Genomic DNA, 72089 nt, shown 5'->3' on the forward strand with positions numbered 1-72089 from the left:
TGTGAATAAGCACTTAAAATTAAGTAAATCGCTTCTGGGGGTGCAAGAATGGGTTCTGGGGGTGAGGCAACAGCACTGCAACACCAAGCCCAGGCCCAATTCGTCCAAAAAAAAGATCAGAAGAAAAATAATCTACTGCAGCGTAAGAACTAAAGTGTACGGTAGGCTATCACGGATCTGGGCCTTCTGATTTAATCAAGTGGCTTGGATTTAATGAAATCCTAAAACAGATCTTGGCCTTACACTAGATCTAACGGGCGCGTTTAAACTTGGGAGGGAGCCAATGACGCGTCGCCACGTCATCGTCTTCGACCTCCCATCATCTTCTTCACGTGAAGAACAACAACAACAGCGGCCATTAAAGCTTCGAATGAAGCTCGGCCCTGCACAACAACATCAACAAAACTTTGCTCGTTTTTTCGCACTGGTCATGAATCTATGCTTAGATTTCACAGTGGAGGCTTATATTTTGAAAATACGGAACAACAACTTGAGAACTCAAAAAACCAAAATATGATTTAAGCAAGATTAAGCAAAATTAACGAATGTAAAAGCTTCAGTGGGTGTTCATGAGTAAAAAACGTTTAGAAACCTACTTGTTTTGAGCTTTGTATCAGTGGGTTTGTTAACCCCTTTTTCTTGGCAATTTTGGAGTTTTGGGTAGGCTTTTCTGGACGGTTTTCTTTCGTTTTTTCGATGGTTATTATCTACTGAAAGTTTTTGTAAGCTTTTGGGTGAAGAAAAGTGAAGGTTAGAGGGTGTTTGAATGGATTTCGAATTTTTGGAAAAGTGATGAAAAGATGAGTTTTTTTGGTTTTTTTTTCTCTCTGTTCTTCTCTCCAAAAATCGCCTCCCTTTGCTCTGAAAAGTTACCTCTACTTATACTAGAAAATTAGGGTTTGAGTGGCCAAGAAGGGAAGGAAAAGCTCCACCTTTAATCAATGGTGAAGCCTTGATCAAATTAAGGAAAAAGTTAAAATTTTGAGTTTGAATGGGAGAAGGGAGTGCTGCCAAGTTGTTGTTGCAAGTGTTTCACGTGTTCTGTTCTGCTTGTTTCTTTCCCCCTCTTTCTTTTGATTTTTTTTTAATAATAATAATAATAGAAAATAAGTGATGAAAATTAATTTATTTTTTTATTTTTTTATTTTTTTATTTTTTTAAAAAAAAGGGGTAGGACAAAATTAGGGTATAACACGGTGCTAAGGCCGGATACCAAGTTAAAAAAAAAAAAAAACTAGGTTGGACCAGTCTAGTTATATAGAAGGGCATGAGAAGAGTTAAAAGATTAAATAAAATATGAGCCGTTAATTTTGATTGGAGAGTTATAATTTAACCCTCTCATCTCTCACTATAACTTTTACACACTTGTGATTTTGACCCCCTAACTTTCATAATAGTACTTTTGGCCCTTAATTTTCACAAAATTGCGTTGTTGACCCTTAACTTTGGCCCATTTTACAAAAGGATGACTCCACTGATTTTGATTAAGTTAACACACATGTGACAAATGACTCATATGACATGTTAACATGTTTTGCCACTTGGACAATGACTCACGTGTCATGTTAGCATATGTGAGTACGAGGGAGTGTATCGACAAAAGTGAACTTTATGGCTTTTTTATTTTCGGTTACCACCATAATATATGTACGAACTTTTCACCTTTGTTAGATATGACTAATCTTTGTCGATGAACCTGTGGGACACACAAAGTGAGTTCTCCCCTCTCAATCGAATTTTTTCCGTATGCATGAATCATGAATCGAACCCTAACCACATGCTTAATGAGACCAAAAGTCTTACTAGTTGGACAAATTTTTGTTGGTGAACTTTATACCTTTTAACTTATTCTTTTATATTATTTCAATTTTAATTTTCAAGTTTTTTTTAATAACACATAACATTAACGATAAACGCCACCGCTTAAGAGTTCACGTTAGCAAAGTTAACAGGGTTAGCAAACAAAAATTAATAGAGAGACCAACTTGAGAAACAATTGACACAAACAAAGATTAATTTAAGATATTGACAAAGTTATGAACCTACTTAAAAGCGAACTATAGAGATAAGGACAACTTAGTGATTTACTCAATTTTGCTAAAGTGAAGGCTAATATTCTATTTTTTATTTATTTTATTTTTAATATAAATATTTTAATTCAATAAAGTATTATTAAGTTTATGTAAAACCCAAGTCAACTAATTATACAATCAGCAATTACCACGCAAGACTTTTTTTTAAAACTTTTATAATTTTGCATAGAATTTATATAAAAAAGTCATTTCATTGAAACAAAAATTAAAATAAGCTATATTAGTAGGATTCGAGTTTGTTTAATCAAAAATAATATTTTATGTAAATAAATAATTTTTTTATAATATTTTGATAAACGTATAAATAATACTCCTTCATACCACAATATATGTCACTTTCAGGAAAATATTTGTACCATAATATATGTCATTTTATATTACCAATGAATCATTTAATGTTATTTTTCATATTATACCCTTAGCTATTTATTACTCACTCCTCTTTCAATTTTTCAATTTATTTTTTTTTATAGCATAAATGAAGGTCAGTTTAATCCAAACGCCCCCAAAATCTTTAAATATTTTGTTGTAAAGCTAAACCCTCGTTTGTCACACACAGAGGTTCGAGAAAAATGAGTCACAACGAGCTTTACGCCGTAACACTCGGCGGCAAGGGTTCATCTCTCTCTTCTTCCTCCGTCTACGCCACCGCTACCGGCCAAGCTCAAATCCGAATCGATTCATCTGCACTCGACAGGCTATCCTCAACTCCGTCACTGAAGCAAAAAATCACCATCCCCGAATTTCTAACCCTAGAAGAAACCAGAGCTTTCTTAACCGTTCTTCTCAACAAACTCCTCCTCTGTAACTCATCAAAACAGTTTCCGTTATGGATATCAGAATCACTCAATTCAAATCGGAAGAGTTTTCAATTCGAAGAGGAATTCGATGTCACCAAAGACGAACACTCATTGTTGATAAACAACGAGTGTTCGGCGGTGCTCGGTGTTTCTTCTGTTCTGGAGTATCAATCGGCGGTGCTTTCGGTGTTTGCTGATGTTGCAGCTGCGTTTTCGTGTGAGGCGTTGAAGGCTGATGTGACGGTTTTCAATTTGATGGATTCTGGTGATGGACATAGTTCTAAGGAGGAAGTTGCTGTTGCTAGTGATATGAGAACTTTGCTTAATGGATCTAAGTTTGTGGGAAAGGAAAAGGTTCCTTCCATTGTGAAAATTCGGAAAGTTCATGGGATTATTAGGAAGAATGTGAAATCCGTGCATTCTACAATGCGGGTTGAGTTGAATTCGTGTCATAAATTAGGGGAAATTGAGCTTGGTAGTGAGCACGATGTGTGTACTGTGTTGTTGCCTTTGGCAATGGCATTGAGGGAATTGGGTGAGTTTAGTTTTGCTCGTGCACAAAGTAATTTGTCCGCTATTGGTAGCGAAGATTTGAAATCGAGTATAGGCGAAATCTTTGGGAAGCAATGTCCTACTGATGCTAGTTTGATTAGTAGTTTTAATGAATCTTTACATTTATATTCTGGAAGAGTGTATGATAAGTTTGCGCATGAAATCAATGTGTTGTTTCGGCTTGTTTGGAAAATTGTGGCATGGGAACTTGTGACTGCTTATGCTGTACTCGAGGCTGCTGACTTAAATGAAAAGATCGGAAATGTTCGGGAAAATGGAGAGACTTCCAAAGTTGATAAGAAGAAGAAGAAAGCTGTTTTGGGAAAAGGAACTAGTTCGATTTTGGCTCTGATTAAGGATAGGTTGCAGAGTGAAAAAAAGAGTGATGCAGAGAATTCGCGGCTATTGGAGACTTGGGTGGCTGATTTTCTATCGTTTTTGGATTTGGCAAAACTTGAATTCAATGAATTTTTATTGAAAGTAAAGGATGTTTTAGAAAGCAATGAAAGCAGAAGATTGCCCAAGCTTCCTAAGGTAATTTTATTGGACTCTTTTATGGATAAGATTAATTGTGTTACTTAGGTTTGATATGCATGTTATAGTTCTCTTAACTTTGTCGCTTTTTTTAAGACAAATTGAAACTATGTTTGAACATTTTATAATATATGTAGTATCTATTAAATGCATTTAAGCACTGCTATGAGCATTAAAACAACTATTAATCAAAATCGCCGGTCATTTGTTTTGTTGTTGAATTATTGCATCCTTACACCGATCTATGAAATATTTACGTTTGATTGATATAAGCTTAAGCATTGTATTGTATCATCATACTTTATTATCATGGTTTGCTTAATTATAAAGTCAGAAGGTAGAAAATCTACTACCTTAATGGTATATGTATTGTATTTGAATGTTATGAAAGGATTTTTTTTTAATATAGTTGTGTATTAGGAGGTAGACTCTTACGAGTCAAGTCTACGGAAGCTCCATCAAGTTTAAGTAGACTCTCGAGTTTGGTAACCTTTGGTGGAGTTATAATCTGTGATCTGATAGAGACACAAGAGTGATAGTTTTCATTGTTAAATCATATTTCAAGGAATCTTGTACGAGGTCTTACTTTTAATCATCTGTTCGTCTATACCTATATATAAAGAGGATACAAAAAATTTTGGCGTGGACTTTTCATAATACCAACAATACATGTCTTTATTTTTTCTTGAGCAGCAAAACTCTTTTATTGACAAACTCACCATAACATAAGACATGTCTTTTTTTTTTTTTTTTTTTTTCATAAGTTTGCATAATAGAAAATAAGGATTCTTACCTCATAATAGAAAATATGCGTTCCCGTGCCTGTCTGGCCGCTAGTATGTAATCGAATTCTTACATCTTGTAATGTGGAACCGGTTTTCTTTTTGAACTTTTTTGAAGGCATTTAGTTTAATGGTAGTCTTACATTTGAGTATCAATGTGACATCAGGGGACCCGTGATTTTTCTAAAGAACAAATGACAATTAGAAAGGAAGCATTTTCAGTAATAGAAGAAGTTTTTGAGAGGCATGGTGCCACAGCCTTGGATACACCTGTCTTTGAATTACGAGAAACTCTCATGGGAAAATATGGAGAAGACTCAAAGTTGATTTATGATCTTGCTGATCAGGTACATAATACTATAACTTATTGGTTGTTCACTTCTTGACTAGTTGAGTTGATTTCATGACAACCTTTTTCATATCATGTTAACTGGTATCAACTTGTTTGACAGGGTGGGGAGCAATTATCTTTGAGGTATGACTTGACGGTTCCATTTGCTAGGTTTGTAGCTATGAATGGTCTGCCATCTTTGAAAAGGTACCAAATAGCTAAGGTCTACAGAAGAGACAACCCATCTAAAGGAAGATACCGTGAATTTTATCAATGTGACTTTGATATTGCTGGTCCATCTGAAAATATGGCTGCAGATTTTGAGGTTGTTAGAGTTTTGACTGAATTGCTCGAGGAGCTGAAAATTGGGGATTTTGAGGTAAATTTTTATAACATTCCTGCTACAAAAAAATATTGTTTCTGAATTTGTAGAACTATTTAGACTGTTTACTGGGCTTGTGATTTGATATTCCTAGAACCATTACTTTTCATGGTCTGTCTATACGTATTTTGGTGATTGGTTATTGGTACAGCACAATATCAGAACGTGTACTAGTATATCTGCTGTTGGGCTTATAAGTTTCATTGTACATTTTGACTAGAGGTGGGAATAGGCTAGGCCGAGCTAGGCTTTGCCAAGCCTGGGCCTGGCCTGTCAAAAAATCTAAGGCCTGAGCCTAGCCTGTGGCCTATCATAGGCCTAATTTTTAGGCCTGAGCCTGGTCTTTTGAAAGCCTGATGTGGCCTGTTGGCCTGTTTAAAAGCCTATTTCATATGAACATATTTAAATAAATAATTATATTTTTTTTAAATATACTTATGAACGAATAAACCAATGTTCCTTTTGATATTTAACATGATATTTTAGAAATTTTGACTATATATGTCATCATATTTTAATTCTAGTTTATAATAATACATTTATATATGTTAAAAACGAATGTAGATTAATAAATTTAAACTACTTAAAAAGTTAATAGATTTATAATTTAACCAAAGTACAAATTTTAATATATAAATTATAATCTTAGTAAAAATATCATTCATATTAAGTTAAATAAGCCGGCCTAATAGGCCTCAAAGGCTTTTTTAATGGCCTGCGGCCTGGCCTTTTTAGCTAAATAGGTTTATAAAAAAGCCTTGGCCTGCTCTATTTAAAGAAATAGGCTGGCCTGGCCTGAGCCTGTGTAGGCTGGGCCTTAAGGCCCGGTAGGCCGGCCTGGCCTGTTCCCACCTCTAATTTTGACGTACAACTTTTAATGCCATTTTTTTGGCATTAGGTCTTAGACATGTGTTGCTATCAGACTACCCGTTGGTTGATGAGTTTTAGCAATGTCGTGCTAAATCTGAACAATTTTAATCAACCCGGCCCATGTGCTGTAGTTTAACCTTGTTATCAAGTCTTTGTTATGTCAATTATTAGATTACGTGCTGGCTGATGTCATCTTTGCAATGATCATGTTAAGCGTGACTTGTTAAGTGTGTTTGTTGATTGAGTTTTGAGGGCACACGTGATCTTGTTAAATGTGACCAGTTTACTCATCCCGGCTTATTGGATATAATTTAAACCGTATAATATCATTCATTTGAACGTGTCTGGTGATTGACTGTGGTTTTCCAATTTAGTGGTTAAATTTCATATTCAATGATGTCTTCTAATTATATTATGTGTGTTTCCTTATGACCTTTCTGTTGTAATCTTCTTTTTGTTTCACAGATAAAGTTGAATCATAGAAAATTACTGGATGGAATGATGCAAATATGTGGAGTGCCTCCTGAAAAGTTTAGGACTATATGTTCAAGTATTGACAAGTTGGACAAACAACCATTTGAACAGATAAGAAAAGAAATGGTGAGGACATATGTTGGTTGTTTATATTTCCTTTTTTTTTTTTATTATGATTGAGCGTACCAATTTTGTTGTGCTTAAACTGTTCCTCGTGTTGCACATTTTGAAAGACGTTGGCTTTTATTTTATATTCAATTTCTAAATGTTTTATAGTGTATGCTTTATTAATGGGAAATAGTTTGGCTTATGGATGTAAATCAAGCTGGTACCATTGCATTCTTTTGGTAGATATTGTTTTGCATGATTTATTGACGGATTTTTTTGATAAATATTGTTTTGGATTCTTTTGGGAAATAGTTAGTCTTTTCTATTGTTGTTTCTTCATTTATGAGCACTGTTCGCATCGCATTATTTTGTATTTTGCAGCCATTTTATATTCTGCTGTTACTGGCAACATGTATGGTTTCTAATGTTGGACTCAATTATATGAAAAGGGTTCATTGAATACATTAGACTGTGTGTTTATCTTTCAAAACCGGTATTATTGTTTTTTCTTTTATTGAAATATATGATAACACTCCTTTTTATTTTACTTGGAGGATCACTTAAATTTCATCAATCTGATATGTGCTGGACTGACTTGAACAAATATTGTCTGAGTAATGTGATCTAAGATATTGTTTACATTTATTTCCATAAATAAATAAAAAAGTTGCATTGACAATTTAAATATCAGTAGAACTATGCAAGTATATTTGCATTACATTGGCTTAGGATTTTGAGATATTCAATAGTTGTTGCCCTTTAGAATATGTCTGGTCACAATTCTTTGCAACATTAATATTGCTTTAAACTGTTAAACTGGAAGCTATTTTTTTGTAATGCCATGACTTCCTATGTTTAGTAATGTGGTTTGTACTGACTTGCATGCTGTAGGTCGAAGAGAAAGGATTAACTGCTGAGACAGCTGACAGAATTGGAACTTTTGTTAAAGATAAAGGACATCCTTTAACATTATTATCTAAACTTAAACAAGAAGGCAGTGCTTTCTTAGAAAATGCTGGATCTATGGATGCATTGAATGAGCTAGAAATTTTATTTAATACTCTGGATAAATCAAAACGCCTTGATAGGGTGGTTTTTGACTTGAGCCTTGCCAGAGGTCTTGATTATTATACTGGAGTTATATTTGAAGCTGTTTTTAAAGGGGAAGCTCAGGTAATTCTGTCTTTTATCTTCTCTCCGCATTCTGAAATGTTTCTTCCTTAGTCCTCTCATCATTTAAGGAGAATAATGCATTATGTCAACCCGGATATTGTGGATGTTCACTGTCTTGTACAACTCTATTTGAAACAAGCTAAATCCATTTTCATAAATCAAAACACAAGATGTACTGAAGGACTATCAGTTCCTTTTTTGGTGGGTTAAACAAAAAGAGCTTTCACACTCATAATAGGGTTGAAAAGAGATCAATTAAATTAATTGAAAGATCATTTACTTTCGTAGTTAAAAAATAATATCTAAGTCATATCAGCAACAAAATGCTTTTGATATTTTAGGCAGACAAATAAATTTCAATGGCGAATTTTTTTGTATGAATGAAAGATTGGTTTGAGTAGAAAAGATAAATAAGAGAATGGGATTTAACTATTTAAGCTCCAATTCTTGTTTATACGGGTTCTGTACAGACTACAGACTACTTATTAAATTAGGATATAGTTTTTAATGGATTCTATTCTGCTGTGAATTTAAGTAAGAACTGACTAGGTTTTTTATGATTTGTTTTTTATGCTGTAGGATTTAAATCCGTGCTGACTAAGATTTGTTTTTTATCCACTGTTAGAAAATAATGTTGGTTTCTATGTTTTTTAACCCGTGCTTTTCGAAGATGGGTATATTTCGCTGCCAATCTTCGAAGAAATTGGAGTGTTTTTGAAATGATGGTTTTGTTTATTCTCTCATCCCTGTTTTATCTTGAGTAATTAGATGATCATTTTATCCACAAGAGAATCACATGATCAAGAAAGGTCAATGCTGCTGTGAATTTGTTTTTTTGCTAAATCTTTATACTTTGATAGCTCGACTTGTCACTTACATGGGGATTTCTTGCTACTCAAACTGTGGCAACCTGGTTATCCAAAAGAGGTCCAAATTAAATTACCAACCACATTTAAAATAAAGAATAAAAAATGACAAATAATTTCAGGAAGTCAGTTAGCAGTGGCATTGCAGTTCTGTTTCTTCTATATTGTAGAAAAAGTTCAGTGATCAGCACCAAATGTAATTTGAAATCGTAGGTTGAAAATGGTCTCAACATGATTTTGTCATCATTTTCTGCAATTATTCTTATTCAGAAAGCATGTGGATGATCTGTAAAGAAGTAAATTGAAATCCTTGATTCTTGAGAGTGGCTTACCTATGTGTAGGCTTATGATAGTCATATTTTTGCATAGACCCTTTCTGTTCGTGTTTCATTTACAGAGTTTTTATTGAAAACTTCTGCTTATATTTTAGCAATGGATTTTATCGTTTATACACAGGTTGGTTCAATTGCTGCTGGTGGCCGATATGATAACCTGATAGGGATGTTTGGTTCAAAGCAAGTTTCAGCAGTTGGTGTTAGTCTGGGAATCGAAAGAGTATTTGTCATAAAGGAGCAACAACTGAAGGATCAGAACCAGGTGATCATAATACTTGATTATTAACTTTTTACTTGTTTATGTCAAAACAAATTAATATTCCTTGATTATTTTGGGCATAAAATCCCATTTGAACACACAAGGTATTTTTTTTAATAAAATTTGAACACAAGTTATTTTCTTATGCTAACTGTCATTACATAATTATGTCACCATAATTATTTCCAAAACCATAGCCTGACATCAGACAGATACTGCCACTGTTTCGTATGCTGTCTGGTTGATGACCGATTCCATCACCAGAGTCATCCATCTATTCGATAGGGATGTTTGCAGCTGACTCTTGCATATTTCCTTTCCTCTTCTTTTTGTTGCTGTTTTGATTTGGAAATGAATGATAATACTGATCTTAGTTTTGTTTCCTTTTGATTTTAATTTTCTCTGAATATTGTCCTTATCAAGTTGTGAATGAATGTCCGAGTTAAAATTATCCCCTAGATAGACAACCCACTGTTTTTGTATTACTAATTTGGTGTTCTTGTTAGGTGATTCGACCAAACAAGACAGACGTCCTTGTGAGCATATTAGGGAATGACGTAACACTAGCCGGAGAGCTAGTTGGTGAACTCTGGGATGCTGGGGTGAAAGCAGAGTTCTTGGTCAACAAAAGAAGACAGAAGCACTTTGACCATGCAAAAGATTCAAAGATCCCTTGGATGATACTTGTTGGTGAGAAGGAAATAAAAGATGGCACAGTGCAGTTGAAACACCTTGAGGCAGGTAGTGATGTAAAATATGACATCCCTAGAGAAACTTTTGTGGAGGAACTTCGGAAACGGTTAAATCCATAAGCCTGGTGTTTGCAGCATCCTACTTAGCATGTGTTGGGAGTATGTGTTTTCACAGGGATATTGCGCGGCAACGTAAGTTACGTGAGTCAGCTTCTCACGGTGGTTCAATCACTCGCACTGTGGATTCAAAACTGCATTTTGTATTTCATTTGTGTGCGTTTGAGTTAAAAGAGTATAGGTTTTATAAGATTTGATGTTTCATATTCATTTATCTAATTTAGTTGAAAGAATAACTTATATGGAGACATTGAGTTTGTTGTTTGTCAAAAAAAGATTGGGTTAGTTGATCGAAACTTTGGCTCCAATCTTTGAAACTTAATTTATTTCATTGATAAAATAGTTGTTACTACAAGGATGAATCGACTCAAAAATACGGCGGCTAGATATGGAATAGGCCGCCCTTGCTAAAGAGTGAGCAATCATATTCGCTTGTCATTTGACAAACCTGACCTTAAAGTTGGAAATCTTCACCAAAGACTTGATATGAGAGATTAAAGTATTAAGCTCCGAAGTACCAACACATCTAGAAGAAATAGCATCAACTAATATTTTGGAATCACTTTCAAAAATAACATTGTACAGACCTCTATGCATCAGCTCACATAATTGCTTCTCGTTCACGTGTGTTGAACCTCCCTGTATGAAATTAGATCTTGCTAAAACGAATTGGCCTCGGTGGTCACATAAAAGCTTGTGTTGATGTTGTCGTTCAAGTATGCAGGACATGGTGATTGCCACTGTTGTGCTGATATGTTTGCTGCTTGCTGCATAATTGCTGTATGTTTTTGTTCTATCAAGTCTTGGCTGCCTTGCGCCGTTGATCATTCGTTCCACATGTGTGTGGCATGTATTTCGACTTGTCATACGACCTACTGTATATGCTTTCATTGCATCAAATGTGCATAATTAATTCTTTAGAGTTTTATTTTTCGCACCCCCGGCATACATGCGCGTCCCCTGATATTCCAAATTTACCCCTCTCGCACTTAGAAAACGAGTTTGTAAATACCAAAAATTGGGGGGAAAAAGAGTTTGCTTTCTGGATAACAATGAAATAACTTCGAATGAAATACAGTTCGCAAGTTAAAGTGTGAACTATTCATTCACCTATTTTTTGTCAAACTTATCAACTCTTGTAAACTTGATGCATGCCTATTGCAAGTATAGATGTAAACTTGGTCATATTTCAGTCCCCTCCTGATCGCAGTTGTGTTCTGCACGCATCTTATTTACTTTGCATGTTGACATGATTTTATAACAGAACTGGAGTTGATCTTCCTACAATTGAAGTTCAATTCGAGCACTTGAATGTCCTATCACAAGTTCAAGTAGGAAAGAGAGCTTTGCCTACAATCACTAACTACATGCTTGACATTGCAGAGGTAATCAATATCATGAAATGACATACAATTTATCTCATTCAAAATTATGGGTTGAAATGTACAATTAATCTAATTTTGTTAGTATTTTGTTTTTTCATCCCAATTCAATTTCTAAACAGAATTTTATATTTGAGAGAAAAACTGATAATATTAAAATGTCTTTGTTGTTGTGTAGATACACTAGCAGAGGTGTGTAGAAGAGAGAAAGAGGAAAACATTACCCCTGACCCAGATATTGATGTCTATACTAAGGTAAGAGAGAACAAAAGTTTTAAATATATAGCAGTAGTGGTAACCATTGTGTTCGTGTCGCGATCCTTGATAGCATAGCTACAGAGAGTTGCAGTCCATGCGGATTTAACCACGGCTGCATTGCAATTTTTGTAAAATAAAAAACCGTTATGCCACGGCCCAAATTGCAGTCGTGGACCTTTAGTAAAAACATGACTCTGTTTACGAGAGTTTGGAGGGGAAGGCTTTGGGGTGGGGGGGGAGGGGATTTGAGGGAAAAATTGAGACATCTTTTACTTTTTTTTTAGTGTTTTCGTAGAGAATGATAAATCAATGTTTATGAAATTATGACTAATTTTATTTTATTTTTAATTTATTTTGAGAGTATTATAATTTTGAGTTCCCCCATTTTAGGGGGATTTTGGATTTATGATGAAAAATAAACTCTCCTAATAAAGTTGGGTGACTATCCTTTATTTCATTTCCCTTTCTTCCTTTCTTGTACCCTAAGCTATCCTTTTCTTCCTTTATTTACTCATGAAGCGCAATTCATTTTTATATATCGTCAATCTTTGCCAAGTAGGTTTGATTTGAACAATGTTTAGATTTTTACTTTACGAAAACTTCACTTAAGTTCATTACTAACACATTTCTCTTTCTCTAAGATGGCTTTGTTCGCCATCATCACCTTCACCATTTTTCTACCAACTCAAATGCACCATGATTCAGTGACCGATGGAGGCATTTATGGTGGCATATTGCTATATGGAAGTACTGTAATTATATTGAATGGATTTTTCGAACTTGCCATGGGCATATGCCGTTCCTTCATCATGGATCCAAAAAATCCCCATAAATTTTGCAGAAGTTGGTGTTTGGGGTATTTGTCACCTATTTTTTCGTGGGCGAACTAAATACCGTTGGAAGGTAAACCTTAAAGTGTAACATTTTATCTCATTTTTAAGCAAAACATATAAGTTTAACTTTTAGCCTAATATAATTTGTGAATGAAACATGTATTTTTGAAGGACATTCCTTCTTCTAGTGCTTGTCAACCAAATGGCTACTTCGTTTTGCCGATTAGTTGCTACAATTAGTAGAGATATGGCAATGGCTGCAACTCTTGGGACGTTTTAATTGGGAATGCTTCTTGTTGCGGTGTCAAAAGGTATCATAAAGACAAAGATATCAATGATGATGTTTTTCATATATATTATTGTTGCAGACTTAGAATAACAATATAGTTGTACTCTTATTCTATATGCTTACAAACAATATTAAAAAAGTGGTGGTTATGGGAATTATGAATGTCTCCTACTATATATGGACAGATTGCCTTGTTGATAACGAGTTCCATGGGAAGAGATGGAGACATGTATGTCATTTAGGAGGGTTCCGGAGGGTGTTCGAGATGAGCGACCACACATCGCACCACAATTTAAGGGGCACCAATTTTTTTTTTTACTTAGTGTGTGTTTATGTGTGTGCGTGCAATCGTGTGTGCGTGCGTGCGTTTGTGTGTTAAAATAAATTAATTAAATTGAGACATCTTTTACTTTTTTTTAGTGTTTTCATAGAGAATGATAAATTAATGTTTATGAAATTATGACTAATTTTATTTTATTTTTAATTTATTTTGAGAATATTATAATATTGAGTTCCCCCATTTTAGGGGGATTTTGGATTTATGATGAAAAATAAACCCTCCTAATAAAGTTGGGTGACTATCCTTTATTTCATTTCCCTTTCTTCCTTTCTTGTCCCCTAAGCTATCCTTTTCTTCCTTTATTTACCCATGAAGCGCAATTCATTTTTATATATCTTCAATCTTTGCCAAGTAGGTTTGATTTGAACAATGTTTAGATTTTTACTTTACGAAAACTTCACTTAAGTTCATTACTAACACCTTTCTCTTTCTCTAAGATGGCTTTGTTCGCCATCATCACCTTCACCATTTTTCTACCAACTCAAATGCACCATGATTCAGTGACCGATGGAGGCATTTATGGTGGCATATTGCTATATGGAAGCACTGTAATTATATTGAATGGATTTTCCGAACTTGCCATGGGCATATGCCGTTCCTTCATCATGGATCCTAAAAATCCCCATAAATTTTGCAGAAGTTGGTGTTTGGGGTATTTGTCACCTATTTTTTCGTGGGCGAACTAAATACCGTTGGAAGGTAAACCTTAAAGTGTAACATTTTATCTCATTTTTAAGCAAAACATATAAGTTTAACTTTTAGCCTAATATAATTTGTGAATGAAACATGTATTTTTGAAGGACATTCCTTCTTCTAGTGCTTGTCAACCAAATGGCTACTTCGTTTTGCCGATTAGTTGCTGCAATTAGTAGAGATATGGCAATGGCTGCAACTCTTGGGACGTTTTAATTGGGAATGCTTCTTGTTGCGGTGTCAAAAGGTATCATAAAGACAAAGATATCAATGATGATGTTTTTCATATATATTATTGTTGCAGACTTAGAATAACAATATAGTTGTACTCTTATTCTATATGCTTACAGACAATATTAAAAAAGTGGTGGTTATGGGAATTATGAATGTCTCCTACTATATATGGACAGATTGCCTTGTTGATAACGAGTTCCATGGGAAGAGATGGAGACATGTATGTCATTTAGGAGGGTTCCGGAGGGTGTTCGAGATGAGCGACCACACATCGCACCACAATTTAAGGGGCACCAATTTTTTTTTACTTAGTGTGTGTTTATGTGTGTGCGTGCAATCGTGTGTGCGTGCGTGCGTTTGTGTGTTAAAATAAATTAATTAAATTGAGACATCTTTTACTTTTTTTTAGTGTTTTCGTAGAGAATGATAAATTAATGTTTATGAAATTATGACTAATTTTATTTTATTTTTAATTTATTTTGAGAATATTATAATATTGAGTTCCCCCATTTTAGGGGGATTTTGGATTTATGATGAAAAATAAACCCTCCTAATAAAGTTGGGTGACTATCCTTTATTTCATTTCCCTTTCTTCCTTTCTTGTCCCCTAAGCTATCCTTTTCTTCCTTTATTTACCCATGAAGCGCAATTCATTTTTATATATCTTCAATCTTTGCCAAGTAGGTTTGATTTGAACAATGTTTAGATTTTTACTTTACGAAAACTTCACTTAAGTTCATTACTAACACCTTTCTCTTTCTCTAAGATGGCTTTGTTCGCCATCATCACCTTCACCATTTTTCTATCAACTCAAATGCACCATGATTCAGTGACCGATGGAGGCATTTATGGTGGCATATTGCTATATGGAAGCACTGTAATTATATTGAATGGATTTTCCGAACTTGCCATGGGCATATGCCGTTCCTTCATCATGGATCCTAAAAATCCCCATAAATTTTGCAGAAGTTGGTGTTTGGGGTATTTGTCACCTATTTTTTCGTGGGCGAACTAAATACCGTTGGAAGGTAAACCTTAAAGTGTAACATTTTATCTCATTTTTAAGCAAAACATATAAGTTTAACTTTTAGCCTAATATAATTTGTGAATGAAACATGTATTTTTGAAGGACATTCCTTCTTCTAGTGCTTGTCAACCAAATGGCTACTTCGTTTTGCCGATTAGTTGCTGCAATTAGTAGAGATATGGCAATGGCTGCAACTCTTGGGACGTTTTAATTGGGAATGCTTCTTGTTGCGGTGTCAAAAGGTATCATAAAGACAAAGATATCAATGATGATGTTTTTCATATATATTATTGTTGCAGACTTAGAATAACAATATAGTTGTACTCTTATTCTATATGCTTACAGACAATATAAAAAAGTGGTGGTTATGGGAATTATGAATGTCTCCTACTATATATGGACAGATTGCCTTGTTGATAACGAGTTCCATGGGAAGAGATGGAGACATGTATGTCATTTAGGAGGGTTCCGGAGGGTGTTCGAGATGAGCGACCACACATCGCACCACAATTTAAGGGGCACCAATTTTTTTTTTTTACTTAGTGTGTGTTTATGTGTGTGCGTGCAATCGTGTGTGCGTGCGTGCGTTTGTGTGTTAAAATAAATTAATTAAATTGAGACATCTTTTACTTTTTTTTAGTGTTTTCGTAGAGAATGATAAATTAATGTTTATGAAATTATGACTAATTTTATTTTATTTTTAATTTATTTTGAGAGTATTATAATTTTGAGTTCCCCCATTTTAGGGGGATTTTGGATTTATGATGAAAAATAAACTCTCTTAATAAAGTTGGGTGACTATCCTTTATTTCATTTCCCTTTCTTCCTTTCTTGTACCCTAAGCTATCATTTTCTTCCTTTATTTACTCATGAAGCGCAATTCATTTTTATATATCTTCAATCTTTGCCAAGTAGGTTTGATTTGAACAATGTTTAGATTTTTACTTTACGAAAACTTCACTTAAGTTCATTACAAACACCTTTCTCTTTCTCTAAGATGGCTTTGTTCGCCATCATCACCTTCACAATTTTTCTATCAACTCAAATGCACCATGATTCAGTGACCGATGGAGGCATTTATGGTGGCATATTGCTATATGGAAGCACTGTAATTATATTGAATGGATTTTCCGAACTTGCCATGGGCATATGCCGTTCCTTCATCATGGATCCTAAAAATCCCCATAAATTTTGCAGAAGTTGGTGTTTGGGGTATTTGCCACCTATTTTTTCGTGGGCTAACTAAATACCGTTGGAAGGTAAACCTTAAAGTGTAACATTTTATCTCATTTTTAAGCAAAACATATAAGTTTAACTTTTAGCCTAATATAATTTGTGAATGAAACATGTATTTTTGAAGGACATTCCTTCTTCTAGTGCTTGTCAACCAAATGGCTACTTCGTTTTGCCGATTAGTTGCTGCAATTAGTAGAGATATGGCAATGGCTGCAAGTCTTGGGACGTTTTAATTGAGAATGCTTCTTGTTGCGGTGTCAAAAGGTATCATAAAGACAAAGATATCAATGATGATGTTTTTCATATATATTATTGTTGCAGACTTAGAATAACAATATAGTTGTACTCTTATTCTATATGCTTACAGACAATATAAAAAAGTGGTGGTTATGGGAATTATGAATGTCTCCTACTATATATGGACAGATTGCCTTGTTGATAACGAGTTCCATGGGAAGAGATGGAGACATGTATGTCATTTAGGAGGGTTCCGGAGGGTGTTCGAGATGAGCGACCACACATCGCACCACAATTTAAGGGGCACCAATTTTTTTTTACTTAGTGTGTGTTTATGTGTGTGCGTGCAATCGTGTGTGCGTGTGTGCGTTTTTGTGTTAAAATAAATTAATTAAATTGAGACATCTTTTAATTTTTTTTAGTGTTTTCGTAGAGAATGATAAATTAATGTTTATGAAATTATGACTAATTTTATTTTATTTTTAATTTATTTTGAGAGTATTATAATATTGAGTTCCCCCATTTTAGGGGGATTTTGGATTTATGATGAAAAATAAACTCTCCTAATAAAGTTGGGTGACTATCCTTTATTTCATTTCCCTTTCTTCCTTTCTTGTACCATAAGCTATCATTTTCTTCCTTTATTTACTCATGAAGCGCAATTCATTTTTATATATCTTCAATCTTTGCCAAGTAGGTTTGATTTGAACAATGTTTAGATTTTTACTTTACGAAAACTTCACTTAAGTTCATTACTAACACCTTTCTATTTCTCTAAGATGGCTTTGTTCGCCATCATCACCTTCACCATTTTTCTACCAACTCAAATGCACCATGATTCAGTGACCGATGGAGGCATTTATGGTGGCATATTGCTATATGGAGGTACTGTAATTATATTAAATGGATTTTCCGAACTTGCCATGGGCATATGCCGTTCCTTCATCATGGATCCTAAAAATCCCCATAAATTTTGCAGAAGTTGGTGTTTGGGGTATTTGTCACCTATTTTTTCGTGGGCGAACTAAATACTGTTGGAAGGTAAACCTTAAAGTGTAACATTTTATCTCATTTTTAAGCAAAACATATAAGTTTAACTTTTAGCCTAATATAATTTGTGAATGAAATATGTATTTTTGAAGGACATTCCTTCTTCTAGTGCTTGTCAACCAAATGGCTACTGCGTTTTGCCGATTAGTTGCTGCAATTAGTAGAGATATGGCAATGGCTGCAACTCTTGGGACGTTTTAATTGGGAATGCTTCTTGTTGCGGTGTCAAAAGGTATCATAAAGAAAAAGATATCAATGATGATGTTTTTCATATATATTATTGTTGTAGACTTAGAATAACAATATAGTTGTACTCTTATTCTATATGCTTACAGACAATATAAAAAAGTGGTGGTTATGGGAATTATGAATGTCTCCTACTATATATGGACAGATTGCCTTGTTGATAACGAGTTCCATGGGAAGAGATGGAGACATGTATGTCATTTAGGAGGGTTCCGGAGGGTGTTCGAGATGAGCGACCACACATCGCACCACAATTTAAGGGGCACCAATTTTTTTTTACTTAGTGTGTGTTTATGTGTGTGCGTGCAATCGTGTGTGCGTGCGTGCGTTTGTGTGTTAAAATAAATTAATTAAATAATTATTAAACTAAATTTTAAAATAGACTTAGACTCTAACAATCTTGATGGTGAAATCCGTTTGAATTATAGATGTCTCCTACCTTATATGGACAGACTTCCTTGTTGAATAACCAGTTCTGTGGGAAGAGATGGAGAGATGTATGTCATTCACTGATCTATATGTACATTTTTGTGTCTTTCTTATCATATAAAAATAATCACCTATTTCAATATATATATATATGTTTTTATGAAAGGTTCTACCTAACTCAGCGGAACATCTAGGAGTTCAAATTTCGAAATCTCACGGCTTCTTTACTCAGCCCTACTGGTATTGGATATGTTTTGGGGCATTGATTGGATACACATTATTGTTCTTCTTCAGTTACTTGCTTGCTCTCACTTTCTTGAACCGTAAGTTTCATCAACGTTGAATGTTTTATAACAAAATAAATAATAGCTTAAAGTATGTACTAATATTAGAAATGGATTATGCAGCAGTTAAAGAACATCACAATTTCTGGTTATCCAAAAAATAAAGAAATCTTTGCAAGAATTTGTGGATATTGTGAACAGAGTGATATTCATATCACTCTCCATATGTTACGGTATATGAGTCATTGCTCTTTTCAGCATGGCTCCGATTGTCAGCAGAAATCAATGCTGAAACCAGGAAGGTTGGTATTACTAATGGTTTCTGATGTTCATTCGTCAAGGAAGTTATGGAGCTCGTGGAACTGACCCCAGAAAGGGATACGATTGTTGTATTGCTAGTGCTAATGGACTCTCGACACAACAGCGCAAAAGGTTGACCATTGCAATTGAGTTAGTGGCTAATCCTTCTATAATATTCATGGACCAGCCAACTTCTGGACTAGATGCAAGATCAGTTGCAACTATTACGCGAGCAATTCGGAATATGGTGGACAGTGGAAGAACTATTGTTTGTGCCATTCATCAACCAAAAATTGATCTATTTGAATCTTTTTGATGAGGTAAATATTTTTTTTATGTAGTTGGTTTTATTACATTACAAGATTTTGATCATCATTTTCAACAAAATGCAGTTGTTATTAATGAAGCAAGGTGGGCAAGTCATATATGGGGGGCCGATTGAACAGATTCTTGCTATTTAATAAGTTACTTTTAATTCTCCAAATGAATTTTACTATCAATATCATAAGAGCTTAATTCAATTTTAAAATTTAGTTATAATAATTATTTAATCTATTTATTTTAACACACGCACGCACGCACGCACATGCACACTAAGTAAAAAAAAATTGGTGCCCCTAAAATTTTGGTGTCCTGTGCGGTCGCTCCTCTCGAACACAGGACACTCTCTGAAACCCTCTTGCACGGTACAACAAATTAAGGTTTATCTTCGCAATTGCTGCCTTGGGGCGTTAAAGTCACATCAACCGAACTTTGATCACTATTTTTCCTACCGCGATTTAAACCTTGCATATTGCTTCCTAGTCCCTTTTATGTTGAAAATAGTACATTCACGGTTTGTTTTATTTGGGTAATCTAGAGAAGTCGGAAAAGCAGTTGGAAAGCTAATAGGTCTGGCACTTGATTTAGATGACAATTTTTTTGATAAGCCAACAATTCTAGGAGAGCCGATTGCGACTCTACGTTTGCTTCGCTATGGAGGTACTGACTCGGCATTTTTGGTGTCTTGTGTTGTACCTTATACAATTACATAGGAAGATAAATTATATAGTTGTGTTCATCTTTGTTCATTGAAGGTAAAATCTCGGATCCCTCTAAGGGATTGTTTGGAGCTCGAGCACATACCGACTATGGTTTTATTACTTTGTTAGCGACTGATGGTGTGCGAGGCCTTGAAGTAAGGATCTAATTGCGGCAAATTAAGTCAGAGATTGATACCGTTGGTCAGATTCGTCATCGAAACCTTTTGCCTTTGTTAGCTCATATTTCTAGACCTGATTGTCATTACCTTGTGTATGAGTTCATGAAGAATGGTAGTTTGCAGGATATGTTGACAAAAGTTGAAGGTGGTGAAGCGGAGTTAGATTGGTTGTCAAGGCATAAGATTGCACTTGGTGTCGCAGCTGGTCTTGATATTTTATTAAAAATGAACTTATCTGACATTTAAACAGACAGGTCGACACTCATGATAGTTTGAGAAAATGAAAGTAATTAAATTTAAACACATGCATGTCATATATGGGGGGCCGATTGAACAACATTCTTGCTATTTAATAAGTTACTTTTAATTCTCCAGATGAATTTTAATATCAATATCATAAGAGTCTAATTCAATTTTAAAATTTAGTTATAATAATTATTTAATATATTTATTTTAACACACGCACGCATGCACGCACATGCACACTAAGTAAAAAAAATTGGTGCCCCTAAAATTTTGGTGTCTTGTGCGGTCCCTCCACTCGAACACAGGTCACTCTAAGGGATTGTTTGGAGCTGGAGCACATACCGACTATGGTTTTATTACTTTGTTAGCGACTGATGGTGTGCGAGGCCTTTAAGTAAGGATATAACTGCGGCAAATTAAGTCAGAGATTGATACCGTTGGTCAGATTCGTCATCGAAACCTTTTGTCTTTGTTAGCTCATATTTCTAGACCTGATTGTCATTACCTTGTGTATGAGTTCATGAAGAATGGTAGTTTGCAGGATATGTTGACAAAAGTTGAAAGAGGTGAAGCGAAGTTAGATTGGTTGTCAAGGCATAAGATTGCACTTGGTGTCGCAGCTGGTCTTGATATTTCATTAAAAATGAACTTATCTGACATTTAAACAGACAGGTCGACACTCATGATAGTTTGAGAAAATGAAAGTAATTAAATTTAAACACATGCATGTCATATATGGGGGCCGATTGAACAACATTCTTGCTATTTAATAAGTTACTTTTAATTCTCCAGATGAATTTTACTATCAATATCATAAGAGTCTAATTCAATTTTAAAATTTAGTTATAATAATTATTTAATCTATTTATTTTAACACACGCACGCACGCATGCACATGCACACTAAGTAAAAAAAAATTGGTGCCCCTAAAATTTTGGTGTCCTGTGCGGTCCCTCCTCTGGAACACAGGTCACTCTCCGAAACCCTCTTGCACCGTACAACAAATTAATGTTTATCTTCGCAATTGTTGCCTTGGGGCGTTACAGTCACATCAACCGAATTTTGATCACTATTTTTCCTACCGCGATTTAAACCTTGTCTATTGCTTCCTAGTCCCTTTTATGTTGAAAATAGTACATTCACAGTTTGTTTTATGTGGGTAATCCAGATAAGTCGGAAAAGCAGTTGGAAAGCTAATAGCTCTGGCCCTTGATTTAGGTGACAATTTTTTTGATAAGCCAGCAATTCTAGGAGAGCCGATTGTGACTCTACGTTTGCTTCGCTATGGAGGTACTGACTCAGTGTTTTTGGTGTCTTGTGTTGTACCTTATACAATTACATAGGAAGATAAATTATATAGTTGTGTTCATCTTTGTTCATTGAATGTAAAATCTCATATCCCTCTAAGGGATTGTTTGTAGCTGGAGCACATAACGACTATGGTTTTATTACTTTGTTAGCGACTGATGGTGTGCGAGGCCTTGAAGTAAGGATCTAACTGATATTTCATTAAAAATGAATTTATCTAGCATTTAAACAGACAGATCGACACTCATGATAGTTTGAGAAAATGAAAGTAATTAAATTTAAACACATGCATGTGTTGGTGTCGGACACCGCACATGCATTCAATCTGAAGTATCGATGCTTACATCGTTAAGAATGTCAATATCTTTGATTGGAGATATGCAAGACAGGGATATTAATCCTCAAAAGTGGGAGGAAGTGCCACCACTAAAAGGATTAGTCCTTATCTCATTGTAGCTTTTATAGGTTACAAAAAGGTGTTGGAATATTGCATGCTAATATGCATAAATGAAAATTCATTCTTTGTCTGAGCTAATTTCTAAAAAAATTCAAGACATGTCATTCTTCCTTCAAGATTATTATTTTTTTATTTGTCAGCTAGCCTTTTCAGTTTTCAATTGTCATTCATACAAATATATATTAAAGTATTTGCAATTCTGTAATGTTATAATCAGACAATTGACCTGAAAAAATCCTGTAGAAAACAATTTGATAGAAAAAAGTATAAGCTGTTTTTTCTTTTTTGGTTGTCACTTACAATTTGCTGATGTGAAATTTGTTTTAGGAGAAACAAAGATCTGATTTCGGAATTGAGCAGCTCCTGATTCTAAAGAGCTTCATTTTCCTTCAAAGTATGCAAGACCCCTCTTCACTCAATGCCATGCTTGTTTAAGGAAACAACATTGGTCTTACCGGCACGCACGCACGCACGCACATACACACTAAGTAAAAAAAATTAGAGTCCCTAAAATTTTGGTGCCTTGTGCGGTCACTCCTCTTGAACACTCTCTGAAACCCTCCTGTACGGTACAACAGGTTAAGGTTTCTCTTCACAATTGCTGCCTCGATCTTTCTCGGCTGCATGTTTTTTGGTCTTGGCTCGAAAATGTAAGTTAAAAAATAGAAATTGATAGAGACTTGAATCATGAAGTGGGCCTTGACTTTGGCCCAAGTCTAAGGTGTGGAAAGGAAGGGGAAAGGAATGAAAGAATGTTGAGGTGGCAAAGAATGCATGTGGAGTGCATGTGCTGCATCAGGAATTGGTTATATATATAGTGCTTAGTAGTAAGAGAATAATATTCATTCACGTGTTAGTTTGTTTTGGATCACTTTCATAGTGATTTGGGGGCACTTAGTGCTTTGGGGCTGTTAGATTATCTCTAACAGTTTGTTACTCTGTTTTTACTTGTTTTCCATGATCAAATAATTGTAATTGTTCATCCGTTTCCATAATACAGTTACACAATTTTCATCACAATCCATTTATATTTCTTCTTTAAGATCACAGTTCTATCAATTGGTCCGACCTGCCGGATTCGAATGATGGGTGACAGAATTGAGTTGTTGGTAAAAAATATGAGAGAAGTGAATTCAACACTGCTATTGCTATCAAAGCAAATGTATGAATATGAACAGAGTCTGAGGCGGAGAGAAGAGATTCAAAAGGTGAATACAGAAATTGGTGATGACTCAGAGATGGAGAAGCTGCAAGTTAAATATGCAGAGAAAGAGATCGATTCTAGATCGCTGCAAAATCCATCTGAGCAATCAGATCGAAAATTTCCAGCAACAACAACGGTGACACCATCAGTCACGAAGAAGAGAGAAGTTACTTATAACAAGGAATTAGGACCCGCGTCAAAACGGGTCGCTCCCGCGACAGTAGATAGGTTCGAATGGGTGACATGGAAGAGTCACGAAGACAAGGGATTTGGAGAAACATTAAGCAACGAAGTGAGTGAGATAACAAGAAGAAAGGCGCGGTTAGTTGTTTTCGAGCCGCCGCCGGCGAAGCCGCCGGACATTGATCTTCAAGTGGTGGCTAGTGAGATCCAAATAACTCAAGCTATTGTGGTCGAAATTCAACCTCCACAGAAACCGCCGGATGTCGGCCGATTGAGGACTAAGAAGGAAATGGAAAAAAGAGAGAGTCACCGGAAGGTGGGAGCAGAAGGAATGTTTGACGAAATAGTGAGTGTAGTGCAGAGAAGAAAGGAGAAGGAGGTTGTGTTAGAGGCGAAACCGGTTCCAGATCCGCCGTATTCCGGCCGACTTGTAGCAGCTCCACCTAAGCCAAAACCGCCGGACCCTGCACCTAGTTGGAGGCGTTTCATCGTTATTGGCGAAGAGAAAGATCTAGAGACACCAAGGGTAAAATCGACAATCTCTAAACTAGGAGAACTTCTAGAAAATTTGGGTGTGAGACGGTTAATTAGTGAATTGGGTATCTTCCTAAATCCAATGAGCCAAATGCTAAAATCTGTACCATTCATTTCGCACAGTAACAGTTGGTTACACTTGTCATCATCAGGTCAGCACACATCTTTTCTCTTTAATGAGTCATCCAATGGAGACTCATTATCACCTGTTATGTGTCATGCAAACACAATGCATTGTGAGTTGGGACAACTTTATAAACTGACGGATCAGGATCGAATAAATGCTAGTTTATTGATGAAAAGATTTAAAAATTGTGACAGAGTAGAAATACAAAAATTGACTCCATTTTATGCCAACACTTGGATTCAAGAAAAAGGGGGTTTAATTTGCAAAATTCCTAATATATTTTTATTGGGTCCAGTAGTTGCTGGATTCCCGGTGGTTTTTGTGTTGATTTTTGTCATGTCTATCAAGATATTTAACCGGTCGCGCTAAGGGTTTCATTATAGGTATCCTTGATGAATAAACCAGATAAGAAGGTACTTGAAATCTCCGGACAAGATAGTGATCTCGCAAACGTGATGTATAGAGCCAGTAGTATTTTTAATACTAGCTAGCTTTTTATTTTACATTTCACTGAAATTTGACCTGCGTGTTGCGCAGTTGCAATGAATATATTGTTTATCGAAGACCTGCCTCAATCCAAGCATGCCGCCATGCATACAAATCTTCACCATCACCTACAATCCAATAACTATAATCATCTAACCTTGGCCATAACTTTGCTAACATTTTCCATAAGCTAGAATCTGATACTTTAGCAGACAACATTATCAATTTTAAAATTTATTTAATTTATTTATTTTAACACACGGACGCACGCATGCACATGGGAGTGCAAGCACGCACATACACACTAACTAAAAAAAAATTGTGCCCTAAAATTTTGGTGCCTTGTGTAGTCGCTCCTCTCGAACACTCTCCGGAACCCTCCTACACGGTACAAGGGATTAAGGTTTCTCTTCACAATTGATGCCTCTATCTTTCTCGGGTGCATGTTTTTTGGTCTTGGCTCCAAAATGTAAGTCAAAAACTAGAAATCGACATGCCTTTAATTTAGTTCTATTACTAAGAGTAATCAACCTCATTAAATTGAGATTAATTACTCTCAATTTAAAATTCCTGTCGAAAAAAAAAAAACTCGTTAAATTTACAGCGAAAAACGACAATATATCATTAACTTCCTTCGGCTCAATATTGATCACTATAGAATTTGTGTATGTAGTTCATGAATTAATTTTTGGCCTTAAATACACCTCAATGCAACTTTATTACCACTTTACTTCTAGCTCACTTTTATTTCATCATCCTTAACTTGATGTTGGATCGCAAGAGCCAGCCAGAAAATCATTCACATTGGACTTAAAAACAACCTTACAAGTGAGTTGGACACCACACTTTTATCCAAAACTTTTAGATATTATATTTATGAGTTATCTCATTGTTCATCCTCCACTTTTCTAAGTAATGTGAGACTAAATTCACCTCACACTTGCCATTTCTTTGGCATGTCTCATTCCCGTTAAGTTAATTTTACTCGCCGATTAAAAAATATAAATAGAGATGAGTGAGTTAAGGGACAATTTGAGTGAAAACCTATCTCCAACTATCCATTTGTATACTTAAAATTAGCTATTCTTTTACAAACAAAAAAATAAGCAAAGGAGAAGAAGAGGTAAAAATGAAATAAAAGACATGAAGATTATTTTTTTTGACACAAAAAGACATGAAGATTATTAACGATGGTATCATGAGCAATTCATTTCGCCCCACTCAACTCTAAGACATGAGAATGATGAGATGAAGAATACAATGTGAAAATTTTGTTATATAAATTTGGTTTATTATATTTAAAAATTGAAAATCGAGAACCAAATGAAACCAGTTCAATTTTCTTTGATTCAGTTTGATTTTCTTATCTAAACTAAATAAAATGGGATTATTCTCAATTTTATTTAATTTGATTTTTTGATTTCATCAGGTTTGTCCAATCAGCATCCATCCCTATCCCAACATGCAAATTTAATTGTTTTTTTGTGAAGGCGGGAAAAAGTCCTATTTGCAAAATTTGTACACGTGTCTTTGCAATAAGCAAGCCTACGAATAATCTCAAGACCACAATAAGACACTAGGACACACTATAATGCTGCAGGCTATATTATATCGGAACAAATATACTCATTTTGTTTCTCACAGTTCCAAAACAAAATATATAGTAAAATATTTAATTATCATATGTGACCAAAATGCTTCAAAGTATAATCTATAGTCCGGCTCTCTTTTGTTTTTATTTTGACTTAATCTAGTCGGACTCATGGTACTAACCATTTGCATGTTAACTACTCGATAGTTGATTAATTGGGTATTGTTGTTTGTTAATTTTCATTTAATAATGTTTGAGTTGTCCCTTGATATTGTGTTATGTATATAGGGGGTTGGGATTCGAACTCTGATCATCTCACTTATCCACTTTAAGAGGAGAATTTTTACCCACTACTTGACCGAAAAAGAGAAAGACAAGGAGACTCAGCATCACACAGACTAAAAAAAAGAATAAATGAAAAAAAAAAAAAAAAAAAAAGAAGACCATTTTACTAAATTATTGTTATTATCTATAGATGTGCTACTATTATCATAGAAATACAAAGTTAAAAATAGTAATAACTTAAGAGTGCTAGACATGACAATGGTATAATTGAAATAAAAAGAATGAAAATTACGCAATTTATTTTTCACAATGTTAAGTATTATGGACTGTGTCAAAAAAAGTGTTATGTACTAAGCGAATTCTTTCTTGAAAATGTAAATTAGATATCATTTGTTTCTAAAAAAATAAAAAAATTATAAGCATGAATCTTGTATTAAAATGACTACAAGCGACTCAAACCCATAACAAAGTCATGTTAATTGCTATGAATACAAGTAAGGTGACAATTGACCTAGTCACTAAAGGAAGGTTTATTCTCCGTCCCGTCTAAAAAATACACATATATTCAAAAAATACGCTTGATATTATCTATGATTTATCTACCCAAAGAAAGATATTATTTATGATTTCTGTCTTTCTGACGAGTTAGCTATCTTCCCGTTAAACAAAATATTATTCTTCTCAAGCCATATATGTTCCGACAAGTCGATAACCAAAACACATGAAAACTAAATTAAAACATAGATTAAACTTTTTTTTTGTCTAATAATTTAATGACTCACATTATAATTGTGAAGAAGTAGAAAATTTGAAGTTTGAAATTTCCACCTCTCCAATAACATCTTTTAATAATTACTGACTGAACTATCTTTACGGGACAAGATTAAACAATATTCCTTACTCCAAAACTTTTGAAATGTAATCTCAATAGTAGAAAAGCCGACCTAATCCGGTACATCTATTTCTATTTGCTAAGGCTTCATATATTTTAAGTCGATATGATCAATATACAAATCCTATAAATATACCAAGTTGAAATGCATATAACAATTCATCAAAACAATAACATTTGCATATCATATATACTAGCAACTTCAGCATTTAATTTGAGATTATTATATTTTACTCTAAATTTTGATCAAATGGCTTCTTCACGTCTAATCCTCCTTGCCATTTCCATGGTTTTGCTTTCCTCAATAGCAATGGCAACGGATTATGTTGTGGGTGATGAAAAGGGTTGGACTGTTGATTTCAACTACACTCAATGGGCGCAAGACAAAGTTTTTCGCGTTGGTGACAACCTTGGTAAAAATTAATATGATACACACACTATTTTCTTAATGAGTTCCCATAATAATTAACTTTTGTATAGATTATGATCAAAACAAACTTTAACAATATCAATCTTATGATAGTGTGGAATTTGCAAAATTAATTGTTCCAAAGTAATTGAGTAACTAATTTCTAACTAAGTAACCAACTAACACTAACATAACAATATTATGTAAATTTGTGTATATAGAACTTGCACTCTAAAATCAACTCATCTCTTTTATATTTCTTCATTTCAGTGTTCAATTATGACAGTTCCAAGCACAATGTTTTTAAAGTGAATGGTACCCTCTTCAAAAGTTGCACTTTTCCGCCACAAAATGAAGCACTGACCACCGGAAAAGACGTTATTGCACTAAAAACCGATGGAAACAAGTGGTACGTTTGTGGAAAGGCTAACCATTGCGCTGCTCGTCAAATGAAGCTTGTCATTAATGTCGCTCCTTCTTCTTCTGCGCACTCAATTGTATCATCTATCTTTGGAGTTGTCATGATAGCCACATTTGTCATTGCAACCATTTTCTAGTTTGAGACACAATCACTTATTATGTCTTTGATTTGTTATTCAAACAAGAGTTTGTAGTAACCACTTAGCAAATATTATTATTTTTTCTCTTTAACTTTGTTGAATGAACATCGTGTGTGATGATTATTTTCAGCCATTTATCTTAATTTTTAGTTTCATTTCAGTTTAGTTTTGTAGGTGGCATTTAGTCTGGTCTAGTAAAGTATTTGCTCACCATGATCAAGTTGTTTTTTAACCTTTAGATTAAATAAAGAACACATTATTATGGTAGTCTTTCAAAACTATATTTTTTCTCTTTTCACTCTATCTTCCACATCATTCTCTCTCGTTCATGTTCCACTCACCCAGGAAAATATCAACCCCATTTAGATTGGTTTAATGTTTTAGTCCCCTAAATTAATGAAATTTCACCTTAGTCCCTCAGTTTTCAAAACGTTAATCAAGTTAGTCCCTTCTTCATCTCTCAACAGCTCCCCACAACCAACAAGGTTCGCCCTATCTTTCTGATTTCCATCATAATTGAGCTTAATCAATCCTTCTTGAGGCATTTTTCAATCAATGAAGATGGTATCGCTTTGTTGTCCAATCCCAGGGTTATGGATGTGCCAAACTAATTAATTATTGGCAAGTTAGAAATCTTTCTAAAGCTCTCAGATAAGTGCTCATAAAATTCCAAGGCATTCCTGCCGTCTACATTATGCGTACTTATCTTCCTCCATATTCTTTGGAAGATGAAAAATAGAAAATAGCGTTGATGAGATTGACTGATTGTCATGAAATAAACCCACTATGAGCAAGTCTTCTCAAGAGGGGTAATTGACTAAAATTTGCAAAATCAGGGGGCTAATTTTAAAAATAGTGAGAGAGAGAGAGAGAGAGAGGGGAGAAAAGTTAGTCAATTACCCCATGCGAGTCTATGACGTAAATCCTTTCATGTGACATGGTGCCATGTTGACAAGTGTCATGTATGCAGTTAAAACCACTTCATCCGTATACGGAATAGGGGGCAATTTGATTGACATTTTACAATTTCAAGGGGTATTTGCCTATTTCCAAATTTAAAGGGGGTATTTGACAAATTTTGAAATTTCAGGGAGTATTTGGTATTTCACTCGTTGAATTTACTATGAGACAAGCTGATGAAACTTTAGCAAAAGTGACCCCTAGACTAGCCAAGTCCCAATGCTTTCTGTATTTCAACATGTATCCACTCTTTTTTTTTTTTTTGATAAAAACATGTATCCACTCTTTATTATCTAATGAAATGACTTAACTTTGCTAGCTTCAACAAAGAGTCTCCAAACCTACAGTAGCACACATTAACAGGACCTATGTCAATCTCATGTCCCTGCGTACCCAACACAGTGGTCCATTGAAAAAGAAAAATCACCGTTCCTACTTAGATATGCGTGAAATCGAATAACAGAATGGTCCCATCCCCAGATGTTTCAGAAACTATCAGAAGCTCCAATATGTTTAAGCATTCAAACAATAGACATCATAACGATAGAACAAAATGACAAAAAATTGGAGCAGTTTGACATAATAAATGACATAACTTTATCAGAAGACCGTTTATGAAATGTTTACAATCAACATGAATGATAATTGAATAATAAAGGCAATCCTGTCCTAACAATATCCAGTGCACCCTTGCAGTTGTTTGCGGTCAGCATCTGCATAGCAACTTCTCCTTTTCAAGAAGGAAACAAAAAAGGACCCGCAATGCCACACTGCAAGTATGGCTAATAACATGTCTAGACACGAATTAGGGTTTGAGTCTACCTACCTAGCATTTCATGCAGTAGCAACATTTTCTGTAAAAATACTCGCAACTTCCCTAACTTCCAAACTAAATTCTCCATCAGCTTAGCATGTCTACTATAACTAGTTTATGGACCAAATAGAGTCTATAATTTACTTGAAGTGTAGTAAGAACTCTCAGCTTGACACTCAACAGCTCCTGACAGCATCCTCAACATTCACAAAGCTAGCAATTACTCTATTGAAGTAGCTTCCCGTCAACACAGAGGACGATGACCATACTTTCTAACATATTGTGGTAGTAAACAAATCAAAATCACCTCTGATTAGGGTTAGCTACAGTTGATGGTGCTTCTGCAAGTACAGGCGATGGAGTTTGTGGCCTCGCAATCATTTCAAAGTCAGGATGAAGCATGTCCACAGCACTCCAATCAACACTAGCTGCTATGCTGGAGTTAAAGAATCATACATATTACTTCAAAATGACGCAAGACAGATGAAGAGAAAGGAGAAAGGAACAAAGGATCAAAGAAAGGCATGAAAACAAAAAGGATACAATCTGTTCTCCACATATCTGTTATGCTAACTTCAGCATCCGATAGAAGCCAATAATCAGCGTCATTCTACAAAAGTTACCAAAAATATCAGCAAAGAAAGCAGTACCATTGCATTTCATCAAAGAAAGCAGTACAGCATCTGTTATATTAACTTCAATATGAAGAGCAGGGGGAAACCCCACACCATGACTATGATATACTTACATCAGCATCTGAAGGGACAATCTTCATCATGCCCCCAGCAAGATCTTGTGAAACATTTAAATCAGAGTATGTCTGAGAAGAGAGGAGAGCTTGAGGATCAAGTCCGTTTCCACTGCATTCAGCAGGAACCATTTCTGTCACTTGTTGCTCAGTAGACTCTGAACTTGAAGCAATAGCTAAGCTCGTCGGGGCCACAGCAGCATTAATCTCTTCAAATTTCTCTTCAAATTGACTGAAAATAGTACAAAAATTGTAAAATTAAATGGAGAATGCACTATCAAAAAGATAAACTAGCAAAAAGTATAACCAAAGTAAAATATTAAATATTACATGATATAGTGTAATAATCTGATTTTTTTTTTTTTGACGTTAGTAATAATCTGATTTGTAGATGGGCAACATAAGACAAAAAAATGGATTATAAATAAAGGGAATTGCTAATGTACTCCCACTTAAAAATCAGAATCGGTACATTAGAGAGGAAAAAAGAAATTTTATGCTTCAAATTTCAAACTCATGTGCTTGTTCGACAAATGGTGTTGAAGGAAGCAACAAAGGGTTGGCATCAACAGTCCCACATGAGCGCAATGTGTTTGAGTAAGAAGTAAAGGAAACTTGGTTATCATATCCATGCTAACATATTTCCTCATATTTCATATAGTTTCCATTAGACAAACTCTTATTCTTTGTAGCGAATATTAACAGGTTGCCATTCAAAACACTATAACCTGTAATAACGGGGTCTTCCTCCATGACACACATTGCTTTTACTCTTATTTTTTAAATCCTTTCACATAAATATTCGCTTTCAACGTTGGTTAAAATCCATATAGTAAAGACATGTTTCATCAATCTCACTAGACAAATAGATTAAGTCTAGCTTGTCTTCTTTCCCCACGTGAAAATTTTCATGTTACAACTTGAATCATCAAACCCGTTTGGGCTCTTTTTGGCACCCTTGACATTCTTGTTGTTCCATTCTCAAAATTGTAGGACATAATATAAGGCCTTATATTATGTCCTACAATTTTGAGAATGGAACAACAAAAATGTCAAGGGTGCCAAAAGGAGCCCAAAGGGGTTCTGATGATACAAGTTGTAACATGAAAATTTTCAAGTGGGGAAAGAAGACAAGCTCGACTCAATCTATTTGTTTAGTGAGATTGATGAAGCATGTCTTTACTATATGGATTTTAACCAACGTTGAAGCAAATTTATGGGAATGGATTTTAAAAATAAGAGTAAAAGCAATGAGTGTCATGGAGGAGGACCCCATTATTACAGGTTATAGTGTTTTGAAAGGCAACCTGTTAATATTCGCTACAAAGAATAAGATATATAGCTATGGGTTGAGCTTGTATAATGGAAACTATATGAAATTTGAGGAAATATGTGAGCATGGATGTAATAACCAAGTTTCCTTTACTTCTTACTCAAACACATTGCGCTCATTTGGTGGAAACTATATGAAATTTGAGGAAATATGTGAGCATGGATGTAATAACCAAGTTTCCTTTACTTCTTACTCAACACATTGCGCTCATTTGGGACTGATGATGCCATACCTGTGTTGCTTCATTCAACCCCATTCGTTGTACAAGCACATGAGTTTGAAATTTGAAGCATAAAATTTCTTTTTTGCTCTCTATAGTTTTTTTGAAAACTTGGTATCCGGCCTTAGGACCGACTAATCCAAGGGGACCAATCCCACCGCCCACTTGCGGGGGCCCCATTTAAAGCCAGAGTTTTTTTTGCTCTGTATGGACTTAGCCCACCGAAATTGGCACCAGTGGGAACAAAGTTATATTTTATTTTTAAGTTGAGTATTAAACAAAGTTGTTTTTTCTATTTATATTATTTGTTTAAAAAAATCATATTGTCGAAACAAAATAGTTTTCAACTTTTACCTCCTTTTTAATAAAAAAGTACCAAATTTCAACGCAAGTTCATATCGAGGTGAGGCGTAATGGGGATACCTGAACCCCATTGGGTATGGGTTTGCAGTTCTACTTTTCATACCCGTTGAGAATTGGGTCGGGTTTGGGGAAACCCAAAGTTTATGGGTTTTGGTTTGGGAAAGACAAAACCCATCCCCGCCCCATTGTCATGCCTAATTAACCACCTACACCTTTTCATATGCACTTATCCTTAAAAAGTGAAATAGTATAGTACTATTAGTACCCATTATTTTAGATTGTTTTCAAGAAGAAATAGGTTTTTTTTTGTCCAAATGAAAAAGGTTTAGGTTGCTAATATACTCTTTACTTTTAAGTGGGAGTACAAAAGCAATCACTATAACTAAATAATAGCCAAGGTAGCTATACCTGATAAGGTAGACATCGATGGGACCCATTGTGCTCCTAAGAATGATTCTATATCTCCGCTGTAGATAGTCAACGGCCTATTGTATATGGAAGCAATAATTTTCCGTCATGTATCAGAAATACTAGTTTTACAAAGATCATGAAACTTTCATTAATTGATTCCCTAAACTTACTTCCTCAGGATCAGGGACTTCCAAGGTGGTTCCATGCGGAGCTTTGATTGCTATCAAAGTTTCATTCTGCTACAAGATATGCACAAGTATTAAAATAAAGAGAAAAACCTCAATAACAGCATGAAAGGAGAACACGTCAGTGTTCACAAAAACAATGGAAAAGGATAGAGTGCAATGCAACAAACAAAGAACTAACCTGGAAGCAAGGTAGGCCCTTAATATCTTCCTCGGTCACAAAAAGGAACCTAAAAGGAATTGACAATTGGTTAAGTTTATCATTTAGCAATTACAAAATATTTTTCCTTCTGGAAAGGAGGACAAAGGAATCTAAAAATTGAATGGGAGATTACTTCTGGTTATTTTCATCTTCACTTAAACTTCTCAGCTTTTCTTGCATTTCCCTGTTTATAATACAATAATAGTTCGAAAGCATTAGCCAACAGTATAAAAATAATAAAAATGCCTTCCTTTTGTAATGCAAATCAGCCATATAACCTTATTTTATCATCTAGTCTCTGCTCTTCCAAAGAAAGTTTTTCAACTTCTGACTGCAAGACAAAGTCACAAGGCCAACAAATAATCAACAACATACAACATAACGACTAAGTCAAGCCACAAGGCTGACAACATAATTAACAATGTCATAACATGCTATGCTATTAAGTCATTCTAATTTGATATAAAATGTATGTATGTATGTATGTGTTACATAATCGCCTAAGCATACATGTGTTTCTAACAACTTGTTATACATAATCTGACAAGTAGAACTACTAACACTATCAAACTCAATTTCATATCTCTAACTTTATCAACATGAGAAAACAGAAAAAATGAAACCTTGTCTTTATCCTTGTCACAACAAATTGACACTGTTCTTTCCCCCATGTTGGAGCATGGGGATTATGAACATCCAACTTGATTGTTAACTTGTGAAACTTCTTAATGCCAAATGATTTCGGGTATATGACAGACATTAAGACCGAAAAGCCTTTGAGCCTTGGTGAGCTAGAGGCTGTTATTCTGTTACAATTTCAGATTAAGTTTCTCTCTCCTATGGAGTTTCTAGGGCTTTAAACTCAGATATCTACTCTTCATATTGATACTTGATAGCATCAATCATAATAAACATAAAAATTGACCAACAAGAGTCTGGAAACAGTAAATGTCATGTGCGACAAATACACATTATGAACGTAAACAAATATACATGAGCCATGTCAATGACACAGATAATTATATTAAAAAAAAAAGTTCCTTGTGCCAATAGGTCTCAAGAAAACAACATCCACATACCTTAAGCATGTTGATATCACCATCCACATTGCCAGGAGTAGAAGATTCAATTCCTCTGAACTCCACAAGATTTGATGTAAGAATTTTGTTTTAACAAATACATCTATCTAAACTTTACGCTAAACAATAGAAAAGATAAATATATGTTGAAAAAATTACAAAAAGTGTATCACATATTACTTCCAAAGTATTCTGTTCTTGATATTCTTTTCGATGAGACCAATGCCTTCCAAAACATTAGTTATGTCGTATATCCTCCTCTTTTGCACCTATAGAAAATGAGAATTGCAGTTCATATAGGATACAGAAAGAAAAAGTAACAGATATTTTGGTTATAATCTTTTGTATAAAGAAAAGGACCTCCAAAGTTTCTGCTGCTTTATTTAGGTCAAGAATGCCATCCTCTGCATGCTTGATCAAATTGATGAACTTTTTTGTCAAGAGACCTGTGAAGTTTTGGTATAATTGTGTCATGTTTATTCTTGTAGAAATAACTACACTATTCATACACGTCGGGAAAGTGAAATGTGAAGAGCTTGTTGATTGAATTTTCTTCCAAAATTACCTAAGGAACTGTCATAACGACAGCTGCCAACAGGAGTAAGCGGAGAAGGGGAACCTGCATGTCATCAGAAACTATAAGCTGAGGTACAACAAGGAAGAAGCAAATTACAATTTGAACATAAGCTGTTTCCAAGCACTAAAAAATTTCAAATGTGGGAACAGTGAAGTTGGATCAACAGGAAGATAAGAGGAAAATTTTCTGACCAGCGTTTGAGATGGGTGTTTGAGGACATGATCTGCCTTCTTTGGAAACCCTTGACTTATGTGTCCTTCCCTCTTTTGCAGACAAAGGAGTTTTAAAGGGACTATTCGTTACATTAGTGTATCCCGGGCTGTTACTCGACTTTTGTGATTCTCCTTGGCTTTCATTCATTCCATTCTTCCGCTTTATGAGCTGCCACCACCATCATTTTCATAAACAATAAGATTAGCACGAGAAAACAGATAATAAAAATATATACACAAATCAATATAGAGATGAGATTGAGGTGATATAGTGCAACCAACCAAGTAAAATTAGTGATTCATCCTTTGATATATACAATTACATGTTTATAACTATCCTAACCATAAAAGTTAACATGCAAACTAAAGCAATTCAATCTTTAGAAAAGAGTTCATAAGTAAGCATAACCAAGCCACTCATACTCAATGAACTACACATAGCAAAACCATATATATCAGTTAACAAGAATACACATGTCTTCAAGTGTAAAATTGCAAATTAACATGCCAATGTACAATAATTGTACCGGCCGGAAATGTTTTCTTGACATTTTTGCACAGAATTAACTTACTAGAGAAAATTCAAAGCCTCAGAAAACCCCTCCAATTTTGATTAAGCCAAATTGAGTTTGGATCCAGTGTTGGGAAATAATCTCGACGCGAAAATTAAAAAACTAAAAATTAAACTAAAAAATAGAATCAAAATTTCACTCCGATAAACCAAAATCAAAAGTATATGAAGATGAATCCAACTAATTCCACAAAAAGAACTAAAAAAAAAATCACAAAACAAACAACACAAACACATAGCAAAACAAAATTACCATTTCTGATTCCGAATATGCAAGAACAACCAAACAAACACAATTACAAAGCAAAATCTAACAACAGAAAAACTAAAACGAAAAACTCACCGGAGATCTAACAATGACGGCTTCAGTAACATGATCGGGAACTTTCCTAGAATCGACGGCGGCGAAACTATGATACTCATCCGTAGGTGCAAACGGTGGCCTCGTCGAGACAAAAGCCAGATGACGCTTCAACGGCGGCCGAATTGGTGCTCCGGTAACCTCCCTCGACGAGCCACGGTCGGAAGCTCCAGCGGCACCGGACATTGACATGAAAAATTGGTAACAAATTGGGATGTAAATCGGAATTGAAGTTGAAAATTGATGAAAATGGTTGAGGATCGGAGAGAAGTAGGGTTTTAGAGAGAGAAAGTGGGGTTTAGAGAGAGAGAGTGGGGAAATGAGGGAGGTTAGGGCGTAGAGATGGAGAAAGCAGAAAACGAGGGAAGGAGGGAGGGAATTTTGTTTCGGATAGATGTGGAGGGAACTACTACGTGAGGAAAAGACAAAATAAAAAACAAAATATGTATATAATCACTTTTTTTTCTTTGTTTTTTATTACAATATGGTATGGACATTTTTCTTTTTTGGATTATTATTTTTATTTTTAAATTACCTCGATTTTTCTTTTTCTTACTTTTTCCTTTTTACAGTATTTTCATGATATATTTTTTATTTATATTTTCTTTATTAGCTAAAAATTTATTAAGAAAAAGGAAAATATTTATAATTTATTCTTGTTTTTGACCGAATTATTATTAGTAATAGTAGATAGATTCGTTTGATTTTTTTTACGAGTTACGGCTGATGTACAGCACATTTGAACACTATTTTTAATTTTTTTTTCCTATTTAGTTATTACTGTGATAAACGATAGATAGTTTCACAAGAAGAATATATATGTATACAGATGTTTTTCGTAACATGCAAAACGACTACTCGAAATATGGGATCATCGATTAAGAGCATGAACATTTTTTTATTATTTGTGGTTATCAATTATGATTACTGATTAGGTAAAAAAGTTAATGTGTTCATTGTATCTTGGAAGCAACTAGTATATGGCTGACTTTTATGAATTTTATGACATGATCTGAATACTAATAACATCAAATACGTTATTTGAATGCCAGCATATATTTTTATCTTTATCTCTTTTTTGCTTATTATTTTATACATTTACACCCATTTTGAAAGTAAACACAAAAAATACTTGACTACAAAATTTCGATGTTCAAACATCATTTTTTTTTAATGATATACAGGAAGTTTTCATTTTTCAAAGTTTTTTCTTTTTATGAACTTTTTATTAATAAACATATTATTATTATTGTGTACAATGCACGTCAAGAGTTATCTAACTATTTACTTATTATTGTGGTAAAAGGTAGATGGTATCACTGTCACATAATGAATAGTTGCATAAAATGTTTTGATAGAGTTTAGTCATAAATAAGTAAATGTAGACACTTTTAGAAAAACGCAAGAGGATTACTCGAAATACGGGATCTTCGTCTAAAAATATGAACATATTTTATAAAATTTATGATTATCAACTGTCATTATTAAGTAAAAAGTTAATATAGTTCATCACACCATTTTTTATTTTTGAAACGACAAAATATTATTGATAATAAAGTTCATCGCACCATTGAAACAACATATTTTTAAAATTAAAATTACTGCTAACTTTAATAATTGTGATGAGATGTCTATTTTAGGATTTGACTATTAGTGATGTTTATCAATGTTTTTCTTTTTGCCACCTCTCTATTTATAAATCCGTGGAACGCACGCCATGTTATACAAAGGTTATATTTAATATTCGCTATTAATGATAGATGGTTTCACACGAGAAATAGTCGCGTAAAATATTTTGATAGAGTTTATTGAGTTGGAAGTAAATGTAGTCAATTTTTATTAACATGCAAGATATTTTATCGGTTCGACTTTTAAAATAAAATCAAAATATATCATGCAAGAGGATTACGCAAAATAGTTTTTTTTTTTTCTACTAAATTACACAAAATAGTTAATTGTTGACTTATATGAACATCTTTTATCATTCCTTATTATCAACTCTCGTTAGGTAAAAAAGTAAATGTAGTTCGATGCACCTTAGATGCAACATATATGTCTACGAGAAATAGTCGCGTAAAATATTTTGATAGAGTTTATTGAGTTGGAAGTAAATGTAGTCGGTTTTTATTAACATGCAAGATATTTTATCGTTCGACTTTTAAAATAAAATCAAAATATCATGCCAGAGGATTATGCAAAATAGTTCATTGTTGACTTATATGAGCATCTTTTATCATTCCTTATTATCAACTTTCATTAGGTAAAAAAGTAAATGTAGTTCGATGCACCTTATATGCAACATATATGTCTAGTTTTTATGGTTTTGATAAGCTACTATATTTCAGAATTTAAATTTTAATAATATAGCAAAAAATGAAATATAAATTTAATTAATTTGTTTGTTATGACAATATCCTCATTCTCATTTTTTTAAGAGTTTTATTATATTGAGAAAGTGTCTCATTTTTTTCTTTTCTTTTTACTTTCAATTGCCTTTCAGTTTATAAATATATTGTTATTAATTGTAATAGATTTTTGTCCTGTTTGTAATATGTCTTAATGCTAAATATATATTTGGTTTTTTTTTACGGAAATATATATTTGATAAGTCAGTAGGTTCGGTCTAGTGGTGAAGGATTTGGGTAGTATGCTATAGGCTATGGAATCGATCCCCGGCTCATTGTAAACAAATATATATATATATATATATAGGGAGGGATCAAATTACACCGGTGTAACATTTGAGTAATGTTACACCGCTCAATAACGCTTTAATGAATATAAATTTTACAAAATTCACCGTTTGATTGAAAGTTTATATCATATAGATCATCTCATCTATGTTATAATTTATAAAAATCTAAAATCGTTTGATATGTTATTGAGATCGATCAAGATGAACGGTATTCAATAAAAACGTATAAACCATTAATCTTGATTGGTCTCAATAACATACAAACGATTTTAGATTTTTGTAAAAATTAATATGGATGATCTATACGATATAAACTTTCAATCAAACGGTGGATTTTGTAAAATTTGTATTCGTTAATTAAAGCGTTATTGAGCAGCGTAACATTACTCAAAGAATATGTTCATCAAAGAATGCAGAAAGCCAATGACAATATAATCTGGATAGAATTTAAGAAATGATTGACAATTTAGAAATGGGTGACATGTATACTTCAATATCAGCAGAAATATATATTTGAAGAGGAATATTGACAAAAAAAAAATTGGGGCAAAATGGTTTACTAATGGGGATCGTGACATTGCTTTCTTTCATGAAACAACTAAAGTCAAAAACACCAAGAGGGTGATTTCTAATTTATCTATTGATTGTTCCCTTATTGATCGAAGATCTTGAAGAGATTGAGTGCCAATTTATTAATTATTTATGTAATTTTTATTTTACCCCTTCAAAAGCAATGTCACAAAGATCAGAAGTATCATTAGAAACAACTTCATAAGCAAAAAGTTTTTAATGTCAGATGATCAAGAACAATCTCACTATATGATTGAGGTGATGAAAATATTTTTGCGAAAAAATCATCACAATCAACATCAGAATCAAGATTAGAATCATTAATGCATATCAAAAGCATATTTGTTCTTGTCTCATGTGATCAGAAATAAGATACAAATACAAATGTGCAACAACTAGTTCAGTGTACTTTGTTCAACAAGAGTGACACAAAAGTCAAGGACAACGACTATTTTATGTCTTGGACAACAAGTTCAAAAGTAACCAAACTGCCTATATAAAGGAATGTGTTCCGCTTTCATTCCTAAGAGATTCTCAATAGTTAGATAAGAAAAAAAACCTGAAACAAGATTGAAAAGATCAAAAGCAACTGCTTAGAGTTTTCTATTTGTTAGAAACCAATTTATCCTACAAGGATCAACATTGATTTAATCCTTTGAATATTTATCTCAACACTGGACAAACCATTCAAAAGAATCGACATGTTCCCACAAAAAACATGGGTCATGATCCAAACAATCCATTTTTTACTAAAGTCAAACCTACGTAACATGTACTCTATCCGTCCCAAAATATAAGCAAAAATTGGTCAATGAAAGTTGATGTATTTGGTTTAAAATTTAGTCCAGATACATTCACTTTTGTTGACCTCCTTTTGCTTATATTTTGGGACGGAGTAGTATTTTAGGAAACCCCGAGTCATACACTTTCTCAAAATAAACTTTTAACACCAATTTTTTTTTTTTGGTATAAAACACCAAAAATTTTCATCCATGTTTTCTTGCCGTATCTATCACTTCATTCACCACCAACACCCCTCAACTAAGTTACTCCCTTTTGATAAAGATGATTGAGTATTAGAAATCACCAAATTCATAACCCCAAATAACCTCGCCGCCGGGACCTTAACAATTATACCGTAGAAACACCTTATAGAGATTGACCAAAAGTCATGGAAGAGTATGAAGAGAGATAAATCTATTACTAATGTATTAAAATCGATTACCATCAAAGTTACTAAATTATCCTTATTCAATTTAACCACATTGCAATTTTTATATGCTTCATTGTAATTTCACTGGAAAAAATATAAAAAAAGTATGATTTAATTGATATGCACCGACGGTGTAAAATAATTTTACATTGTCAACCAATACCAATCATGTTTTCCGCCACATCACTCTACTTCACTCCACTTTCTTGATATGACATAGCAAAATAATGGTTGTTTATTGGACGATGGTGTAAAATTATTTTACAGCGTCGGTGCATATCAATTAAACTCAAAAAAGTATATAGAAAGACTATAAGATAAATACAAAAAAAAATATAGAAATTAAAGAATATAAGATAAATAAATAAAAAGATGATATGCTTAAAAATATGATTAAAACAAATCATAGATAGGAACAAAATAGAACAATTTATATGCATAAAAATAGCAGCAAAAGAGATGATTACGATCAAACTCAACAATCTCACTAATTTTTTTAAAAATATATATATATAAAAAAAATATAAGATAAATACAATAAAATAAAGTTAATTACTGTCAAATATAATAAATTATTCTTAACTAGTTTAAAGACCCATGCATTCGCACGAGTCTATTAACTTTTATTTGATATATAAATTTGTCATTATATTAAGGTAGAAAATTCATTTAGAATTAAATATTTAAAAAATTATTATATAATATTGTTAAAATATAAGTTGAATTATTGTGTTTTTTCTTGTACATTTATTTATTCAATTTTTTATGTTTCAGTGATAAATAATGGTCCCGTGTATATTTTTAATAAAAATTATAAATTTTATTAGAAATATTTAGGGTAATTTAATAAGTTTTTTTTGTTACAATTTAATAAGTTTGATACTACTTAACTTTATTTAGTGGTTAGTATTGTTTATGTTTCTTTTCTTTTTATGATGAAATTTTTTTTATGTTTTTTTTTTATAAAGTATTGTTTTTTTATTAATTATTTCTATATTCTTATTTTTAGGCGGTTTCTTCTTATTTTTTCTATATTCAATCTATAATTTTTTTATTGACTAAACTTTATATAATGTTTTTATTATGTTTTTTCCTATTTTTATGCGTATGGATTGTTCTGTGTTGTTCATATTTTTAAGCATATCATTTTTTTTGTATTTATCTTATGTTTTTTCTGTATATTTGTTTTTTTGTATTTATCTTATATTCTTTCTATATATTTTTTACTTTTTTTTTGTGAAATTATACTGAAGGGTATAAAACTTGCAACGTGGTTAAAATCAATAAGGATAATTTCAGAACTTTGGTGGTAATCGATTTTAATATATTAGTATTTTTTTTTTGTGAAATTACAATGAAGGGTATAAAACTTACAACGTGGTTAAAATCAATAAGGATAATTTCAGAACTTTGGTGGTAATCGATTTTAATATATTAGTAATTTTCTTTTTATGATGAAATTTTTTTTTGATGTTCTTTTTTTTATAAAGTATTGTTTTTTTATTAATTATTTCTATATTCTTATTTTTAGGCGGTTTCTTCTTATTTTTTCTATATTCAATCTATAATTTTTTTTATTGACTAAACTTTCTATAATGTTTTTATTGTGTTTTTTCCTATTTTTATGCGTATGGATTGTTCTGTTTTGTTCATATTTTTAAGCATATCATTTTTTTTGTATTTATCTTATATTTTTTCTGTATATTTGTTTTTTTGTATTTATCTTATATTTTTTCTATATATTTTTTACTTTTTTTTTGTGAAATTACAATGAAGGGTATAAAACTTGCAACGTGGTTAAAAGCAATAAGGATAATTTCAGAACTTTGGTGGTAATCGATTTTAATATATTAGTAAAGTAATAGATATTCCTTATCAATTTTTTAATTTTTTATTAAAAATTATATACGGGACCGATATTTGTAACGGATACATTAAAAATTGGATAATTTGTCATTGATAATTATAATCATATTTATTCATTTTTATTCATTTAATAAATTATTTTAAAAAATAGCATAATAGTTTCACTTATATTTTAACAATATTATATAACAAATTCTTAAATATTTTATTTTAAATAAATTTTCTAGCATAATATAAAGACAAACTTAAACATCAAATAAAAGTCAATGACCCGTGCATTCGCACGGGTCTTTAAACTAGTTAAAAATAAAAATTAAACAAGTGATGATGAGAGAAAAAAAATGCAAAGAAAAAAAGACACATTAAAGAAAAAAGAAGAGAAAATTGGAGAGAAAAAAAAAACAAAAAATCCAAATCCTTAAGTATCCAAGCTACAAAATACGAAAGAAAGCTTTTTGGCAAACAATTGGAGTAATATAAGTAAAGAGTATGTCAATTTCTCATAATAAAGGGAGATGATAATTACTGTGGTTTTGAAATATTTAAAAGATATACAAGCACACATTTTTTAAAAGGTAAAATAAGTTTTTGGTTATATAAATATTTGGTTTAATTACATGGTTTTTTGTCTTTATTTTAAGTTTTAAGTTGGTCATTTATCTTTTAAAAATTCTAAGTTAGTATATTATCTTTTCTATCGTTCAATTAGTTAGTTCTTCCTGTCAAAATTTTTACTAACATTGTTAGTTTTTGACACGTGTCAAAAGATTATTGGTGGTTTTTGTTTGCCACATATCAAAAACTAACGATGTTAGTAAAAAATTGAACGGGAGAGACTAACTAATTAAACGACAGAAAAGATAAGGGATCAACTTGAAATTTTTTGAAGATAAGAGACAAACTTAAAATCTAAAATAAATATAAGGGGCCAAGTGTTTAATTAAGCCCAAATATTTTAAATTAGTTTCTATAAAAAATTTCAGCAAGTGTCAAGTTTTGATTTCTCAAATATTTTTCGTCACTTTGGTCTCTTTTTTAAGCCAACTTATGTATATCTGTTGAAATTTTGAAATGCTTTTATGTGATCATGTTTAGTATATTATAGAAATCTCTCATGCAAAAGTTTAATTTTCTTAACAAGGGATATATTAAAAATGATTTTTTAAGCTTCTGGCACTTAAAAATTCTTATTTAAATCATCTTAGGTTAAAAAATCTAAATTTTTATGGGAAATATTCGTATAATATTATAAAAGATTAAATAAGTTTTTGGTTCCAATAAACATCTCGAATTTTATTTTTAGTCCCTATAAAAAATTCAACAACTTTTGGTCCCTCAAATATTTTTTGTTACAACTTTTGGTCTATACTTTTAATCAAACTCTTTTGTAATTTCACATTTTAAATGATTTTTTGTATGGCTTAAATATGCAAAAGGTCCCTACACTTATGGGTCATTTGAGTTTTAGTCCCTATATTTTAAAAATCTTTCATTTTGGCACTCACTTTCATTTTAATTTAAAAATAGTTCCTGGACCCACTTTTTTTTTTTAGTTGATGTGTCATAGTTTTTTACATGTGGCACCGATGATTGGGCTTAAAGGATGCTAACTCATAAACAAACAATGTGGAAGAACGAAATTGCCCTTAATTACCACGGGAACAAACAAATGGCAAAAGTGACATTTCGTCAATTCCAATAGTTATTAAGGGCAATTTCGTCCTTCCATGGTATTTTTTTTTTAGTCAGCATCTTTTAAACTCAGTCATTAGTGCCACATGTCAAAAACTAAGACACGTCAACTAAAAAATGGGACCAGGGACTATTTTTAAAATAAAATGAAAGTTCAGTGGCAAAATGAAATATTTTTAAAATGCAGGGACTAAAACTCAAATGACCCGTAAGTGTATGGACTTTTTGCATATTTAAGCTTTTTTGTATTCATGTGTATACTATTATATGAACATCTCCATTCATTAAAAAAAAATAAAAAATTCATATTTAATTCCTCCATTCATAAAAAAAATTAAACTTTTGCAAGAGAGATTACTATAAGGTACTAAACATGTCTGCCGAAAATAATTTAAAATTTTGAATGAGATACACGAGTTGACTGAAAAGCAGGACCAAACATCATGAAAGGAAATATTTTGAGGACCAAAACTTGCTAATTTTTTTTATAAGGACTAATTTTTTATTTTTTTTTACAGCAACTAAAACTTAAATTCCCTAATTTTACACGACCAAAAACACTTTTTTTTACTGTTATTTTTTTTTTACTGTATCTCTAGTTTTTTTTTTTTTTTTTTTGACGAACTGTATCTCCAGTTGTAAGTTTATTTTTGTTCGACAATTCTGAACCAACCCTGTTGTATGCCTTGTTTGTTTCTCCACTTTTATCTTTTTAATAATCTCAACTCTTACTTAACCCACACAACCCAACCCATTTCATTTCAACCTCATAGTTCCTCTTCTTCCTTCCCATCATCCAAACAACACTTCCAATGGCATGCTCAGCTACCACCTCTGCTTCTTCTCTCTTATCTTTAAACCCTAAATCATCACTTTTCTCTTCCAAAAAACCCAATTCTACTCTCTCCATCCCCAATTCTCTTCCTAAACCTTTCTCACTCCCTTCACTTTCCTTCACTCGTCCCTCTCAAATTCAACACTCTTCTCGCCGCAATAGCTTTCTTCTTAAAGCTACTGTAAGCATTTCCCCCAATTTTCATTTTTTTAATTTTCTGCATTGTTAAGAATTTTATTTACTGTTGTTGTTTTCTCTTTGTTCATTATTGCTCCGTGTGTTTTTCTGTATCTGAATTATGTTTTATTTAGTTGCTAGAATTTCACTTTTAAGGTGAATTAATGGGTATATCAGGGTTCGAAACCCGGTCCTGTATATTATATGTAATGTCTCTACCAACCGAGCTCTGAGCTATGCTCAGAGAGACTAAATTATGTTAACTGAACATTAATTGATAATTGAATTTGTAGGTATGCTATAGTTGGGTGTGTAAGTTATTTTAATTTGAGCAAGATTGATTTGGTGCATTTGGATATTTTTAAGCATAAAGTATTGGAATTTGTACGGTGTTTCTAGTTCATGTGTGTTTTTGGGATTTTTGTCTTTAATAACTAAATTCTTAGGGTTTGCTCGGTTTGACTTATTGAGCTTATTTATTGACATAAGCATTTGCCATTTGCGAGTCTATTAGGGAGAGCTTATGAAAACAACTTATGACATGTTTATAAGTTGTTTTCAGCTTATTTTCATAAGCTATCCAAAATAAATTTTGAAAAAAACTTATAGCTTATATGAAAATAATTTGACTTGACTTTATCTTATCTTTTGTTATGGAAATAGCTTATATATAAACACTTCAATGATAAACAAGTTGTTTATCCAAACAGGACCGTTCTTTGATCTAAAATACTTTAATGCATTTGGGTTTTTTTTAAGTATAGAGTATTGACATTTCTTCAATATTTCTAGTCAATGTTCGTTTTTTAGGATTATTTTTTATTACTTTAATCGCTAATCTTAGTCTAAGTATAGTCTTTAAATTATTGGTTTGAACTCGGCAGGGTGAGCTTCCATTGGTTGGAAATGCAGCACCTGATTTTGAAGCAGAGGCTGTTTTTGATCAGGAGTTTATCAAGGTACACTGCCACTGACCAAAGTGAATATGAATACTGATTCTTCATGGCTTAAAATGTTTTTATCTTATTATGTAGTTATTTTTATTTATTGCTTTTGGAAATTTTCATGTTTTTTGGCTAACACATTGTCATTCCAGGTCAAACTCTCTGAGTATATTGGGAAGAAGTATGTTATCCTCTTTTTCTACCCATTGGACTTCACCTTTGTTTGTCCAACAGGTTGGTTAGTCGGGGATATCTAGTTGCACTTTTAATTTTCTTCCCTTAACTTCCTAACGATAATGTCTGCTTCTCAACTGCAGAAATCACTGCTTTCAGTGACCGACATGCAGAGTTTGAGGCAATAAATACTGAGATTATAGGTGTTTCAGTTGACAGTGTGGTGAGTTGGTTTACACTTGCTTTTTTATTGTTGTTGACCATATAAATAGGGTGGGTGTACGTAATTTCTTGTCTTGCTTCATTATGACATACTTCTACTTGCTGTCTATTAGCTAGCAAAGAAAATGAATCAACTGTGATTGTGAAGGATTAAGCCCTTTTACAGACTTCATACTGTTTATTTATTTTGTAGAGATAAACTAATTCTTACCATAAGGTGAAATGTTCATACATATCATATTTTTATGTCACTGATCACTTGCTGAATTGAATAAGAGTATTGTCAGAGGGAATTACTTCATAAATAAAGGAAACGGGAAAATTTTGAATAGACACTTCATTCAAACATAGATAATTGAAATATATGTTTTGTTGGTCTACATATGTAATGAGGTTCATAATATTTGTAATCTTATACACACGACTTTTGCATAGACAGCAAGGGCACGGCCTTGAAAAACAAAACTGTTTGTGCTAGTATCTGATTGGTTCTTTATGTTCTTATTTCTGTGACATAACCTATATAACAGAAATTCCAGCATTTGTTTCTTTTTTATTAGTGATGCTATTGTTTTTGTTGTGTAGTTCTCGCATCTTGCATGGGTTCAAACAGATAGAAAGTCAGGTGGCCTTGGTGACTTGAATTATCCTCTGGTTTCCGATGTCACTAAATCCATATCGAAATCTTATGGTGTTCTCATTCCTGATCAGGTATGCGTGACATATAAAAATAGTGTTACTTATGTATGACCAAGTTATAATACAGCAACAATCATCTAGTAAGGGTATGCCACCTCGTAACGAGGAATGCTCTGTCCTTTGTAGAATTTCTGACTGTTATCCAATCGAATCAAATTTTTATTTTCCTTTCCCAACTCTTGTCCTTTACGCACATGTTTCAATGTTCTCTGGAATGTAAACTAGTATTGCCTTTCATTCCACTATTGACTACTTTGGACTTGTGTCATAATGTACCATAACATATTCAATGATGCAGGGAATTGCATTGAGAGGATTGTTCATTATTGACAAGGAAGGAGTTATTCAGCATTCTACCATCAACAACTTAGGAATTGGTAGAAGTGTTGACGAGACAAAGAGAACACTTCAGGTGATTATACAACTAATTAGGACCACATCAAGATTGAACAATATTCTATTTAGAATATTACATTTTTATTTCTTCGTTTCTATTTCCATTCTATCGTGTACATAATTTCATCGTTCCTTTGATTTGCATTGGTGTTGCAGGCCCTGCAGTATGTGCAGGAGAACCCAGATGAAGTTTGCCCTGCTGGGTGGAAGCCGGGGGAGAAGTCCATGAAACCAGACCCCAAACTTAGCAAAGATTACTTTGCAGCGGTGTAGCGTGAATAACAGTTAAGAGTAGCCATGCGCATTTGTATCAATTATTGAGTTATAAAAGAGTATTATTTTTTTTATGTAATGTTAGTCCTTAAATTTTAAACCACAGGGTGGTAATAATTGCATGCTGTTGTACTGGATTTTGTGTTGTACTATGCATTAATAATTTGCAATTTCTTTTGATTGTGTTTGTGTATGTATTGTCATATTCTGTGTATGATGTATGTATGGTTGTACTCTACAGTACTATACTAAGGTACCGTTTGGCCTAATTTTTTTTTCTCTTCTTTTGAGCTTATGCAAACAGCTTATGCAATTTTTATGCATTATTATAAGTTTTTCAAGTAGTTTATGATAAAATGGCTTATAAAAATACAATTTTGACTAGTATGAACTTATAAAATAACATAAAACCTAATTTATATTGTATAAGTTGTTTGCATAAGCTTAAAAGAAGAGGAAAAAAAATTAGGTCAAACGATACCTAATTATGCACCACAATGATATATGTTATTAATGTAAATTTTGATAAAATGTTGAGTATTCTTCAATGAGAGTGACGAAATAGTTAATAGAAATTAGATAATAAAGAGAGAGATGTAAACTATATTTATGAATAACGAGAAAATGAAAATTGTATTTGATTAAATATATTTTAAAATTTTAGTTAGAGGACCAAAATAGAACGGGAATTATTTTTTTTAAGGAACCAATATGAAAGCGAAAAAAAAATCAAGGGACCAAAACACTAATTTAACCATTCGTTTATGCTTCTTTGTAATTCTTCTACATATATTTTTATCTGATTTTTTTTTGAACGTTTTTCTGAATTTATTTTAAAGTTATTATAATATTATTTTAGATATATATTTTTTATAATTATTTTAGATATATTTTAAAATTATAATTTTAATTAAATTATATTATTGTTATCATGTCATCCACGTTTATTTTGTTGCCCAGTCAAACTACCTGCTGCTATTTACTTGGTAATTTACCAAGTTCATCTTAATTAAATGGTTTTGCTGTTAAAAGCTTAATCATAAACTAGTTGTAGTTTACCATGAGTTATTGTCACATATAAACGGTTTTATTCTCATAAAATTGAGTGCCAGCTTCCACCTTCCTGGGTGTATTTCTTGTGTTTATGTGTTTATTAATTTTGAGTTGTTTTGTTACCTTGGATATGATTCATATTCATATCTAAGAAAGATGTGTTGAATTTTGAAGATTTGTGTTTATGAGACCGATAAAGAACGGTGAGTACGTCACATCTCGGGTTTTATTTCCATGTTTACAATTTTCTTGTTCAAGATTGTTTAGCTCGAAGTTGGCAACGTCAAATTACTGTAATATTACAGATAAGTTTACTGATCTTTCATCTCTATTTTATTTTATTTTTTTGGTAGAATATTTTATTTTATTCTGTTATTATATTTATTTGATATTTATATTAATATATTGTTTATTATTCTAGGTCCAATTTTACAACACTACATATACTAATCTAGTAATAATTATTTTATTCTCATTAATATATTTATTTGATATTTATATTCAACTTTTTTATTTGATTAATTAGTTTTATTGAAAAAGATAAGAGTAATTAACAAAGGAATTGACAAATCATATCTAAAAATACCAAATGGACGGTGCGGTTAAATAGGAATGTTAAATCCGATGTAAATGAACAATTAAAAAAAAAAAACTGAGGGAATAATTGGAATAATTATTAAGAAGTATGACTTAGTTTTCTCTTTAGACACAATCTTCACATTATACTACTGGTTGCATCTATTTTCACGCTTTGTTGTAAATAATAACAAGACATTCTCTCATAAAATCAATGTGGTAGTTACCGGTTTTAACAATTGGTATCAAAGCTCTATTATTGAGCGGGTGTGATGGAAACAATTGGGGTGAGGGAAATATGTGTGCATCAAGAAAGAAATTGCAAGTTTCTTTTAAGTACGAAGGAATTTATAGAAGAATGTCGGGAAATGATAGTAGTAGTTTCGTACAGTTTGTTATACTCATGTTTGATGGTCATTATGACCATTGAACAATGTTAATGTAAAATTTTCTTCACTAGAAAGAATATTGAGATCACATTGAGAATTGAATATTAGTTGTGGCAGCCGGAGTTGAGCCAACAACGACACAACACAAATCAATTGAAGAGCAGAAGTTGAAGGACTTGAAAGCCAAAAATTACTTTTTTCAAGTAATTTATTGTGATGTGCTTGAAACACTCCTCAATAATCCTCAATAAGGACACATCTAAAAGTATATGGGATTCAACGAAACAAAAGTATACGAGATTTAATGAAGCCAAAAATTACTTTTGCTTCATTCCTGTATACTTTTGTTTCATTGAATCCCATATACTTTCGGACGTGTCCTTATTGATGATTGTTTTAAGCAAATCACGAGAAATTGATTGACAAACGTAATTTTTGGCCTTCAAGTCCTTCAACTTTTGTTCCTCAATCGATTTATGTTGTGCCTATATTGGCTCTACTCCTGCTACCACAACCAATATCTCATTTTCAATGAGACCTCGATATTCTTCCAAACAGAGAAAATATTCCACCAACATCGTCCAATGACCATCAAACTTAGGAATAACATAATGTCCGTAACTACTATCATTTTCTGCCATTCTTCTAAACTTGGGAATAACATACCTATTTCTCTCGGCCTGACTGTTTCTCTCACACTCACTCAATGTGGATTAGGTCCCAATAATGAAACTATGATAACTATTGTTAAAATTGCTAATTATCATACTGCTTTTATGAGAGGATGTTTTGTTATTATTCAGAACAAAGAGTTCGGCTATATATAGCCTTACAAGCCTTATAATGCGGAGACTATGTCTATAGAGAAAACTAAGTCATACTTCCAAATAATAAAAATAATAATCTATACAATATATAGAGACGATACTTGAATTTGGTGTAGTTTTTTTTTAAATACCTTAAATACCCTTAGCAATTTTTTTGTTTATTATTATTATTTTCCCCATTCTTAACTCCTATCACTTTGATTAAAAAAAGAAAAAAAAAACCGTAGAAGTAAAAATCTAGAATATAATCTTTTACACAACTCAATGGAATAGAAAAAACGGATCACACAGACGGACACGTTATGGCCACTACCATAATAATAATAATAACAACAACAACAACAACCATACAATAATTTCACATAGTGAGAGTTATGTTTCATATCATTATTATAAGTCAAATTTTCGCTAAAGTTGAACAAGAAAATAGTATAGCATGAACAATGAATTGTATGAAAGAGATATAAATGTCTAAAGAGATATAAGAGAAAATTACTTTGTTACACCGGATTGTTTCTGTTGTTATTATTACAAATCTATACTTCCATCTTATATAATAATCTACATACTATAAAATGATTGAAGCATATTACAAAACAAATATAAGTTTTTGCTTTTCTATTATGACTCCCTTTGTTTTCTTATTATGGCTCATTTTCCATATTTTTTTTATCGTAACTCCTTTTCCATATTTAGTTTTCACAACTTGTGCAAATTTTGTGAAATAAACAAATTTTTCATTTGCATCATTCGATAGGAAAAATCATTTTTTCAATTAAACTTCTCTATTTCATATTTCGCAACCTTGACGGTTCCACTAGTAGAAGCCATTATCTTCGATATTTCCCAACTTGATTGGGAAGAGTTGGATCTTGAAGCACGAGCAGCCATAATCTTATGTCTTGAGAGGGATGTTGCATTCTTGGTTAATGAAGAAGCAACAGCTGTTGGCGTGTGATTAAAGTTAGAGAAAAATTTCATGAAAAAAACTCTAACAAATCATATCTACTTGAAATCCAAATTGTATACATGCAACATGGAGGAAGGCACCTCAATCCGAGATTATGTCAACAAGTTTGATAGGATTATATCAGACTTAAAGGATATAGGAGTGAAGATTGATGATGAAGACCAACCACTTATGCTGCTTCTTTCATTGACCGAGAAGTATGAAAATCTTCGCAAGGGTTCTACTAGTGGGGTGTCTGGTAATGGTGGAGAAAATAACGAATAGGCACAAGGGTTGTTTGCTAGTACTGATGGGAACTACATACTGATGGGAACTCAGCTGACATACTGATGGGAACTTGCTTCCTGACACAACCTTGGTTAACATGTTAGTTGAGTTCCCATCCAGTATGTTAGTTGAGTTCCCATCGGTACTTGCAAACAACCCTTGTTTGGTCTTCATCATCAATCTTTACTCCTTTTTCCTTTTAGTTTGATATAATCCTATCAAACTTGTTGACATATCATCTCGGATTGAGATGCCTTCTTCCATATACAATTTGAATTTCAAGTAGATACAATTTGTTAGTTTTCGTCATGAAATTTTTCTCTAACTTTGACCACACGTCAGTCGCCGTTGCTTCTTCATTAACCAAGAATGCAACATCTCTCTCAAATCATAAGATTATGGCTGCCCGTGCTTCAAGATCTAACTCTTCCCAATCAAGGTTGGGAAATATCAAAGATAATGGCTTCTACTAGTGGAACTGTCAAAGTTGGAAAATATGAAATAGAGAAGTTTAATAGAAAAAATGATTTTTCCTATTGGAGGATGCAAATGAAAAATTTGCTTATTTCACAAAAGTTGCACAAAATGTGAAAACTAAATATGAAAAATGAGCCATAATAGGAAAACAAAGGGAGCCATAACAGGAAAGCAAAAGCTTATAGTTGTTTTGTAATATGCTTCAATCATTTTATAGTATGTAGATTGCTATATAAGATGAAGCATAAGTTTGTAATAATAACAACAGAAGCAATACCGTGTAATAAAGTAGTTTTCCCTTATAATAATCTTTTTTTTTTCTTTAGACATTTATATTTCTTCATACAATTCATTGTTCATGCTATATTATTTACTTGTTCAACTTTAGTGAGAGTTATATTTCATATCATTATTAGAACTCAAATTTTTGCTGCGATTCCAACATCTTTCAATTTATGAATCATGTTTGATATATCATATATCTTACAAGTTTTATTCCACATAACGAATTTCATGTACTTGATTTGTAGAGATTTTAAATGTTTGACTTTGTATTATGTTTTTATATTGGACTTATCTCATTTTTACAAAATTAATATGTAAGACTAGATGTGTCACTTTTTATAAAGTCTTCTCAAATCTTTTCCAATGCTGGGCATAAAATTTGAATTAGACTCTTTTAAATATCACCCCTTTTTTCTATCAATATTTTGTGCCCTCTAAAAAGAATAAGAATTACAAACAATTTAAAACAGATATTGACAATATATAAAAAAAGAAATAGATAAGAAAAAAGAATCTTTGTATATCTGTGCTATCTTTATTAGATTCAACACGATTGTAGGCACTGCTTTAGCAATCGGTCAAACTCACCAAACATGGTATCATACCACTAGCTCCATATATACAAATTTCATACATGAGACAAAATCATGGTTTATGTCATGTTACATAAATTTTTTGCTTCTTTTTTTTCTTATTACAAATGTTACATAAGTTAAACTATCATTATCCCCATGATTTGGTTTAGAGTATTGCGGCCTGCAGATTCAATAAAATCCACTTTGGATTTTTTTAATAACATGGTTAGGTAAATTAAATACAAATGCAACACTTGAATTAAGATAAGAAGTTATACCCTCTAAGTAGCCTTCTAAGTATATAACTCAGTATAATTAAACATATGCTAACAAAACTGCACCAAGTAGCCTTCTAAGTATAACTCAGTTGATACTTGTAAGGATATTAATATTTAAGAGTCAAAATTCATATTTAGAATTCTAATTTTTTTTATTTGAAGTACGTAAATCTAGCCACCTCACTGTAAAGAAATAAAAATTTGTAGCAAGTTAATTTTTTTTTTTTAATTATTAAAGAAGAAAATTTATTATTAATAACAAAGACACTAATAGCCCTCAAAAAAACAAAGACACTAATAATTATTTTACAACTATTTCAAATTATATTTGAATTTTATCTTCTTTTTTTTTTATTACCCATCTGGTTCTTAAGGGAATGGAGTCGTGATCTTGGCCAAGAATTGTTCCCACTAGACATCGAATTTAGGTTCTCTCGAACGATTCATCTTCTGGGGAACTCGTGCGTTAACCACTTGAGTCTAATGTCTTAGTTTTATTTTAATTTATCTTATGAATTTGTAACAGTTAGATCCTTTAAGTTGCTAACTTATTACACTATTACCCATTCAGTTATCGTACGTTTACAAAAACGCTTACTTGACTGTTAATTTTGATGTTAATCATGATGAATGTGAAACTCAATCTAATGTAAACCATGAGACCCGGACAATTGAGACTCAATTGGAAGGATAACCGGAAGAATGATAATGGTGCAACAAGTTAGAAACTTAAAAGACAGGTTTGTTAGCTAAAAAAACTTAAAGAACCTAACTGTTACCTAAAAAATTTAAAGACCTAAGTGTTATAAACATGAAACTTAAATGACTTATGGATGCATTTAACCTAATAAATATTGATAAGTTAAACCATTTTTCCTTACTTTATTATGAAATAGAAAATTCATTTAATGAATGCTTTAGTATTTTTTTTGTTTACAAATGATTGAATCCAAGAACTCAGGTATATTACTTAAATCTCTTACCACTAGATAAACCTAGTGATTTTTTGTTGACTTATCAAACCTAGTGATTTGAATGTTTTAGTTTTTGTAAATGTATAACTGGTAAAACATTACATTGATTTATTAAAACAATCAAAAAAAAAAATTGTTTATAACCCTCTGGTTCCTAGGGAAAATGGACTCTAGTAGTCTAAAGTTCGGTCGCGAGATAAGTAAAGTCTGGCTAAGAAATTGTTCCATCCAAGAATCAAACCCGGGTTTTCCCGAAATCCGTCTTTTTTGGTGAAGCTCGTTAATCATTTGAGCTCAATAACTTGGTTAAAAACAATGAAAATTTTAAAATAGAAATAAAAAATTAAAAAAACAAATGATTAGGAACGGAAAAAGTACTAATATAATATGTTCACATGTTAGCTGATCTTCATTATGAATATCTTTGAATTAATTAATGATGTGATATCTCATGTATCCAATTATCTATGTTTAATATCATTTTTAAGTTTTTGTCAACAAAAAATAAATATCATTTTTAAGTTATTCCTATATTTTTTTTGTGGCCGTTTTCAGTTGAAAACATTTTTGTGTCTGTAGAATTCTCTCAAACTCAACATACAGCTGTACACATTCCTAACATCTAGCATCTAAGGTAGTTACGATTGCCACTTGAATGGTACACGCAACTGACCATGTTAATCATGGGCCAATTTTTATTTTTTTGAAAAAAAAAATGGCCCAACTGAATAGAAAATAACTCAGATACCATTTTTTATCTACTGAATTTCTTCATAAGGTTGACCAAAAAAAGTCATAAAGATTTTGGGTGCATGTTAGGATGGGAAAGATACTTAATTTTCCCACCATAGGAAAATTGTATTTTCACCCTTGATATAATAGAACAAAATTTCAATGGCATAGATGTTAAAAGAGCTACCCAATGATATACTAAAATGGACACATCTTATTTTTACTAAATCATCCTCTATCAACTTTTTTAGTTAAAAATCTGTTCCCATTTATATTTTTTCTACTGAACTTTTATTTTTTGTTATGTAGTTTTACGAATGAATAATTATTATTATTTCTCTCCATGTTTTATTTTAAAAAAACATTATTAGTTCTTTTTTGTAAGTAGTTTACTAGTTGGAAATTTTCTTCTTAAAGTGGATAAATGGAGATTTTCGAGTTTGTACTCTAGTCTTACATATTGCAATATCTCTACCAACTAAAATATATTCACGGGACAACTATTATTAATTTTTTTTATTATTGACTTTAATTTTTATACATTACACCCTCCGTTTTTTTAAGTGTCTTTTTAGAATAGTAACATCAAATTAAGGAAGTGGATTTTTAAACACATTATCTTCTTATTATACCATGATCTTAATTCACCAATAAATTTTTATCTTTTTACACACACTTTCTCTTTCCAATAACTTTAATATATTATCTACAAAACAAAACAAAAATTTAATATGTTATATACAAAGAAAAAAACTTTAGTTTTTCAAATATATAGCAATAATTAATTTTATGTTTTGATGCAGTTTTGGTCCCCGGGCTTTTAAAATAGAGGGAGCAAAAATTCAGATTTTTCAAAATAGGGTTATCAAAACTGCATTAAAACCTTAATTTTATTGAAAAAGGTAAGAGTAATTGACAAATCATACCCTTAAAATATCAAAATGACAGTTAAATAGAAACGTTTTATCTGACGAAAAACAACACTTAAAAAAAATGGAGGAAGTATACAACACTTAAGAAAAACGGAGGAAGTATCTATTTAAATTTTTCTTGTTAAAAAAAGTTCCAATGTCAAAATAAAAAATAAAAATATTAAAATAAATCACGTCAAACCTCTGGCTAAATGTAACATATAACTCGATAAAAAAGAAGTGAACAACATGTGTTAATTCCGTAAAAAAAAATGGTTTTAAAAAAAAAGTTTAGGTGCATCCACTTCAATAAACTATTGAGTAGTTTGTTTCAATCTGTGCCTTTAATGTTTTTTTCTAGTATATCTACAGTGATCCTGCAATTTTTCCCATGCTGGGAAAATTAAGGTTGTTTTCCACCATAACCTGCACCAAGATGTTGTTCCAATTTCAAGTTTAATGTACTATTTTTATTTTTAAACAATGTGAGACTTATTAGTATACCAAAATAATAGCCCTCAATCGAGGTTAATTAAGGGGACAAACGGGTTAAGGACATAGCAACCACATCGTGCATGACTTAAATCCTCTTTTTCACAAATGATGTCAATATTTTTACTTCAAGTCTGCTGCACTGCACTTTTTCGAAATATTTTTTTGTTTTAGTCTCATGTAAGTTTTCACAATTTTATCATTAGTTGAAACATATCTCAACAAGTTTTTTTTTAATAGCAAACAAATATATTAACCCATCAATCCCGGCACAAGAAGAACCGAGGAAGAGGAAAAACAAAAGAAACATGTCTCAACAAGTTAAAGAATGCATGTTTATAAACATGTTTTGTTCGACCTAAATCAAATACAACCTTTGCAGTCAGGGTTGATCTAAAAATAAGGTCATCAAGAATCAAGATAATCGTCTTTTAAATCTCCATATGAGTTGAATGGTTCCAATCTTTTCAAACATCAAGTGTCAAGGATTGATATTTAGTGGATTCCAAATTTATTGGATGACATTGATATTTTAAACATAGCTAGGGATAAGAATAAATATTTAATTTTTTTGATGCATTTTTTTATTTCTCTCTACTTAATTATGTTGCTTTTTTTTATTGAATAAATTTGATTATATTTCTGAAATGATAGTGCAAGGGAACATTGAATATTGAATGATACAAATATGAGTATAACAGCCAAACAAGATATAGACCCACTGCCAGAAGTTGGGAATTTTTTTTTTTTTTTTTTTTTTTGGTAGAGAAGTTGGGAATTCTTTAGTTTCTGGTTAAATGAGAACCATTTTTTTTTTATGAATGAGAACTACTTTAGACCAATGAAATTGGTTAACGTCATTAAGTACTAGTACATATTAATTCTATAATGGTCGGTGACATGGAATTTTCCAAGCAAATTGGATTAGATTTATATGATATATGATTAATTAAATCAAATGTGTTTAGTATGTAGGTAATTGTAATTTACTACATATCATGTGCCTCACATGTATTGTGTTACATCATAGTTCTCTCTTATTATATGTGGTGTGGGACAATTCTATTTATCATATAAATTTGGCGAGTGACAACCTAGCTAGTAAAATTTTCTTAATACAATTTTGAATGAAGACAACAACCATCTTTGCCATGATGGATGATAATGATCAAATAATTTAAAAGAATTGAAGTCATAACAAAATTTAATTGGCTAACACTTCGGTGCTCTAAATTTGGTTCTCATATGATATGGTGGAATAAGTAGCTCAACTGATTTGAGGTAAGTGTTAAAGGTATTAACTATTAAGGTGTAAAAAGACCCGACTTCAACTCCTAGTGAAAGACAAAATACTAGCATTAATATAACTAATTAATATAACTAATTATCGAATGAATTTGACTGTTTAAAAAAAAATTGATCTCAAATTTGCCCAAACTATTGGGAAAGCAACAATAGTCCATCTCTACCTATGAAGCCCGATATTTCAAAAATGGCGAAGTATCGTGTCCGATACGTGTCCGATACCGATACTCGTCCGATACATCTCGATACTCGTATCGAAAAGTATCGGGCAATTAATATTATTTTTTAAATAAAAAAAATTACCGATATGTGTCGGATACTTCCCCGATACGCGTATCAGAAAAGTATCATACAATTAATGTTCTTTGATGGTACAAATGGAGGAAAAGATACTGATACAATATGTGTTTCTTCTTAAATAGTGAGTGGTAGAGTATAATGTTATTTATGGATTGTCAACTACGTCTTTTTTGGGTGGTACCGATGATGTTTTTTTGGATGGTACTAGTTATATTCTTTTTGGGTAGTACTTACTTAACATAAGATATGTAATTGTCACTTGTTTGCTCAGTTTGAGAAATTTGAATTTAGATTTATTATCATTAAATTATGTTTATATTTGTATATTTAATTTTAAATTTAATTTTTAAATAACGTATCGCGGCTGTATCGTATCGGAAATTTTGAAAATTTTCACGTATCACCGTATCGGTATCATATCAATATCATGTCATGTATCGGGATTTAATAGATCTCTACACAAGCGGAAGCACACTCACCAAAAGAAGAAAAAAAATACAACTCACAAAAATTTATTATTATACCTACAAATTTTACAAGAAATTCAAGAAAATTTGATTAAAAAATATCTAAGTTTTCTAGTGTATATTCTTTCCAAGGAAATTTAACACACTTGTAATTTGAGATTTATTTTGTTTACATCACTATGAGTTATTAACGCACAATTTTTATCGTAAATCCAATCCGATCTTTATTTTGTTTGAGAAAAGGAAGTCCTTATTTTTAACTTTAACGCATAAAATCTAGGACTAAATTTTGACTTGTGAAGTGAACCAATATAAATTTTTGTGTGTCCGATCCTCTTCCCTTACTCTCTTTACCTTCAACATCTTTCATTTATTTAAGTGGTGTCTCAAAAAGCTTTTAAAAACCAAAAGCACAATTCAAACCCTCAATTTCTTGTGTTTTTCTCACCTTTAATTTTTTGAGAAAGGGTGATTTTACATCAAATTTGTAGTTGGGAAAACAATCATGGAAGAGTGAGGTTAATGCACGAAGACAATGCTACATCCCTTTCATTGGTAGCTCCAGTTGGATCAGTTTTTGTATGATTTCCATCACGGGGTATGAAGAAAATGTTGGATTAATTATTTAATTAATCAATTATAGATTGATAATAATCAATCATTAGAAATTATGAATATAAATTATGTTCTATTGTTATTAAACATTTATTGATGAATTATATGATTAAGCTATTGTTTTTTAATGAGTCGTGATGAGTTGGGTCATTCAGTTGAAGCCAATGAGAGGTCTCTTGCCCTCAATCATTTGGCTATATATATATATATATATATATATATATATATATATATATATATATATATATATATATATATATATATATATATATATATATATATATATATAGCCAAAAAGGAGGAGTAGCAAAGTGCTACTACCTCAAAAATTAGATATATATAGATAAAAGAGAACAAGGAGAGAGAGCTTACAAAAAAAGGAGGGGGACTAGGCCAAAACCTCCCTTAAAAGTTGACAAACCTAAAATTAGGCTATATATATTGTTATCTCATCAGGCAATTAACATATGGTGTGTTAAGATAATAAGTTATTGGGCTTTTATGTTATTGGGCCTTTAAGTTTCTAAGTACTAGTTTAGTCTAAGTCTTACTATATATATTTAGGATGTCTCTTTGTATTCAAGCTTTTTCTCATTGTAATATTATGAAACCCTAGTAGCCACTTTTATCGTCTCTGCTTTGTATCTTTGATTCTAACATGGTATCGAGAGCATGGTTCGATCCGCCTTGAACCACCCGTCGTTTCCCCTGCCGAATTCCCAAGAAATTTGGGAATGTTGTATGATTGATTTGATTTGGTTTGTAGCAACTGTCTTTTGAAGAATTCTTTTTTTGTTCGTAGTCTTGAAGAAATTGATCGATGAAAGAGTATGATTTGATTTTGGGATCCGGTGTAAAGTGGTGATTTGTCCCTTCCCTTCGTTGCAATTCTTGGCATTTATGTCGGTCTGTTTGAACAAAGCAGAGGGCTTATCGTTGGCTTTTATGTTCAATTATTGGTATGACTTCCTTAACGATGTGAGCACTTGCAAGTTATAAATTGATGTATTGGTTACTTATTTCTTATGGGAAATCACTTTGGTTGGCTATGAAATTGGATCGAACCACCAATTTTGACTTTTCCTTTTGCAATTGATACATTGAAGATAATTTATTTTGCTAAGCATGTGGTGTTCAATTTGTTTGTTGTGGTGTTTGTGAAGCATTGATTGTTTCTATGTTTTGCTGCATTGATTGTTTGGTTCTTCCCTTTGTCGGTTGTTTTTCACTCTATTAGTTTAGTTTGGTTCTTTCCACTGTTGATTCGGTTTGATTTGTATAAGATCAGTTCCTTCTGATGGTTCTCCACTTGATTGGTTTTGGTTATGGAAAGGTTGTTTGTTTGGTTCAATTGAATTTGTTTGATTTGATTTTGTTTGGTTTCATTTAGACCGGTCTATTTGGTTCGTTTGGTTTGCCTCTGTTTGATTGACCCTCTCCAATCAATTCTTTTGTTTGATTACTCCTCTCTATTGATTTTCTTTTTGTTTGATTTCTTCTCTCTGTTGAATTCTTATGTTGGTTTGTTTCTCTCCCTATTGGCTTCTTCTTATTGATTGTCTCTCTCCCTCCTTGAGTTATTCTGTTTGATTGATTTTCTTCCCTGTTGATTCTTCTGATTGATTGCACTTCTCCCCCTATTGATTCTTCTAATTGATTGCATTGCACTTCTCCCTATTGGTTTCTTCACTTTGATTGCTTCTCTCCCTATTGGTTCTGTTTGGTTGTTTGGTTCTCTCTCTGTCAATTCTTCTGTTTGATCACTTCTCTCTGATGGTTTCTTTTGTTTGCTTCTCCCTGATGATTCTTTGGTCTGAATTTTGTATGATTGCATCTCTCTGTTGATTTTCTTATTGCCCGATTTTCTTCTGTCTGATTGATCTCCTCTCCCTGTTGGTTCTTTTGTTTGGTTGCTCATGTCTCTATTTGTTCTTCTGCTTGGTTGCTTTTCTCTCTATTTGGTTTGGTTATTCTCTTTGGTTTGGATTGATTTGATTTGGTTCGGTTTGGATTGGAACAATTTGGTTTGGTAAAGTTTGGACTTTGGATTTTTCCATTGGTTCGGTTTCGTTTGGTTTGAAATTGGATTGGTTTGGTTTGATGTTCAGTTTGGTTTCATTGTTGCTCCTCTATATGATGGTTCGTCTCATTGGTTGTTGGGTTTCTCTCTGGGTATGAATTGTGATATTAGATGGATTAGATTGATAAATTATTGGGTCAATTTTGTACCAAGCTTAAAGCTTAGTAAGCTTTAGCTTGAGGGGTAGTACTATGATAAGTTTTGAGTTTATATTTTTTGTTTTATGTTTAACAAACTCTCGATGTTTCTTGTTGTTGCATCGTGAGTTTGAGGGTAGGTGTTAAGATAATAAGTTATTGGGCTTTTATGTTATTGGGCCTTTAAGTTTCTAAGTACTAGTTTAGTCTAAGTCTTACTATATATATTTAGGATGTCTCTTTGTATTCAAGCTTTTTCTCATTGTAATATTATGAAACCCTAGTAGCCACTTTTATCGTCTCTGCTTTGTATCTTTGATTCTAACAACAACCTATCTCTGAAATGTCGATGGTCATGAGGGTAGTCATCATCTCATGTACTCTACTCTTATTCTTTAGTTGTCTCTAAGAATTTAAAGGTACACAATTCTTTTCATTGATTTATTTGATTAAAGTAGACATGCTATAATTTGTATCTATTAATTCATTAACAATTATGTTAAATTCCAACAATTATCATGTTAGCGATCTCCTTAATTCCGAGTTTTGAATCTGTGGTTAACTATGAAACTCAAATCTAAATAAAAATCTTTAGTAAAAATATATTGAGTTTCATATTGTTTTACTGTAACCACTTGTGTTAATACTTCTATTATATTTACGTGCAAAATATGTGGTTGAATTTGTGAAATAATGATAAATTGTACAACCACTTTTGCCAACAATTTTGCGGCAGTAATTTAGTATCCCACATTTGAGTATTATATCATTAGAGTATTTTTATACTAGTTGGCTTAATGAAAATCTCATTCTTGTTTGTATATGTGAGATAAGTGGGATTGTGTACACAATGTTATATATTTGTGAACTTTAATAAAAAAAAAACTCACTTTTGTTTGGATAAATGAGAATGTGTATACTATAAAATTTTAAAACTAGCATTGCGATAATTTCTTGCGCACAAAATAAAATATGGCATATTTTGAGACTTTAAATTTTACTCTCATTCGTTATATACTGTGATATGGATTAATTATGGATTTACAACAATCAATTATTAAAAATTATTATTAATATAAATTATGGTCTATTGTTATTAAACACTTATTGATGAAATATATGATTGAATTTTTGTTTCTTGAATCTAAGACAAATGAGCAAATAAGTTGTGCTGCTACCCCTTTTTAGATGACAAAACCGACTCTCTTAAAAACTACATATTGAGACCTATGAGACACCACATTGATATGTATGACTTTTTGAACTATTTTCAAAATATCCACAATTTTCGGTGCTCGAAAATCAAAAGTGTCAAATGCAAATGTATAAACACATGTTGATTGTCAAAACACACATTTTTGTTTGACCGCTTTACTTTAAGCAGCTTTGAGGACCGCCTGTTCTACGGTAAAATTTTCGGTCGTCAATCCGTAGCAATGAACTAGGTAATGTTTGTATTTGAAGTTCGTAAGCTCTCAACAATGAATTACATGCTACCCAAATCTATCCAAACACGCCTTACGAAAAACAGGGCACACTTCATCAACAAAAAATATATGAATCATCAGGCGATATTCGAAGATAATGCAATACTCTATCAAAAACATGTTGGTCTAATCATCGATTTATATAGCTAGAAGAAAATCCTGAACATGGACGATACTCTAATGGGGATGTATTTTTATATTTAATTTCTTAAATGTGTTTAAATATTCTTTTGAAAAATTTATATTTCAACACCTTAAAATTTAAAATTTTTGTTTCTCACTAAAATTTTTCTTTTGGTTGTTTTTGAAAATGAGCATACTCTCTCTGACCTTATTTATAAGCAAAAATTACTTTTTAGATTCATCAAAAAATTAATAAATAGTTTAGTACTATGTGTCACACTACAAACAAAGAGCTAGCTAAAACAAACAATTCTTGAAACCGAAAATGTGGAAAATGAATGAATGAGTGAATCAGTGAATGAGTGAATGGAACTGGAAGAGAAGCAAAAAAGCAAAATAGCTATCAAATCAAGATAGGTTATCTTTTTGTGTCTTATCTGTATTCTATCAGTATTCTGTATCCGTAGGGTATAGACTGTATTGTACTGTACTTTTGTAGAGTTCACAAACAACACAACAGTGTATTGATTCACAACTGTCAAGGAGCATGGGGATAGAGTCGGTGTTCTGCCGGCGGCTTGTCGCACGTGTGCTTTTATCTATCACCGTACGAAAGGGACGGACCCACAATGTTTCTTCTTAACTTGTTGTTATCAGACACAAATGTCACACTTTTTTGTTTGTCATTTCATTTCATCCATCAACGGCCATTACTCTTCCATCAGAATTCAGAACTAATCATTCATTATCTTCCTTCCCTCACACAACACGTTAATGCTTTGGGAGTTGCGATTACTATTTACATAGCCTGAAGGCTTGATCAACTGATCACTAGGTATGGCGGATAATCATTACATTTTCGCTTCATTTCTGTAGTACTCCCTCCGTCCCATATTATAAGCAAAAAAAATTAATTTTTTATGTCCCAAATTATAAGTAAAAAAAACTAACTTTTATCATTTTCAAGATAAACTTTTACTTAATTTACTCTCTCTCTTCTTTTCCCCATACTTAATAACCAATAAAAACTGTTTTTACATCTTCCCATGAAACTTATTTCAACAAACCCACAAAAAGTCAACCTTGAAATTATCATATTTTACTTTTCTTAATAAGTGTGAAATTTTTTTTTTCTTATATTATGGGACGGAGTAGTATCTTTTTGTACACCGGTGTGTGTGTGAAAGAGAAGAATGTCATGATTTTTTTAAAAAAAAATACGATCAAAACAGACATATAAATAATACATTTAATCAAAGTATTTTTTATAAAATGAAATAGAATGAGTAATACGCTCCGTTTGGTTTATGAAAAAAAAGTTGGAGGAAAAAAAAATTATGTAAACCAATGCATGAATTTGACTAACTTTTAGTCCAAATTCATGCATTGATTTGCGTAATTTTCTTTTCTTTCACTTTTTTTCCATAAAAGCAAACAGACCCATAAAGAGATATAGACACATAATGGGACAAAGTCTGTTTTGTTTTCTGATATCTATATACTCTTTGTCTTACCAAAAAAAAATTAGACTTAAATACAGTTTTACCCCTTTATTTTGAATAAATCGAAATTTTAATCCCCTATTTTAAAATCTTGAATTTTACACCTCTATTTTATAATATTTTGGATTTTGCCCCCTGCCCAAAACAAAATTCTGCACAAAATCTGCTTTTGAACCTCAACTTCAAAGCTTCGCACATAACTCAATTTTGATCAATAATTCACCAAACTGGTACCAAAATGACTGTAATCGAGTTAGGTTTCCACAAAATCAAACCTCACTAAATTTGGAATTACAGAGAGAGATTAATTATCGTTTTAGTGAAAGTCTGTCCAAATTAATTATCTTATAGACCTACTACTGGTATTTTCGTCAAAATAGGAGGGGTAAAACTGCATTTAAACCAAAAAATTATTAATTTACACTAGAATTAATTTAATCTTTATCTAGTTCTTATTTTTTCAAAAAAAAATTGTTTTTTTAGATTCACTCAATGAATGATATATTTGATCCATTATATAAGCTTGATACATTCATCTTTCAATCAATCTAATTTATATATATATAGGTATTGCTACAAGACACCCATGAAGATGTTTGTTAGCATCAAACACTCATACTAAAAGATTAAAAAACCCAAAGTAAAAGGGGATAAGTGTATTTTAGCATAAAACACCCATAGTAAAAGACAAAAAAAAAACTAATTTTCCTACCTATACGAAAATCTCTCAATTTTTTTACTCAATCATTTTTTTTTACATCAAATTTTATTAACAAACCTTAAGCCATGGCATAAGTCAAGCCAAGGGAGGTGGATAAAAGTTAATACAAGAGAGCTACAAAAACTAGCCCAAAAAACTATCAACCAAAACTACAAAACAACAAAGGCCAATAAAGAAAACACAACAAAACAGAATTGCAGAAAACAGAGGAAAAACCAGCAAAAGTCCAAACCCCCATCACAGCTGCAAACCAAAAAACCGCACCAAATTATCTATTTTTATTTTATATTGTTTGAGATCTAGCGGCGATGAGATGAAAGGAAAAGAAAGGAATTTTTCTGGTTTGTGGGTTGTTTTGATTTGGGTCGTGTTAACATGTGCATATAGGGCACATGATAAAGTATCTTAATATAAAAATTTAACATTTAATTATACAAAACATTTAATACTTTAAAAGTTAAAATGCACAAATTCTAAAACATGATTTCTATTTTTGCTTCCTTAATATGTGTCATATGCACATGTTAACATTCTCCTTTTTTTTTAAGCAGTTTTGATTTATTTTATAAAATTTAATAAGGGAATGAAATAATGAGAAGCACACGTGGCAAAATTTGGTAAATCAGATTAATCGGACGGATGAAACTGGTCTAAAGACAACCATTTTTTCCCGCAAAAATATCAAGTAGCGGCAAATTAAAAAAGGAATTTTACTTTTACTTTGAGTTTTTTTGTCTTTTAATATGGGTGTTTGATGCTAACAAACACCTTCATGGGTGTCTTGTAGCAATACCCTATATATATATATATATATATAAAAATAAAGACTAGAGGTAGTATTATTCTGGTAATTAATTAATTAAAACATACCGATTACAATATAACCAAGACAATGAATTGAACTCAAACGATTAATGAACTTCAATGTTTAATTCTTTGGAAGAACAATTTTTTGTGTGATTACCGGATGTGGGATCATCTTTAGCCCATTCTCTCATGTTTTTTATGTTATGATCTCAGCCGTTAATTTGTATTTTTTCTTTTTATTAATTAATTTTTTATAAGTTATCTTATGTTAGATGACAAACACGAGGGAATGCTGAATAGATGACATGAAAATTACTCGGTCGCATATTAACACACAGAAAAAATTACTTATTAAAATATTAAAAAAAAAAGTAATGTCAAATATTCATTTATGTTATGAACTATTCCTAGAGAATAACAAGAATAGAGAAGAAGAGATGAAGGAGAGAAAGAGAAGAGAGAATAGACTATTGTATTGTTCTATTCAAGGTGTGTATTACATTGTAACAAAGGGGTCCTATTTATAGGACACAATTAGGGGACAAGAAAACCTACACAATAATGGACATTCATTACATATTATTCATAACACTCCCCCTTGAATGTCCATGAAGGATATTCTTTCTCTAAAAAAAAAAAACTCTAGTGAAGGAAAAATAGTACATCATCATTTGTGTGTGAACTGCCTCATTAAAAACCTTACCAGGAAAACCCAGTGGGACAAAACCACGGTGAAGGGAAAAAGAGTGCAGAACATATTTATATCTCCCCCTCATAAAGACAATTATTATACATGAGATGAAAAATCAAATAATCTTCTGTACTAGCTGCTCCAAAGTTTTACTAAAAGTTGACTCTGTAGAAAATTCTGTCATATCTTCTTTATTATACTCTTCTCTAAATTAGCACTGCGTCTGATATTATCTTCATGTTGAGTTGTTGCAGGAACCATCATTTTGTAATAAAACAACGAATTTCTTGTATGTGTTGAATTACAATCCTCAATAAAAACATCTTCTCAGCTTGCTTGATGTAGTGCTAAAATCTTCACATGATTGGATGATATTGTTGTTTCTTTAAAGTATAAATAATTCTATGTTTTGCTTTACTTCAATATTTGGGTTGGATGAATAGGCAAAAATAAAATACTGCGAAATTATAGCAAATATATTAGTGAGCTTAATTGAATTAAGATATGGTACTTCAGGACCAATTCAAATTGTTCATCATTTTCTTGAGGCATGACACATCAAATGACATTGCAACCATTTTTAGTATACAACAAATTAGATTTGTCAATGTCAAACTGTTTTAATACTTTTGCTATATAATCTTATTTAAATTATAAATTTAAATGAGAATATCTCATAAGCTCTTCGGGAGTCTAGATGATATTTTATCATTAATATAAGCCTCGGATATAAATAATTTATTGTCAAATATAACTAAATCCTTCAGGGATCATCATTATCAAGTGAGCCAGTAAAATACGTTAAAACACATATTTCACATGAATTGAGTATTTCAGATGCTACTCAACTTAATTAATTTTTTGAATTCACTTCAGGTGAATATGCTTCTTGAAAATCAATGATTAACATTTATCAATATACTTGATAAACAATTCAAACTCTAAACATTTTGTTTTTATTATTTTTCTTTTGAAAACTTATTCATATCGATTTATCTCCATCTGCAGATGAAATGGACTACTGGTCCAAAAACATTTCGCTTTGCAAAGCTAGTTTAATTTTGTATCAATTGCGTCTATCTTATTTAGTCAATCATTTCATTGTCTATAATCCTTAATAGACTTTGATTTATGATCCTCATTGTCATTTATCACATATATAGCGCTTTATTATGTGCAAAAATATTGTCAACGTTGACTTCATCTCGGTTCCATCGTATTCCATTCATGACATAGTTTGTCGAGATCTCTATATTTTCGTAAATTACAGGTACCTGATAAGTTCTTCTGGAACTGGAAAATTAATTATGTCAAATACTATTTTCATATCCTCACTCGGGTCATCTTTGTTTTTAGCTCATTTTCTTATTTGAGGATTTTTATCTTTGGAACCGATTTGCTTACCATGCTTCACGCGTGGTTAGGAATCATTTGCAATATTAGATTGTCCAACAGGGACATTCATTTTTATTGGAGCATTAGCAGCTGTTGATTGATTTCATAAACTTTGCAAATGAGTTATCTTTTGAACTTCTGGTTCATATTGATTTCTAAGATGATCAAAATAACAATTATTAATTTATTTCAAAACATTTCAATTGAACTTCTAGTTCATATTTTTAGCTGCTTATTATCTCCCCCTAATATTGGGAAAACTAATTCACCAATTGATAATCAGCCCATAAAGCTGTAAAAAAAATCTCCAATTATTGGCTCACTTTGGAGATTCATATAAAAATTATTTTCCCAATATTCTTTTACTACCCATTTAAATGCATTATATTGGAGCAATTGAAACGTACCCAACACATCCAAAAATGTTTATATGGGAAAATATGTTTATAAACTAAAATTCAAATAAATTAGGGGAGAGCTTATGTATATAATAATTTGTTGGCATGATGCTATTCAATATCTCAACATACATGTTTGAATGTTCCAAACTATAACTTAGAATGGATCTTCAGGTCCATTATTTTTTTGTTTGTATGAACATATTTCATAAGATGTTTGGTATAAATTTCAATTAACATATGATATTTATCAAATACTTTCTAGAATAATATATATAAAATGATCTCTTAAAAATAATCTCACAAACTTCTGGTTGTGAGTTTATAACAAACATACATGTGACCATTTGGTTGATGCATCAATTCAAATTTTAGAAATCTAATCGGTCCACATGATCGGTGTATTGATTTACAAATATCACCTTATATATATTCTAAAAAATAAGAGACGCTCGTTTTCTTAATTTATCAATTTTCTTTGCGAGCTAGTAATACACAAAAAAAAATAATATTAGATTGAATGAACTTCTGGCCATTCAATACATATCCATAGAAACTTTTCGCATCATAATAGATCAGAGATGACCCAACTGATCTTGCCAATTACAAACTTATTATGATTTGTAAACTTCTGGTTTACAAGAACATGTGCTTCAATTGCACAAATATATATAAATATACCCCAAACTAGAGGCAAATGTTGATAATATGTCTCGTAATGTATAGAGATACAAGATCTCATCCATTTCTTGTTTCAATAGGATATTCATTTATGCGAATATCCTTCAAACATAAAAAAAATCTTTAAGACTTAAAAATATACAATATATTGGCAAAGCGTAACTTTATTTCTCGATATAACAATGCATTGGCTCTTCTGGAACCTTCAATAATTTTTGTACTACTAAATATAAAAGTTAATTCCTTCCAAAAAAAATATATAAAATTTAATTTTTCATAAATAGTAATATCAATGAATATTTTCATGCTAACAATTATGTTTATGTGGATTTCAACATAATTATAAAACAGTAACAGTTAATTTTTTTATTTTTTTATTTTATCTAATAATTTAAAATCAATAAATTGATTTAAATAAGTAACAGAATAATTAAAAACCAGTTTATATTTACAAACTGTAACCGAATTATAATTATAAGTAATTAAGAAAATAACTGTATTCAAAGCTTAAGAAAACATAATCACCATAAAACAAATTCAAAGTTTAATGTATAAAAAGTTAAATGTAACTTTTTTCTTAGGCATATATTTCATAGGGAATAATAATCGTCTACCTCATAGTAAAATATAAAATAGATAGATAGAGATCTTACTAAGTTGTGCATCGAGAAATAAAGTCGAATTATCATGTAAAAACTTTCACATTTCAATTGATAATTATTGAAATTTTACCAATCTAAAATATGATTAACCAAATATTTTTGAAATTATTTTCATAAGTTTGCTACTTCAGGAACATATTCAAGAGACATACATAATCGTTCTTTTAATTTTGGTCCAATTTATACTAAGATCAAATAGATCATGTGGACTTTAATCATGTTGTAAAAAAAAAATTAGTTCTTCAGGAACTCAACAATAAATCTCTATTCATAATGGCTAGAGAAATTCACAATTTTACAATCTTTCATGAATGGTTAAATTATTTGTTCTTCAAAAATTATACCAATAATATTCATAATATTGGTTAAGAAAATGCACATTCTTTGAGCAATCCATCAAAGATGCGCTAATATTAAAGCTTTAGCTTTTCAAGAACTATATCACAAGTGATCTTCATATAATGATCACAATAATCTTCATAATTTCTTCAAGAAAATTTTATTCTTTGAGCAATCATTCAAAGATGCTTCAATATTAAGGTTTTCCCTTTTTCTTTTCTTGTTCTTCGGGAACTAGCTAATGTCACATATATTTTCAATAGTTTTGCTAATTTTCCCACTTTTTTCCGGGGCCATGACTATTACCACGACCATAACCACAATTTTGTCCATGATAATCGTGTGTTGCTACATTCACTTATGTGAATGGAATAACATCAGTGGGTCGGACTTCATTAACTTCTGAGAATGATTTTTCATTCATTTCTCATTGATACTATCATCAAATAAAATTAAGCAGATAATTAGATAAACATAATAAACACAGTCAAATAAAAAATTCCAATTATCTTTATTAATATTAATATAATGTAACATAAAATTTTATAATGCAAATTAAATAGTAACATAATGAAATTAATAATAATTATAATGTAACCTATAATAATAATTATAATGTAACGTATATTAATTAGTAAGTTATTGAAAAAAAAAAAATGGCATATGCATAGAATAGGTAAAGTATGAAAAATAATTTGTTTATACTTTTCAATATGATACATGCAAAATTTGCGTATGATATGCATTTTTTTTTTTTAATTTTTTTATGTTTTGTACAATATAACAATAAATAAATAAATCCAATGAAATTTGTAGATTGCAAAATTTTTATAAAAATCGATAAAGCTATCCCATGGATATGTATATTGAATTCTTCTCGAATTCTTAGGAAATAATTTGATTTTTCTTTTAAGTTCTTCAGGAACTATATAATATTGTTATAATGTAAGAATAATCCTTTATGCAATCCTCATAAGAATAATCCATATTCTTCGTTATATTATAATATATCTAATTGTACAATCCTTCAAAGATGTATCCGTAATGAATTCTTCAGGAATTCGTGGGTAATACAAATTGATTTTAAAATTG

At 31.8% G+C, this 72089-nt stretch overlaps 4 protein-coding genes and 1 pseudogene across 5 annotated transcripts; 4 read left to right on the forward strand and 1 right to left on the reverse strand.

Annotated features, from left to right (window-relative positions):
- Positions 1-2580: 2580 nt before the first annotated feature.
- LOC123903284 (histidine--tRNA ligase, cytoplasmic) lies at positions 2581-10664 on the forward strand. The gene is made up of 7 exons (XM_045953232.1): positions 2581-3979; positions 4929-5108; positions 5214-5471; positions 6810-6944; positions 7818-8099; positions 9422-9562; positions 10066-10664. The coding sequence occupies exons 1-7, from the start codon at positions 2666-2668 to the stop codon at positions 10369-10371; spliced, it is 2616 nt and encodes an 871-aa protein (XP_045809188.1). The 5' UTR covers positions 2581-2665; the 3' UTR covers positions 10372-10664.
- Positions 10665-15862: 5198 nt separating this feature from the next.
- On the forward strand, positions 15863-19667 carry LOC123896010 (annotated as a pseudogene).
- An 8303-nt stretch (positions 19668-27970) lies between these two features.
- LOC123903285 (blue copper protein 1a-like) lies at positions 27971-28686 on the forward strand. The gene is made up of 2 exons (XM_045953233.1): positions 27971-28133; positions 28400-28686. The coding sequence occupies exons 1-2, from the start codon at positions 27971-27973 to the stop codon at positions 28684-28686; spliced, it is 450 nt and encodes a 149-aa protein (XP_045809189.1).
- A 1536-nt stretch (positions 28687-30222) lies between these two features.
- Positions 30223-37145, reverse strand: LOC123903286 (transcription factor E2FA). Of its 2 annotated transcripts, none has more exons than XM_045953236.1 (14): positions 36708-37145; positions 35773-35962; positions 35570-35623; positions 35365-35450; positions 35185-35273; positions 35005-35059; positions 34204-34256; positions 34059-34109; positions 33905-33953; positions 33709-33774; positions 33536-33612; positions 31212-31443; positions 31007-31073; positions 30223-30894 (listed from the first exon to the last, which is right to left on the reverse strand). In XM_045953236.1, exons 1-14 carry the CDS (start codon positions 36915-36917, stop codon positions 30767-30769), a joined length of 1407 nt encoding a protein of 468 aa, XP_045809192.1. In that variant the 5' UTR covers positions 36918-37145; the 3' UTR covers positions 30223-30766. The 2 variants fall into 2 exon arrangements, with proteins under 2 accessions (XP_045809192.1, XP_045809190.1); XM_045953234.1 differs by having other exon boundaries at positions 33709-33777; positions 36708-37141.
- Positions 37146-45447: 8302 nt separating this feature from the next.
- On the forward strand, positions 45448-48661 carry LOC123903287 (2-Cys peroxiredoxin BAS1, chloroplastic-like). The gene is made up of 7 exons (XM_045953237.1): positions 45448-45777; positions 46658-46732; positions 46870-46951; positions 47035-47114; positions 47699-47824; positions 48111-48224; positions 48365-48661. Exons 1-7 carry the CDS (start codon positions 45574-45576, stop codon positions 48479-48481), a joined length of 798 nt encoding a protein of 265 aa, XP_045809193.1. The 5' UTR covers positions 45448-45573; the 3' UTR covers positions 48482-48661.
- The last annotated feature ends 23428 nt before the right edge of the window (positions 48662-72089 follow it).

The sequence above is a fragment of the Trifolium pratense genome, linkage group LG1 (assembly GCF_020283565.1).
Source record: "Trifolium pratense cultivar HEN17-A07 linkage group LG1, ARS_RC_1.1, whole genome shotgun sequence".
Classification (NCBI taxonomy): Eukaryota; Viridiplantae; Streptophyta; class Magnoliopsida; order Fabales; family Fabaceae; genus Trifolium; species Trifolium pratense.

What these genes read in the sequence shown, in the direction of transcription:
- LOC123903284 (XM_045953232.1), top strand. Translation starts at nt 2,666, where the DNA reads ATGAGTCACAACGAGCTTTACGCCGTAACACTCGGCGGCAAGGGTTCA. An exon ending in TGAAAATTGGGGATTTTGAG is followed by an intron (nt 5,472 to 6,809) that starts GTAAATTTTTAT and finishes TTTGTTTCACAG; the next exon opens with ATAAAGTTGAATCATAGAAA. An exon ending in AACAGATAAGAAAAGAAATG is followed by an intron (nt 6,945 to 7,817) that starts GTGAGGACATAT and finishes TGCATGCTGTAG; the next exon opens with GTCGAAGAGAAAGGATTAAC.
- LOC123903285 (XM_045953233.1), top strand. Translation starts at nt 27,971, where the DNA reads ATGGCTTCTTCACGTCTAATCCTCCTTGCCATTTCCATGGTTTTGCTT. An exon ending in TCGCGTTGGTGACAACCTTG is followed by an intron (nt 28,134 to 28,399) that starts GTAAAAATTAAT and finishes TCTTCATTTCAG; the next exon opens with TGTTCAATTATGACAGTTCC.
- LOC123903286 (XM_045953234.1), bottom strand. Translation starts at nt 36,917, where the DNA reads ATGTCAATGTCCGGTGCCGCTGGAGCTTCCGACCGTGGCTCGTCGAGG. An exon ending in CCGTCATTGTTAGATCTCCG is followed by an intron (nt 35,963 to 36,707) that starts GTGAGTTTTTCG and finishes TGGTGGTGGCAG; the next exon opens with CTCATAAAGCGGAAGAATGG. An exon ending in TCGTTATGACAGTTCCTTAG is followed by an intron (nt 35,451 to 35,569) that starts GTAATTTTGGAA and finishes AAAACTTCACAG; the next exon opens with GTCTCTTGACAAAAAAGTTC.
- LOC123903287 (XM_045953237.1), top strand. Translation starts at nt 45,574, where the DNA reads ATGGCATGCTCAGCTACCACCTCTGCTTCTTCTCTCTTATCTTTAAAC. An exon ending in GTGTTCTCATTCCTGATCAG is followed by an intron (nt 47,825 to 48,110) that starts GTATGCGTGACA and finishes TCAATGATGCAG; the next exon opens with GGAATTGCATTGAGAGGATT. An exon ending in AGACAAAGAGAACACTTCAG is followed by an intron (nt 48,225 to 48,364) that starts GTGATTATACAA and finishes TTGGTGTTGCAG; the next exon opens with GCCCTGCAGTATGTGCAGGA.